The sequence below is a fragment of the Musca vetustissima genome, unplaced genomic scaffold (genome assembly GCF_032173495.1).
Source record: "Musca vetustissima isolate MV318-11 ecotype Yass unplaced genomic scaffold, APGP_CSIRO_Mvet_v1 utg5860, whole genome shotgun sequence".
Taxonomy (NCBI): Eukaryota; Metazoa; Arthropoda; class Insecta; order Diptera; family Muscidae; genus Musca; species Musca vetustissima.
Window position 1 is genome coordinate 196,136 of NW_026878953.1, and position 60,742 is coordinate 256,877.

Sequence of the window (60,742 nt, forward strand, 5' to 3'; positions counted from 1 at the left end):
TTTAGAATAAAACTCTAAGAGCCTAATAAGAAACCAAACAAAAAAAACACAATTTATATAAATAAAAATAAAAAACTTATAACGAAATTGAAAAAAAATAAGTAACATTTTTATTATTACCAAGAAAAAAAATAAATAAATCGAGAAAAAAAATAATTTTTAGAAACATGAGAAGAAAAACAAACAACTAGCAATAAATGAAATTAAGACAACAACAACAAAACCTATAAATATTAATAAAAAATAAATTATATATATAAAAAATTGCTGCAATTATGAGAAAACCAAAAAAAAAAATAATTAAAATACGAAAATAATTATTTGTTAAAACAAGGCATATGAGATTATAAAGCTACAAAAAAAGAAAACACAAAAACAACAAATTTATTTTTTAAGTATAATGATAATAATTATAGAATGAACAAAAAAACCCAAAACAATATTTAACATAATTTAAATTCTAATAAAAAAATATAAAATAAAATCTTAAAAAAAATTAATATGGCAGGTATAAGTTAGGGGTTTTAAAAGTTACGGGTCTTTTAAAATTCGGGGAATGAGATTTTTTGGTTTACATTAAATTAAAAAGAAATTATTTTATAAAATAAAATTTTGAAAAAAATAGAAATATATTATATTTATACCCTTCACCACACTGTGGTACAGGGTATTATGTCTTTGTGCATATGTTTGTAACAGGCAAAAATAATCGAGATAGACACATGGTTCCTTTTGAGAATATGCATAGAATCACTTTCTAAGTCGATTTATGCATGTCCGTCCGTCCGTCCGTCTGTCCGTCTGTCCGTCTGTCCGTCTGTCTGTCCATGTTAAATTGTAAACAAAGTACAGGCCGCATTTATTATCCGAATTGGATGAAAATTGGCATAGGTCACTTATTCGGCCCAAGGACGAACCCTATTGAAATTGGGAAAAATCGGTTCAGATTTAGATATAGCTCCCATATATATATTTAACCGATTTAATGTAAACGGTCCCTATATATCTTTCGATTTGCACGAAATTTGGTACAGCCTAATCATTTAGGTCTAGAATGATGTCTGCCAATTTTCGTGAAAATCGGTCCAGATTTAGATATAGCTCCCATATATAGTTTCGTCCGATTTCATGTAAATGTTGCACCAAAGTCCCTATATATACTTCGATTTGCACGAAATTTGGCATAACGTACTGAATTGAGCCCAGAGTCATGTCTGCCAAGTTTCGTGAAAATCGGTCCAGATTTAGATATAGCTCCCATATATAGTTTCGTCCGATTTCATGTAAATGGTGCACCAAAATCCCTATATATCCTTCGATTTGCACGAAATTTGGCATAACGTACTGAATTGAGCCTAGAGTGATATCTGCCAAGTTTCGAGAAAATCGGTCCAGATTTCTATATAGCTCCCATATATAGTTTCGACCGATTTCATGTAAATGGTGCACCAAAGTCCCTATAAATCCTCCGATTTGCACGAAATTTAGCATAACGTACAGAATTGAGCCTAGAATGATGTCTGTCAACTTTCGAGAAAATCGGTCCAGATTTAGATATAGCTCCCATATATAGTTTCGTCCGATTTCATGTAAATGGTGTCCCAAAGTCCCTATATATCTTTTGATTTGCACGAAATTTGGTACAGCCTAATCATTTAGGTCTAAAATGATGTCTGCCAATTTGCGTGAAAATCGGTCCAGATTTAGATATAGCTCCCATATATAGTTTCGTCCGATTTCATGTAAATGGTGCCCCAAAGTCCCTATATATCTTTCGATTTGCACGAAATTTGACACAGCGTACTGAATTAAGCCTAGAATGATGTCCGCCAAGTTTCGAGAAAATCGGTCCAGATTTAGATATAGCTCCCATATATAGTTTCGTCCGATTTCATGTAAATGGTGTGCCAAAGTCCCTATATATCCTTCGATTTGCACGAAATTTGGCATAACGTACTGAATTTAGCCTAGAATGATGTCTGCCAAGTTTCAAGAAAATCGGTCCAGATTAAGATATAGCTCCCATATATAGTTTCGTCCGATTTCATGTAAATGTTGCACCAAAGTCCCTATATATCCTTCGATTTGCACGAAATTTGGCATAACGTACTGAATTGAGCCCAGAGTCATGTCTGCCAAGTTTCGTGAAAATCGGTCCAGATTTAGATATAGCTCCCATATATAGTTTCGTCCGATTTCATGTAAATGGTGCACCAAAATCCCTATATATCCTTCGATTTGCACGAAATTTGGCATAACGTACTGAATTGAGCCTAGAGTGATGTCTGCTTTTTTCGTGAAAATCGGTCCAGATTTAGATATAGCTCCCTTTTATTATAGATTGATTTTAAGTAATTGACGCACCAAGGAACCAATGAGCTGATAGGAACAAAACTTTCTGAAATTAGAACAAACTAATCTGTGACAAGTTTGTTTCAAATCGCTTAATATTTGGATAGAGCTTCCATATATATTTTCCCCCGGTGTCAGGTAAATTGGGCATCAAACTCCTCATGTTAGTCAGATTGACATCAAATTTTGCACAACTTACAAAATTTAGCATAGAATTACGTAGTTGCGTTTTCCAGAAGTACAGATATAGCCCAACGGATGACCTATTTATATTTGTTTGAAGTCGATTTACATACTTTATGGATAGATCTAGGTAGATTCACATTTAAATAAATATCAACTATTTTAGTTCATCCAATTTCATTTTAATGGTCCTGTTGAATACACCCAAAGTGGTGAAGGGTATCATAAAGTCGGCCCCGTCCGACTTTACTACTTTCCTTACTGGTTTTTATTTATTTTTTGTATTTAAAATTAATACTGAAATTGTTAAAAATGTTTTTTGTTTGTATTTAAAATTAAAAATCTATTTTCTAGTGGATCTTTAATTTAAATGTAAAAAAAAATATTAAACATATTTTAACCATTGAGTAGCAAATTCCCCCTGCCAAAAATTATCAATATTGGTCTAAGTTTCAGGGTAACTTCAATATAAGGGTAATTCCCAAATTTCGGTATTTTAGGGATGTGAGGCAACTTTTGTCTGCCAAATTGGCTGTAATTTTATTTTTTGAGTTATCATTGTTTAGCAAATCTTTCAGCCAAAAATTATCAATATTGGTCCAAGTTTGAGGGTAGCTCCCATATAAGGGTACCTGTCAAATTTCGGTATTTTAAGGATTTGGGACACGTTTTCCAACCGAATTGATTGTTATTTGGTATTTTTGGATCTTACTGGGTAGAAAATTTGTCCACAAACAAAATGTCAATATTGGCCCAACATTCATGGAAGTTTCCCATATAAGGGTACCTACCAAATTTCTGAATTTTGGGAACTTTAGGCACGGTTTTCCACAGAATTGTTTGTAATGAGGTATTTTCAGTTCTAATTGGGTATCATATCTCCTTAAGAAAAATTATGAATATTGATCCAAGTTTCAAGGTAGCTCCCATATAAGGGTACCTTTTTTCCATCGATTTGGCTGTAATTTAGCACTTAGATTCCCATTGAGTAGCAAATTTCTCTACCAAAAATTATCAATAAGGATCCAAGTTTCAGGGAAGCTTCCCATATATGGCATTTCCAAAAATTCGCTTTTTTAATGATTTGGGGCAACATTTGTCTATCGAATTAACTATAATTAGGTATTTCGGGTTCTCATTGGATATCGTATCACCTTGGGTATCATATCTCCTTAAAAAAGTTATGAATATTGGTCCAAGTTTCGAGGTAGCTTCGATATAAGGGTACCTCCCAAATTTCGGTATTTTAGCAATTTGGAACACTTTTTTCCATCGACTTGGCTGTAATTTAGCATCTTGGATTCCCATTGAGTAGCAAATTTCTCTACCAAAAATTATCAATAAGGATCCAAGTTTCAGGGAAGCTTCCCATATAAGGGTACCTCCGAAAATTCGATTTTTTATGATTTGGGGCACCTTTTGTCAATCGAATTAACTATAATAAGGTATTTCGGGTTCTCATTGGGTATCATATCACCTTAGCAAAAATTATCAATTTATACCTTCCAAATTTCGATATTTTAGGGATTTGGGGTATGTTTTTCATCCGAATTTACTGTTATTTTGGTATTTCAGGTTCTCATTGGTTAGAAAATCTTCCTACCAATAATTATCAATATTGATTCCCTTTGTGGTGTAGTTCACACCTAAGGTCCCGCCCAATTCTTCAATATTTTGGGCGGTTTTTGCAGGTTTCCCGTCCGAAATGGCTGTAAATTGATATTTTTAGTTCTCACTAGGTAAAAACTCTACTTACCAAAAATCAACAATATCGGTCAATTTTTAAGTGTAATCCCCATAGAACGTTATCCCCGTTTTTGGATATTTTTAGGATCTTGGATACGAGTTGTTTTACTCAATTTAGTTGTAATGTGATATTTTTGGTTCTCACTAGGTGAAAAATCTCCTTTTATCAAAAATTATCAATATTGGCCTATTTTTAGATATAGTCCCCATATAACTTTCTCGATATTGGCCTATTTTTAAATTTAGTCCTCCATAGAATGTTACCCTCGATTTTCGGTATTTTGAGGATCTTTGTCTGTAATTTGATATTTTGGGTACTCATTAGGTGGAATACCTTCCTACCAAAAATTATAAATATTGGCATATTTTTAGATATAGTCTCCCTTAGAGCGTTACCCCCGATTTTCGGTAATTTGAGGGTCTTAAATACGGGGTTTAACCGAATTGTCTGTAATTTGATATTTTGGGTATTCATTAGGTGGAATACCGTCCTACCAAAAATTATAAATAATGACACATTCCTCCTCATAGTCCTCCATAGAATGTTACCCTCGATTTTCGCTAATTTGAGGATCTTGGATACGGGGTTTAACCAAATTGTCTGTAATTTGATATTTTGGGTACTCATTAGGTGGAATACCTTCCTACCAAAAATTAAAAAAATAATGACACACTTTTAGAATGTTACCCTAGATTTTCGGTATTTTGAGGATCTTGGATACGGGGTTTAACCGATTTGCCTGTAATTTGATATTTTGGGTACTCATTACCAAAAATTATAAATAATGACACACATTTAATTTCATTTTTGTTGTCTTTTTTTTGTTAGGAAAATTTGTAGCTCTCCTTTTTTATCGGACTCCGCCATTTTTTTAAAACCCATAATTTATCCCAAATGGAAAAAAGTAATGCATAATTAATTAAGACACAACAACAACAAAAACTTTATTAGAGAGCTTGTATAGTAAGTTTAAATAATTAAATAAATAATATTATTAGACAAAATGCTAAAAAAATAATTTATAAGCTAATTTATTAAATAATAAGAATTACAAAAAAAAAAAAAACAAAAAACCGAACAACAAAACTATGCATAAAATAAAGTAAAAGAAAAAACAAACAAATAACAACAACACTAGAGTAATAGATGATAATAAATACGATTGATAAATAATTAAAAAAACAACAAAACTAATTACAAATAATTTTTATTATAATTATTATTAATAAAAAAAAACAACTAAAATTGTAAACAAACAGATAGTAAAAATGCAAATACCATAACTTAACATAAAAAATTAAAACCAAAAAAAAATCATTTAAATAAAATATCAATAATAAAAAAATCACACAAAAATCGCAAAACAAACTCCCAAAAAACCAAGAAACAAGCGACAGCAACCTATTATTGATAACAAAAAAAGAAATGAGACACAAAACGAAAACAATTTATATTAAATATAAAAAAGAATATAACAATAAATACAAAAAAAAAAATACATTGCAATTGTTACATATTACTCCGCAATATAAAAAAAATCCAACAACAACACTTTCATACATTCGGACATATATTGTATGTTCCCGTACTGCAAGAATCTACTATGATAACACTTTTTTCCTTTATGATGTCGAAGAAAATAGTAATATCGGGTAGATTCTTATAGTACGGGAACAGACCAATAATTGAAAAAAAAAACAATTATATTTTGCAATGGAGATTTTTTATGGAAAGGGATCAAAATTTGAAATTTAATGTTCATTAGATTTAGTATGAAATCGAAGGATCTCTAAAATTAACTGGGTCTCTTGCACCATAATGTGGAGTAAATATTAATTTTAAATTTTCCATTCCGTTTGCAATACCTTCAAACGTTCACTGAAGACTCCCCATAAGAAACTCGATTTAACATTGTCCGCCTATCTCTGTTTATCAAAATCCTCACAAGATATTTTTTTAAGATAGAATTTTGAAATTTTGCACATATATTGCAACTACTACTAGGATGTGTGCTATTGAAAATGGGATATATCGGTTCACGTCGTGGGGCTTTACATGGGGGCTATGTAAAGGTAGGTTGGGCAGCAAATCTTCCCACCAAAAATTAACAATATAGTTCCATGTTTCGGGAAAGCTACCATATAAGGGTACCTACCAAATTTCAGTATTTTGAGAATTTTAGGCATGTTTTTCAAATGAATTGGTTGGAATTAAATATTTTGGGTTCTCACAATGTAAAAAATCTCCTAACCAAAAATTATACATATTGGAGCACTTTCAGGGTAGTCATCATATACCGCTACTTTGTGGATTTCAGTAATTTGGGGAAATAGACCAATGTTTTTCACTCAAAATGCCTGTAATTTGTTATTTTGGATTCGCATAGGGTAGCATATCTTTCTACCAAAAAATTATCAATATCGATCTACATGAAGGTCCCCGATTTTCGGTATTTTAAAGATCTTGGATATAGATTTTAAGTATTTTTTTATGATTTATTATTTTTTTCACATTAGGTGAAATATATCCACCTACCAAAAATAATTGATAACGATTACTATTTTGGTATATCATTTTTTGGGTATTTGGAGGATTTCGAATATGTTTTTTTAAACGAGATGTCTGTAATTCGATATTTTGGGTTCGCATTAGGTAGTAAATTTTTCTAAGAAAAATTATTAATATTGGCCCAAGCTCCAGGGTAGCTCCATATAACGATACCTCCCACATATCGATATTTTGAGGAGATTCGGTACAATTTTCATCCAAATAACCTGCAATTTTATATTTTGGATTATTGTTTTTTTAGAAAAAATCTCCCTACCAAAAATTATCAATATGGGTTCAAGTTTCAGGTTTTCTCTCATATAACGATAACTCTCAAATTTCGATATTTTAGGAGATTGGGCTCGCTGTTCAGCCAAATTGGCTTCAATTTAGTATTTTGGGTTCTCATTGGGTAACAAATCTCCCTACCAAAAATTATTAATATTGGTCCATATTTTAGGATAGCTCCCATATATAGCACGGTAACACCAAAATATCGATATTTTGCTAAATTAAATATGTTTTTCATTCAATTCAGCTGCAATTTTATATTTTGGATTATCATTGGTTAAAAAATCTCCCTACCAAAAATAAGTGATATTAATCCAATTTTAAGGTTAGCTTCAATACAGCTATACCTCCCAAATGTCGATATTTTGGTAGATTAAGCTCGTTTTTCAAACTAAATTATTTGTAATTTGGTATTTTGGGTTTTCATTGGTTAGAAAATCTCCCTAACAAAAATTATCAATATTGATCCATTTTTTAGGGTAGCTCCCATTTAATGATACCTCACAATTTTCGAAATTTTGGGAGATTTGGCTCTTTGTTCTGCCAAATTGGCTGTAATTTAGTATTTTGGGTTCTCGTTGGGTAACAAATCTTCCCACAAAAAATTACCAATATTGGTCCACATTTTAGGGTAGCTGCCTCAAAATTTTCGATATTTATGGAGATTTTGTACAATTTTCATTTAATTTTATATTTTGGGTTCTCTTTGGTTAGAAAATCTCCCTACCAAAAATTATTAATATTGGTCCAAGATTCAGTGTAGCTCCCATATAACGATGTCTCTCAAATTTCGATATTTTGGGAGATTTGGTACGTTTTTCAGCCAAATTGACTGTAATTTGGTATTTTTGATTCTCATTGATCAAAAAATCTCTCTACCAAAAATCAACAATATTGGTCGAAGTTTAAGGGTAGACCCCATATATCGGCATCCCCAATTTTCGGTGTTTCGGTGATTAGTTATTTAATTAATTTTAATTTTCTTTTGTACCTTGCAGTTAAATGAATTTCTCATTGCAAAGTGTAATTCATTTTTTTTAAATTTATCATCAAAGACAATTCTAAAATGTTTTTGTTTTTATTAAAAAAAAATGCAAAACAAAATAAATTCATTATTACTTCCACAACCCCCCTAAGGCAGCCACCCTCACACACACACATACTTCATATATATATGCATTACATTTTAACATTACTCCCTTACATCAACTCCACCATTCCTCCCTTAACAAAAAATTAAAAAAAAACAAACCATCAAATATAAATATAACCGATGCCGAAGCTACCATCACCATTTTTGCAGAAAAAATTAAAAAAAAAAAAACAAAAACAGAAAATTAAACAAAAATATCTAGATAAATAAAATTCATTTAACTACAAAGAAAAAAATGAAAACAAAATAAAACATTGTTAAGTTTGTACTAAAAAAATAAATTAATTAATTAATAAAAAATCTCACAATACATTACGCATAAACCAATAAAGAATCAATAATAAATAAATTAAAAAAACAAACAACTAATTTGTTTAAATTCAATTTTTATTAAATTAATCGCATATAGATTGAATGAACAAAGGCAAGGAAGAAGAAGAAGATTGTTAACACATACATCAATCAGCATCATCATCATTATAACAAAATAAAATAATACACATTATATTTATTCTAAAAAAATATAAAAAAAATAAATTAAAAAAATGATTTAAAAATATCACGCTTTTTTGTTTTTGAATTACTTTTATTTAATTTTTTTTCTGAGAAATGTTCGACTTTTTATTAATTGTCAATCTTAAGGAAATTTGTAAAACATTTGGAGTTTTTTTTTTAATTTATAAATTTTGAAAATATTTTTTAAAAAAGTGGCCTCTATATGATAATTATCTGTCATTTTATATGTTGGTTTCTTATTGGGAAGCAACAATCTACCTACCAGAAATTAACAACATTGGTCCAAATTTTGGTACGGCTCTCATATAAGGATACCTCCCGAATTTCAGTAATACGAGGAGATTGAACAACTTTTTTTTGCTCAAATTGGCTATAATTTCATATTTTGAAATATTATTGGGTAGAAAAAGTCCCTACTAAAAATTATCAACATTGACCCATGATTCAGGGTAGACCCTATATAACGGCACACCTCAATTTTCGGTCTTAAATATGGAATTTGGTATATGGAATTGGCTGTAGTTGACATATGTAGAGTTCTCATTGGTGTCAAATCTCCAAATCAAAAATTATCTCTATTGCCCCACTTTTTAGGGTAGCCACCGTATAACGATACCACTCGAATATAAAGGTATTGGGGAGATTAGCCATGTTTTTTCCACCAAAATTACTCTAATTTTATATTTTGGATTCCCAATGGGTAGAAAACCTCCCCACCGAAAATTATCAATATTGGTCGAAGTTTCAGGGTAGACCCCATATAACCGTATCCCTCAATTTTCGATGTTATACGAATATGGGACAAGGCTTTAAACGGATTTTGTGTAATTACATATGTTGGGTGTCAAATCTCCTCATCAAAAATTATGCCTATTGCCTCACATTTTCGGGAAGCCATCGTATACCGTTACAACCCGAATATGAGGGTATCGGGGAGATTGGGCATGTTATTCTACCAAAATGACTGAAATTTAATATTTTGAATTCCCAATGGCTGTTATCCCCACCAAAAATTATGAATCCTGGTCCAAGTTTCGTGGTAGTCCCCACATAAAGGTACCGCCAATTTTCGTTATTTTGGGTAAGAGTTGGCGCTAATTAAATATTTTGGTTTACTAAAAATTATCTATATTGGCCCACATTTTAGGGTAGCCACCATATACCGGTACCTTGCGGATTTCAGAGAAGATAGGTCAGTTTTTTTTACCTAGATTGGCTGTAATTGAATATTTTGGATTCACATTGGGTAGAAAATCTCCTTACCAAAAATTATCAATATGGGTCCAAGTTTCGTGGTAGCCCCCATTTATCGGTACCCCCGATTTTTGGTATTTTGGGCAAGAATTTCATCCGAATTGACTTAAATTTCAAATGTCAGGTTCTCATTGAGTCATAAATTCGATTACTAAAAATCATCGATATTGATCCACATTTTAGGGTAGCCATCATATACCGATAACTTGCGGATTTCTGTAATATGAGGAGATGGCCAGTTTTTTCACCTAAATTGGCTCGTAAATTTATATTTTGGTTTTTCGAAATTTTGAGGAGTTTCGGTAAAATTTTCATCCAAATAACATGCAATTTTATATTTTGGATTATTATTGTTTAAAAAATGTCCCTACCAAAAATTATCAATATTGGCCCAAGTTCCAGGGTAGCTCCCATATAGTATGTGTTATTTTTTGAATGTTTATTTGTGACACATGTGTGACACACACAATGCATGAAGAAAATCAAAATAGTTTTGATTTTGAAAATGAAACCCTTTCAATCTGGTGAATTTTATTCATTTTCAAAGTTGACAGTAAATAATTTTGAGTATACAAATAATAAAATTGTGACGAAATAAAAAAGAACTGAATCTACGATTCAAAATGTGATTTTTTTTTTTTTTGGACAAAAATCGATTTTTTGGAATAGTGATTGAAGAGTTTGCCATACACTAGTCAATCTCACATATACAAAAAGGGGTTCATCGGCATAACGGCATGATGTGTACTGTATGGGGCCCTTAAGATGTTCGACACGACCAAACGTAACAACGTTTTTACTTGGTTTCCATTACTTAAAAATCGTTCTTGTATTTCTTTTAACAATTTTTTTTTTGAATTGCATTTTTGGTTCCTTAAAACACAATTCACTTTCATCAAAACAACAACAAAAATCCTGCATTCATTCAACACTCTCCTCAGACACCTTCACATTTTTACATTCACCCAACACCACTTGGCTACTAAAATACACCAACAAATTTATATAATGACATTAGAAACTATTACATTATAACACAACAACAAAAAGAACAACACAATACATTTTTTCTACACTCTTGTCAATTTTGTTATAAACAAATTTATTATTATTCTTAAACAAAAACCAAACCACAAACAACAACTATGAAAACAAAATGAAATTATCTTTTTATCAGCAGCAAAATAACCAGAGAAAAAGGCGAAACAATTCCCCCTTTTACCAACCAAAAAAAAAAAAAACAATTTTCTTATAAAAAATAACAAAAAAAAAAAAAAATCCAAAAACCAAACAAAAAAAAACTACTCCCAAATTTACTACAAGAAACACCCAACACCACAACAAGAAGAAAAACAAATGAAAAAAAACGTTACCAAATAAACCAAGAAAAATAAAATAATAAATAATGATGATGATATTTCATATGGAGAAATAAATAAATAATAACAAAGAAGATGATGAAGAAGAAAAACACAATAAAAATTTAAAAATATTACAAAAAAAAAAATAAACTCTTGTATGGTGTTTAAATTTTTTTCTATAGGGAAGGGTACATAACCTTGTGACAGAAGGTTTGATCCATAAGCCGAGCTTAAAAAAAGATTTGTGAGCAGCTCTTCCAATTTGAGAAACGTTGTCTTCTATTTGATCTTTCCATCGGATTTATGGTCTTTCCCTTCAACGTGAACCATCAGCTGATTCGCTTTTATATGCCTTTTGAACTGGGGCATCCTCATCCATTCTCACAACATGACCTAGCTAACGTAGTGTTTGCAGCTCTATACGTCTGACTATGCGATGTCCGAGAATAGATGGTATAATTCATGGTTCATTCGACGGCGATATTCGCTGTGGACATAGATTGGCCCATAAATCTTACGGAGAATTTTTCTCTCAAACACTCCAAGAGCTGCCTCATCTGCTTGCGGAAGTACCCATGCTTCAGATCCATACAACAGCACGGGTTGTTGTTGTAGCAGTTAATATGAATGTTGTTTTCCTGTTTACAAGTAGTATCACCGTCTTGCAAAGGGTGAGATTGGTCTGGCGGGAGGTGGCTTTGTTTCTAAACTGCTTACTAAGACTATAGTAGCATCTGTTCGCCATCACAATCCTTCTCCGAATTTCATAACTGATGTTATTCATTTTGTTGTAGCGGTACCGAGATACATAAAATCGTTCACTACCTCGAAGTTCCTCAGTTGGTCCGAGTCTACTGGACGTCTTGCGTGTTGATACCATCAGCATGGTCTTCTCGCTATTTACTACCAGTTCCACATTGACAGACTCTTTCTCAATTCGTTCAAAGGTTGGTGTTACCGTTCGCAATGTTCGACCCATTATGTCGATAACGTCGGCGTATGTTTTGTAACATATGATGTTTGGTATACAGAGTGTCATTTCTGTTCACATTTGCATCTCGTATGACCTTTTCCAGCAGGATGTTAAACAGGTCACACGACAAACTGTCACCTTGTCTGCAACCTTGTTCGGTGTTGAGCGGCTCCAAGAGGTCCTTTTCGACTTTAACTGCTGATCATGTGTCAGTTAAAGTTATTCTGCATAGCCGTATTAATTTTGCAGGAGTGTCGAGCGCATACATGGCTTTATATACCTCTGAACGGATAGGGCTGTCGAATGCGGCTTTGTAGTCGACGAATAGGTGGAATGTGTCGATGTGTTTTTCGTGGGGTTTTCCAGGATTTGGCGCAGAGTGAAAATCTGGTCAATGGTGGATTTGCCATGTCTGAAACCGCAATGGTATGGTGCAATAATATCATTGACCATTGGCTTCAGTCGTTCACACAGCATGCAGGATATATACGATGGGAACTCCTTAATAGTTGGCACATATCTCTCATGGCTCCTTTTTTGTGCACGGAACACAGGTTGCTGAGGTTCTGAGGCTGGACATGCATTCTCTAACCAAATTGTACTATTCAACTGGTGAATGCTCCTAACCAAATTGTAATACAAATTGATAATCCATCGGTACCTACTGCTTTATTGTTCTTCAGCCGATTAATTGCTATTCAGACCTCATATTGACTCGGTGGTATACACTCTATACCGTCATTTCTTATTGGTTCTAAGATATCTTCTTCACCGCCACTAATTGATACAAGAAGCTTTGCAAAATGTTCCTTCCAGATCCTCAACACGCTGTGTCACCAGGTTTCTTCATCTCTACAGGAGGATGTGCCTGTACCAAAGCCGTCGGTAAAAAAATTAAACTTGTTCGTTGTGTGTTATTTTTTCATAAGAAATATACATTAGAAGTCTTCACAATGGACGCTTCTTCTTCAATAAAAAACATTTAAATTATCGGACAATATAAAAAATAATAATAATTTACTTTTATTTAAATAATTTCTACGTTGTTTCCAGTTATACGCTAGACTTTTATGTGCATTTTCACAATTAGGAAATCAATTAAAATATAGTCCATCTCTCTTCTCCTCCTTGGGATTATTGTATAGTTCTGGTAACAGAATCGAATGCTTCATTCTTATGATCGCTGACATTGGGCCGGGCTTCATAACTGCAAATTGTAACACCATGATGATGCGCCTCACTGAATTCACCACGAAGTCCTAGCAAATAAAAAAATGTAATTAAATTGAAAATACAAAAACAAAAAAGCAAACAAAAAAATACTTACCAATATAATAAATTTTCGTATTATCATCACCAAAATTGGATGGGAAATGGATCGATAAATGATGGACAGATGAAAATGTAACAACTCTGTAAAGGGAAGAATAAACAAAATATCAATTAAATATTCCGACATATTACAGTTTATGAAAATAATGTAGAATGTGTCTTTGCAATTTGCGAAAAATCGGTGTGCATAACTTACTTTGGAGAATATTCAACTTCACCGCGGCAATCACGTGTCAATTCGAATTCCTGATCTGCTTTAGCTTGGGCATCATCAAATGTCATTTTTGGGCGATTTTTGAATCTAGAAAAGAAATGATAAATTATTAACAAGTAATAGGGTGGGGGTATAAAAAATTAGGTTGGGGAAAAATAAATTTTTTTTTACGAACTATATGACTTTATTTAACATGTTCGCAAGGTCCGAATATGCACCGTGTTGCTATTTTAAAGGTAACTTCATAATGCCATAGAAGTCCTGATCTCTATTTGCAAAAACTCTAGTAGTCGATTTTCACAATCCTTCCTAGATACCGATTTTTTATCATTAAAAAAATTTTGCAATGCAAGATAAGAGGTACCAGAAGAGGTTGCTCTATAGAATACATGTTTGATCGTCAAACTTAATCTAGGTTTTTTTTAAAATGTATACGATTTTCAAAGTTTGAATCAAATCAGATATTCCATTCGTTCGGAATTGAATTGATAACATTTTGTGGGGGTGGTACCAGAACGAATGGACCGACGGGTTCCATCATCGGAATTGATATAGCCAAGTTAAAAATATTATGATATGCAAAGTTAGAATCAATTCGCTTACAGCTCGATACATCTAACTATGTCGATGTCCGAGAATAGATGGTACAACTCATGCTACATTCGACGGCGATATTCGCCGTCGAAGCAAATCGGCCCATAGATCTTTCAAAGAATTTTTCTCTCAAACACTCCAATTGCTGCCTCATCTGCTTGTGCAAGTACCCATGCTTCAGATCCATGCAACAACACGGGTAGTATACGCGTCTTGTAGAGTGAGAGTTTAGAATTGCTTACTCAGACCATAGTAGCATTTGTTGGCCAACACTTTCCTTCTCCGTACCTCAAAACTGATGTTATTAGTTTATGGCGATACCGAATTATATAAAATCGTTCGCCACATCGAAACTGTAGTTTTCAAGTTCCACACTTGGTCCGAGTCTACAGGACGTCTTGCGCGTTGATAACATCAGCATGGTCTTTTTGCTATTTACTGCCAGTTCCACTTTGGCAGACAATCTCTCAATTCGTCCAAAGGTGGGTGTATCCGCTCGCAATGTTCGACCCATTTTGTCGATGACGTCGGCGTAGGATGTTAAAATGGTCACACGACAAACTTTCACATTGTCGGAATCCTCGTTCGGTATTGAAGAGATTTCCTTTCCGAATTTAACTGCTGACCTTGTTCCAGTTAAAATTATCTTTCATAGCCGTATTAATTTTGCAGGGGTGCCGAGCGCAGATATGCCTTTAAATACCTCTGAGCAGATTGGACTGTTGAATGTAGCTTTATAGTCGAAGAATAGGTGAAATATGTCGATGTGTTTTTCGTGGGACTTTTCATAACGTCATTGACCATTGGCATCAGTCGTTCACACAGCACACTGGATAGCACTTTATATGCGATGGGAAGGAGACATATTCCTCTATAGCTGGCACATATCGTCTTGTCTCCTTTTTTGTGCATGGGACACAGGATGCTGAGGTTCCAATCATTGGACATGCATTCCTCCAGCCAAATTGTACTAATCAGTTGGTGCATGCTCCTGATCAGTGTCTGACCACCGGCCTAGAATAGTTCGGCTGGTAATCCGTCTTCTTTTGCTGCTTTATTATTTGTCAGTCGATTTATTGCTATCCTGACCTCATCTTGGCCAGGTGGTATACAATATATACGCTCACGTTTTCCTTGTTCTTTCTTCCTTTTTTTCTCTAGCATTATTGTTAGTTTTTTTTAAACATCGTTATAAGGAGGACCTTAAGCACTGTGGCCAACATTTCAAAATAATCCACTACCGTATTATTTTAACATCACATAATTTCGTAATCTAACTCATTTCTTCCATTACTTACAGTCTCATTTTATTCGGATGTGAATCATCATTGGCTCCAGCCACAATAATACCCTTCAGTTTAATGTTCCCAGTAAAGGGTATGTTGAACAGCAATTCCTCATCACAATCACTTTTGACGAACTGCAAAATTTGCAAAACAAATTTATTCAGATTTCTAAATTCAAAAATATCACAAAACTAACCTTTGTCACATCCAAGCGCTCCTCATAGGGTTTGAAGACCTTCTTGCCATCCCCATCGGATTCCTCATTCAGACATTCCAAATTTTCCATATCAATTTTTTGATACAGACTATATTCGATGCCCATTTCAAGGGCATGATCGACATCGGTGGCTTCGTGGCCACAACCATGGCCATGAGTATGGGAATGACCGGGCATTTTTTTGCTGCTATTCGGCGGCGTTGTAAACAAATACAAAAATTCCAGAACACAGAACACTAAAAAGCCTCTTTTGGCAAATACGAATATGAGAAGTTGAAAATGGATGATAATGAAGAAAAACTAAATAAAAAAACACCGGTTCTCTTTGCAAATAATCAGCTGTTTCTCTTTATTGTGAATAGTTCAACGGCGATTAGTGGATAACGTAACGTATGTTTTGCTGTTTGCATGTAATGGGAACGGTCGCTGAACAGCTGATTTGTTATGGCGTCGGTTCGTTAGTAGATTGTGAAATAATGGCGCGTTTAAATGCGAGGACCGGAAAAATCGTTTGAAATAATAGAAATAAAGTGTTTTGTCGGGTGAAATGTAGAACTATTCGAAATCAAAGTGACGGGTGTCGGTAAAAATGTGTTTTCGTTGAAAAAAAAATGGAATAATATGTCGAAAAAATTCAAATATGAAAATTCACCATTGCCTTTTGTCAAAAAGGGGGGCTGTGGCCGGCTTATGTGCAAATGGAAAGAAATTCATATTGGAAAAAAGAAAATAACAACAACATCGTTGATGAAGTACAAATGATAGGTCCACATTTATGGAATTTGCAAAACTACATCTTCAAATCTCCTATAGCTTCTGGATTAATGCCTTTGTCTGTTGATTAGAGAAAGGTGTAGCTCCTATAGCTTCCCATTGCGTTTTATAATAGTGTTCGGTGAAGATCACGCGTCGCAGTAATGACATGCAGTTCCACTCATGTTGTCCCTTATGATGGGTCCCCCGGAAATAAACTTATGCCGTTCTATATTGGGGATCCCAAATTTATCTTAAGGAAAATCCCGACAAAGGTGAGTATTTGAAACTAACCTGCAATTTTTTATACATATGATCATAGAACTAACACTTTTTTTATTTCAGCCGGTTAAAGTTAATGGCCCCTGAAACGCTTCGGAGAAAATTCCTATTGGAATACAAAAAATGATAACTTCATAGGTGATGGTCAATTTGTAAATTTTATGTCTCCCCAAATATATGCAATTTATAACAACCCATATTTCAACAGATGTTCTCTCCAACTGTTTCCCTCCCAAAAGCGTATATTGGGAAAGCATTTTAAATTCGTATTATATTCGTACTCGTTAAAGGCTTCGCGATCGGTATAGACTTCGTGCGCGGCAAAGTCTTCGTGTTCGGTAAAGTTTTTGTGTTCGGCAAAGTTTTCGTTTACGGTTAACCTTTCGTGTTCTACTCAAGTTGCCCTTTATGTTGCGTCCCATGCAAAAAAATACAGCAATGTTGGCCATATATTTTAACTTTCAATCCAATCGGATTCTATCGTAGTAATCCCCCTTTTTTAAGAAAAAGCGCCACCAAGGTGAGATTTTGGATACAAACTAAAATTTTGAATTTAATTATAGATCTAAAATTTGTTTTTTTTTTATTTATTTTAGACAATCGGATGGAAAGGATGGAAATTCATATTGGATAGATAAATTGTGATTAATAAATTGTAAATTGTGTGGCTCAAATTTATGCACTTTCCAATAACCCATATTCCAAGGGATCTCTCCAATTGCTTCCCACAGCTACCATGAATCCCACCCTGAATTATTGGGAAAACATATGTCCGATATATGTTATTAATTTCAATGGAATTGATTGGAGTGGTGATATAGGGAATCCCAAATTTGTCTACGGCAAATCACTACAAACGTGAGTATTAAAGTCTAAAAATTTGAATCGTATTTATAAAAATTGATTTTTATTTTAGAAACTTTAGACGAGTGGGCTATAATAAACGTAGCCCAGCCGCTTTCAAAACGGAAGAAAATTCTTATTAGAATAAAAAATTACAACTTCGCAATTGATAAATTGTATGAATCCATCTCTCGAATGGCATCCCACAGTAATCCTGAAACACATTAGAGCCTATTGGGAAAACATTTTAAATTCGAAGTATAATCGTGTTCATTAAATATTTCTTTTTAATTTAGAAATTTTATAAGACTAGAATATGGTAATGTCCCTATAAAAAAACCAGCCCAAGGACTTGCGAAATTAAAAAATGAACTCATATTGGAAAAGTTAATATAAATACAAATGTCTATGTGAATCGAAAAAGATAATTGTTCAACATTTTCTTTTTAATTTAGAAATTTTATAAGACTAGAATAGAATCTATCCAATTTCATTTCCAAAGAATCTATCCAATGACGGCCCATAGTAACAATGAAATACATTCAGGTCTATTGGAAAATTTAATTGCGTATTGTAATTGTGTACGGCATAGTCTTCGCGTTCAGTATAGACTTCGCGTTCGGTTAAGTGTATGCGTTCCGTAAATTCCTCACTTCTCAAAGCGTTATTTAAATTGGGTCCAAGAAGAAATTTATCCAATGGCTTTCAAAACCAATTAAAGTCTATTGAAAAAACATTTTAAATACGTGCTGTAGTCGTGTACAGAAAAGTCTTCATGTTCGGTATAGTGTATGCTTTCGGTAAATATCTCGCTTTCTTCCCATGACATTCATTACATTGGGTCCAAGAAGAAAAAAGTTAACAATTTTGGACACATGTTGTACATTTCAATCGAATCGAGGGTTGTTCTATATGAAAAACACAACATTTGTCTTAAGGAAAGGCGCTACAAAGGTGAGTTTTTAATCTAACCTAAAAATTTTCATTTAATCATAATTCGATTTTTTGTTTTTATTTAGAAATGTTAGAAGTCTGGTAAAATGCACTTCAACTCTTTCTCTAAATTGGATAAGTAATTTTAATATCCAATGGAATTGTCTGGGAAACTTTGCAAAATCATATAATCAAAATGGTAAGTTTTACTAAAAATTAATTTTGTAATATACACCATAAGGTTGAATGTATATTAAATCTGTCATTTCGCAACAATATATATATACATATTGCTATTTTGGTATAGCCACTATATAAAAATAAACTCCAATATTTGGCACTTCGGAAATTTTTAGATTTTCATTCAATAGGCGTGGATTTTCTTAAGCACTTTTTTCCAACATATTTAAGAGCCTTGATTTGTTTCTAAATAAGTTTGTCCAAAACATTAAAGATTCGTGTTTTTTTAAGATTAGAATTGTTTAATTTGTTTGAATTGGTATCGTTTGCCTAGTTTTGTTTATCTTTGTTGTATTAGTTCGGCTGTAGGCTTTTTAAAAGTAAAAATCGTTTCTAATTTTGATTTTTAATGTTTATTGTTTCCAATATTTCGATTGGATTCTCCAATCATCCTCAGGGAACTACAATTACATATATTTTAACAGATTTTGAAACATGTCCGTCCGTCCGTCTGTCTGACAATAACAATATGTAAATAAACTTACTTGAAGAAAGTTATGTTGTCTTTAAGTCAACGTTCTTACTTCAACTAAAGTCTACCAGATTTGTATTTGTTTACTGTGTGTCTATAGATTTGAGCGCAGTTGTCTGTGTCGGTTTTATAATTGAGTCGAGTGTCAATATATTGATTATGTGCAACATCTCAAGAGTAAACCTTTTTTGATAATTACTTTCTTGAGTTAGAATTTTTATGTCATTAAAATCTGGGGTATGTCCTGTTTTTGTGCAGTGTGCTGCAAGGGCTGTTTTTTGCTCTATGGGTTTGTACAGAGCTTTTTGATCCGATATATATATGCGTATATATATTGTCTTTAATTTAGTCTTAGTAGTACCTTTTGGCATACGTTGGACTTGTCTCCCGCATTTAATGCGGTATACTACGTTGGATTTCTCCTCGTCTTGTATTTTACTGAAAAGATTATTCAGCGTGTTCGTAGTTTTAAATGCCAGCTCAATTGTTGTGATGTCGTAAATGTTAGAATGTTTTAATCTTTCTGAAAACCCACGTGTATATGTCATAGTTTTGTAAATTTTCTCGCTGTTGTCGCTTGTTTTCTTTGTCTTTGTCTTTTCTTTTCTTGCTCGTATCATGAGATTGTCAATAGTTTTGTCCGGAAAATCATTTTTCTTCAGGATCTTCTTAATTATATTAATGTTTTTGTTGTGATAGTCTGGATGGCTTATGTCTAAAACCCTATTTATGAAATTGGATGCAGTGTTGATTATTGTTCTTCTCGGATGTCTAGATGTAAAGTTAATCAGTCGTCCCGACGCTGTAGGTTTCTGGTACCAGTCAAGTTTGAGATGGGGTCCTTTTCGTATCACTAGTGGTACTTTCAACACAAAGTGTCAACATTTTGAACAATTTTTGGATTATCATTAAGTAGTAAATCTATCTACCAAAAATGATAAATTTTGGTCCATTTTTTAGGGTAGCCCTCATATAATAATATTCGGTATTCTGTAGATTTTGGGCACGTTTTCCAACCAAATTTAATTTGGTACTTTTAGTTCTTATTGGGTAGCAAATTCTGCTACCAAATATAACCCATATTGATCCAGATTTTAGGGGTAGTCCCCAGTCGGCATTTGATAAGATTGGGTACGCTTTTATAACTATTAAATCTATAAAATCTACCTAAATAAATTAATATTAGCCCAAGTTTTAAGGTAGCCGCTATATAGTGATATCCCTTATTATTCAATATCGCTTCACTTTTTATTATAAGTCCCAAATATCCGTTTTTATTGTATTATCAAAATCAATTGAAATGAAAACACAATTATAATTTTATTTCACTATTTTTATTGTTGTTGTTGTTCTTGTTACTTTATTTTTCTTTAACAAATTTTCAGAATGTGGAATTTTATTTGATGTTGTTTATTTTAATTTGTTTCATCAAGGTTTTTTAATTCCTTTTCTGATTATTTCACTTCTTCGATATACTTTTTTTAGTTGCGGATACAAAAATTCTTAATAGCTTAAATTCACATAATTTAATTTGCGATTACTTTCATTTTCATTTGCTTTCTATATTTTTATACTTACGACCTTTAAGGTTATAATTTTTGCTTTTTTTTGAGACTGTCATTATGTTTTGGAACAATGAAATTGCGGTGGTATGGCAGCATTATCGACATACTTATAGACATCCATGGAAGCCTCACATACCGTTTGTGGTATACCATGTCTAGAATAATGCTGAGATACATCTCAATATCATTGTTCTTTGTATTTTTCTTTTTAGTTTTTTGTTTTCTCTAAATTATGGCTGGATTAGATAGATATTTTTTTGGAATAGTTGTTGTAGGATTTCATTTTTTTTTAGTTTTTTTCTAAAGATATGTGCAAATACACACACACACAATGATCGTTTACAATGAAATTAATTGATCGAAATGGAAAATGATTTATAAATTTCCATGATTTTATTTTTTTATGGTTCGTAAGGAGAGATTACGGCCCCTATCAATTTCTGTGTTTTGAAGCAGAAGCGTGGAGGTTTCTGGGATATTTTCCAGAAAAATGTGTAGGGTTTTAGAATATTTTCTCAAAAAAGCTTTCGCAAGGTATATCAAGTCAAAAAAAGCTAAGAGTTTTTAGAATGCAGACAGGCCAAAGAAGCGTGAGGACAGTAGCAACACGTAATGTGATGGAGAAAAAAAGGAAGAATAAGAAAAACGTGAGCGTGAGCAAATCGAGATGTACAGGAGTCAGAATGAAGTCCGAAAATTCTACAAACGGGTAAAAGACCAAACCGAAGGCTTTTGTGCTGGCATATCCTCCTGTAGAGATGAAGAAGGAAATCTGGTGACAGATGCAGACAGCATGCTGATCATCTGGAAGGAGCATTTTGAAAAACTTCTGGTATCAAATAGTAGCAGTGAAGAGGATACCCCAGAACCAATAATAGATGACGGTATAGAGTGTATACCACCTACCCAAGATGAAGTCAAAATATCAGCAGCAGGTGCCGATGGGTTACAAGCCGAACTATTCAAGACTGGTGGCCAGATGCTGGTAAGGAGCATGTACCAGCTGATTAGAACAGTTTGGCTAGAAGAATGCTTGCTTGATTGGAACCTCAACATCCTGTGTCCCGTGCACAAAAAAGGAGACAAGACGATATGTGCCAACTATAGAGAAATTAGCCTTCTTCCCATCGCATATAAAGTGCTATCCAGTGTGCTGTGTGAACAATTGAACCCAATGGTCAATGACATTATTGGACCATACCAATGCGGCTTCAGCCCTGGCAAATCCACCATTGGCCAGATTTTCACTCTGCGCCAAATCCTGGAAAAAAACCCATGAAAAACACATTGACATATTCTACCTATTCGTCCACTATAAAGCCGCACTCGACATCCCTATCCGTTCAGAGGTGTATGAAGCCATGTCTGCGTTTGCCATTCTTGCAAAATTAATTCGGCTATGCAGGATAACTTAAACAAGCACAAGATCAGCAGTTAAAGTCGGAAAGGACCTCTCGGAGCCCTTTAATACGAGGATTCAGACAAGGTGATAGTTTGTCGTGTGACCTTTTTAACATCCTGCTGGAAAAGGTCATACGACACGAAAAGGTGAACAGAAATTACACTCTGTACACCAAACAACAATGTTACTCGCTTACGCCGATGACATCGACATAATGAGTCGAACATTGAGAGTGGTAACAGCCACCTTTGAACAAATTGAGAAGAAGTCTCCAAAGTGGGCATATAAAAGCAAACCAGCTGGTGGTTCACGCAGAAGGGGAAGGCCACGAATACTATGGAAAGATCAATTCGAAGACAACATTGCCGAATAAGGTCTTTAAAATTGGAAAAACTGCGCAAACGAAAGTTCTGTCACATTTTAGAATATTTTCCCAAGGATCAACAGACAAAAAATGGATTTTTTAAAGAATATTTTCTTTAAGAATGCACGGAATATTTTCTAAAGGATTGGCAGATCAAAAGAATAAATATTACCTAAAAAGCTTTCTCAAGAACCACCGGTTCAAGTTGTGAGGATGTTTCAAGTATATTTTCTTAAGGATGCACGGAATATTTTCTAAATGACTGGCAGATCAAAAGAGTAAATATTACCTAAAAAAACTTTCTTAAGAACCACCGGTTCAAGTAGTGAGGATGTTTCAAGAATATTTTCTCAAAAACCACCCGAATTTCTAAAAATTTGGGAAAAAATAAATCTATAAAAATCTACGCCTCTTGGGTGTTCTTAAAAATATATTTATAAAAATCTACGCCTCTTGGGTGTTCTTAAAAATATATTTATAAAAATCCACGCCTCTTGGGTGTTCTTAAAAATATATTTATAAAAATCCACGCCTCTTGGGTGTTCTTAAAAATATATTTATAAAAATCCACGCCTCTTGGGTGTTCTTAAAAATATATTTATAAAAATCTACGCCTCTTGGGTGTCTTTAATAATCCACGCCTCTTGTGTGTCTATAATAATCCACGCATCTTGGGTGTTTTTAATAATCCACGCCTCTTGGGTGTTCTTAAAAATATATTTAAAATAGTCACGCCTCTTGGGTGTCTTGGAAAAAAATATTTTAAAAAAATCCATGACTCTTAAATGATTTGGATAAAATTATTTAAAAATATTCACGTCTCTTAAATGACTTGGAAAAAATTATTTTAACAAATCCACGCCTTTGAAATGACCTGAAAAACATTATTTAAAAAATCCACGCCTCTTTAACGACTTGGGAATAAATTTTTGAAAAAAATCCATGACTCTTTAATGACGTGAAAAAAAATTATTTATTTAAAAACTCTACACATCTTGGATGTCTTAAACAAAATTAAAAAAAATCCTCCCCTCTTGGTTTTCTTTGAAAAAATTATTTTAAAAAATCCACTCATCTTGGATGACTTGAAAACAAATATCTAAAAAAAATCAAATCAAATTTCCACGACCAATTAATTTTCACGTAAAACAACCTACAAGGGAATGGATTGATTGATACATATATTTGTTTTTCTTTTGGGGTTTCTGATTTGTTTTCATTGTTTTATTCGTTTTTATTTCAGAATATTTATTTCATTTTGTTTTTTTGTTGGTTTTCTAAATCTAAAAAAAATTATTGAAAATAATAATAAACCTAATTAATGTTTTCACATTGTCACATTTTAAAATCTACACAAAAAATTAACATTAAATATATTTATATATAATATATATATATATGTATAATAATATTTTTATGTATGTATACGTATTGGTTTCGTGTTTTTGTTTGTTTTGTGTTTCACTTAAAAATGCATACAATTATTAAAATAATCTCTAAACTATACACAAAAAAAGCTTGAAGCCTTCTAACAATCTCTCCATTTATATTGAGTTGGGGTTTTTTAAATGAGTTTTCTTGTATTTTTATTTTCATTTTTTGTTTTCATAAAAAAATATAATCAAATTATATTAATATGTATTTCTTTATTTATTTATGTATGTTGATCATCATCATCTGCTTTGTTTTTTTTTTTCTACTCTATTGAAAAAAGGATATTTTTTGGAAATTTAATTTTTTATTTCTTTTCAAAAAAATTCACTCTATTTTATTTGGGTTACTTGTTTGGGTTTTTTTTTTATATTTTATCAAAATGGTTAAGGGATTTTTTTTTCAAATTTCCAATTTTCATTTTTTGAATTTTTCAAACTTAGACTTCCTATTCACCTCCTATTCTCACTTCATTGGCTGGCTGGGTGGCTGTCTGATTTCTCTGCTCCTGCATTTATTTGGGTAATTCATAAAATTGGACGGGAAGCGCCTTGGGCGTTATAATTTCATCATCAAAATCTTCATCGTGTATGGAATAATCACCACCGCCGCCACCTCCTCCACCGCCACCATTACCGCCACTCTGTTCAAATTCATTGGGTACAATTTCAACATCGGTGGGTGTGCCCAGTGTAGATGAACGTCCATTATTGCCACCGGCATAATTTGTCCGTGACTTGTGTTTGATGACATATTCGCGCAGCAAATGTGAATAGAGGATATCGTCGATATAGAACATTGTGCCCAAATTATAAACGAACACTTCACTTTCGATTATTTTGGCATTATTAACACTCGTTGCATTGCTACCGGGATTTCGGGTAATTTTAATGTGACCACCACCTATCGTCTCGAACACTTCGTTATCCTTTAGATCACGATTGTACAAACGTCCTTTGACAAAGTGATTCAATAGCATTTTGACACCTCGTTGTGATGCCTAAAGAGAGAAGAAAAAAATTAAAATGTCTTAAAAAAAATTATTTTAAAAATCATTAAACAAATCCACGCCTCTTCGATGTCTTGAAAAAAATTATTTAAAAAATCATTAAAAAAAATCCACGCCTCTTCGATGTCTTGAAAAAAATTATTTAAAAAATCATTAAAAAAAAAAATCCACGCCTCTTCGATGTCTTGAAAAAAATTATTTAAAAAATCATTTAAAAAATCCACGCCTCTTGGTTGACTTGGAAAAAATTATTTAAAAAATCCACGCCTCTTGGTTGACTTGGAAAAAATTATTTAAAAAATCCACGCCTCTTGGTTGACTTGGAAAAAATTATTTAAAAAATCCACGCCTCTTGGTTGACTTGGAAAAAATTATTTAAAAAATCCACGCCTCTTGGTTGACTTGGAAAAAATTATTTAAAAAATCCACGCCTCTTGGTTGACTTGGAAAAAAATTATTTAAAAAATCCACGCCTCTTGGTTGACTTGGAAAAAATTATTTAAAAAATCCACGCCTCTTGGTTGACTTGGAAAAAATTATTTAAAAAATCCACGCCTCTTGGTTGACTTGGAAAAAATTATTTAAAAAATCCACGCCTCTTGGTTGACTTGGAAAAAATTATTTAAAAAATCCACGCCTCTTGGTTGACTTGGAAAAAATTATTTAAAAAATCCACGCCTCTTGGTTGACTTGGAAAAAATTATTTAAAAAATCCACGCCTCTTGGTTGACTTGGAAAAAATTATTTAAAAAATCCACGCCTCTTGGTTGACTTGGAAAAAATTATTTAAAAAATCCACGCCTCTTGGTTGACTTGGAAAAAATTATTTAAAAAATCCACGCCTCTTGGTTGACTTGGAAAAAATTATTTAAAAAATCCACGCCTCTTGGTTGACTTGGAAAAAATTATTTAAAAAATCCACGCCTCTTGGTTGACTTGGAAAAAATTATTTAAAAAATCCACGCCTCTTGGTTGACTTGGAAAAAATTATTTAAAAAATCCACGCCTCTTGGTTGACTTGGAAAAAATTATTTAAAAAATCCACGCCTCTTGGTTGACTTGGACTTGGAAAAAATTATTTAAAAAATCCACGCCTCTTGGTTGACTTGGAAAAAATTATTTAAAAAATCCACGCCTCTTGGTTGACTTGGAAAAAATTATTTAAAAAATCCACGCCTCTTGGTTGACTTGGAAAAAATTATTTAAAAAATCCACGCCTCTTGGTTGACTTGGAAAAAATTATTTAAAAAATCCACGCCTCTTGGTTGACTTGGAAAAAATTATTTAAAAAATCCACGCCTCTTGGTTGACTTGGAAAAAATTATTTAAAAAATCCACGCCTCTTGGTTGACTTGGAAAAAATTATTTAAAAAATCCACGCCTCTTGGTTGACTTGGAAAAAATTATTTAAAAAATCCACGCCTCTTGGTTGACTTGGAAAAAATTATTTAAAAAATCCACGCCTCTTGGTTGACTTGGAAAAAATTATTTAAAAAATCCACGCCTCTTGGTTGACTTGGAAAAAATTATTTAAAAAATCCACGCCTCTTGGTTGACTTGGAAAAAATTATTTAAAAAATCCACGCCTCTTGGTTGACTTGGAAAAAATTATTTAAAAAATCCACGCCTCTTGGTTGACTTGGAAAAAATTATTTAAAAAATCCACGCCTCTTGGTTGACTTGGAAAAAATTATTTAAAAAATCCACGCCTCTTGGTTGACTTGGAAAAAATTATTTAAAAAATCCACGCCTCTTGGTTGACTTGGAAAAAATTATTTAAAAAATCCACGCCTCTTGGTTGACTTGGAAAAAATTATTTAAAAAATCCACGCCTCTTGGTTGACTTGGAAAAAATTATTTAAAAAATCCACGCCTCTTGGTTGACTTGGAAAAAATTATTTAAAAAATCCACGCCTCTTGGTTGACTTGGAAAAAATTATTTAAAAAATCCACGCCTCTTGGTTGACTTGGAAAAAATTATTTAAAAAATCCACGCCTCTTGGTTGACTTGGAAAAAATTATTTAAAAAATCCACGCCTCTTGGTTGACTTGGAAAAAATTATTTAAAAAATCCACGCCTCTTGGTTGACTTGGAAAAAATTATTTAAAAAATCCACGCCTCTTGGTTGACTTGGAAAAAATTATTTAAAAAATCCACGCCTCTTGGTTGACTTGGAAAAAATTATTTAAAAAATCCACGCCTCTTGGTTGACTTGGAAAAAATTATTTAAAAAATCCACGCCTCTTGGTTGACTTGGAAAAAATTATTTAAAAAATCCACGCCTCTTGGTTGACTTGGAAAAAATTATTTAAAAAATCCACGCCTCTTGGTTGACTTGGAAAAAATTATTTAAAAAATCCACGCCTCTTGGTTGACTTGGAAAAAATTATTTAAAAAATCCACGCCTCTTGGTTGACTTGGAAAAAAATATTTTAAAAATCCACGCCTCTTGGATGTCCTCTAAGACCACCGAGGGGTCCTAGAGTTCCCTCTAAGGGTCATAGCGGTTCTTAGAAGCCCTTTAGTAATTTATGAAGACTGTCTGAGGCCTCTCCTGGCATCCCTATGTTTTTTTACTATAAAATTACATTTATCTTACCATAACATCATCACTCAGCTTATCAAAGCCCAATCTCTCGAAGGCTTTATCGTCTGGAACAAAGAATGTGTAATTGGCACCGGATACATGTGGTGCAATTTCAGCATTGTTTAAAAACCTGTAAACACAAATACAGAGAATTGAAATCATAAATCAAGGCATTACACACACACACGCACATACAATATCGATATGCACACACATACTCTATAGACGTACCTTGTGATTTGTGTAAATCTGGGATCTCGTTCCAAAGCCAAAAAGGAATGTGATAAAAACTGGGCACCAAACCATGGGAAGGCCAACAGCGGTGGGGTCTCTTTGTCCTTGTGCATCTAATTTTTGTTGTTGTGCATTGGAATAAAAAAAACAGTTACACCTATTAATATCGGACACACCATTTGTAATTCTCACACACCATTTACCTGATGCAGTTTGGAGACAACAGCCTCGGAGACAAACAAAACTTCGGATATGATAAACACTTGATTGCCATTGGACAGAGTGTAATCGGACATTATGGAAACATTGTTGACATTGGGTGCAGCTACAAGGGTGGTGTGGGGTGGGAGAATGAATATAAATCAAAGATTAGTTTGCTAATGTTTTGTTTCGATATTAAAAAGCTAGGAAGGATAGCATACTTTAGCACAGTGTTTTGAAATAGAAAAAAAACTAACAATTAAAAAAATCCTCTTTAACTGAATCGTTTCACAATTTCGAAGCAAAATTACAGGTTTAATTTTTTGCGATATTTCTGTTATACAAATTATATTTTAATTTCGCACCACTGTGCACTGCCAATACTGTGTGGTGTATTTTGTACACAGCACAGCTAGTTTTCATTTCAAACTTTCCACTTCCACTTGACTTTCATTGTATCCTCTCCTCCCTCTCTCCCTCATTCTCATACTTACGTTGTCCCCTAAACACCACACTCTCACCGCCCATTGTGCGTACCGCCATCTGATCCATATTCTTTACATCGGCCATACGCAACGGCCTTTGGGTGGGCAAGAAATGATTGCGCAGCACACTTTCCGTAAACTCCTGTACACTAAATGGATAGAAGCCCCAATCGATGGGATGCCAACGTTGAAAGGCATTGTCGGTGGGTATGAGAATTGTAAACGAGCCATCGTCCATTATTTGTGTCAGATTACTTTTCGAAAGGAAATGCTGGAAAACTTTTGTGCCACTTTTCATGCTGCCAAGAAATGACATTAGAGGACTGGCCTTTGACTCCTTAAGGATCGGTTCGTTCTTTGTGTGTGCAATGTTGCCTGTGGAGTTGCGCATCTCCAAACGTTGTGGTTCATTGTAACGGCTGTAATGCACAATGAAAAAAAATAGGAAAAGTAAGAAGTTGAACGTTCATGGTATACAATAGAAGACATTTAAGTTTGTGACACCCACATACTTACAAAAAAATTAAAAAGAGGATATACAAAATTATTCTAGATAGAAAAGTTGAAATAGCTTCTAAAGCAGAACATTTATTTATGGTTAAATTGGTTGTTTACTTCTTCTGCATGGGAATTTTTAATTCTGACCTAAAAGAAGAAAGCCCTCCTAAAAATATACTTTAATAAATCCACACCTCGTATAGCCCTTCTAAAAATATGCTTTAATAAATTCACGTATCTTTTAGCCCTCCTGAAAATATTCTTCAATAAATCCACGTCTCTTATAGCCCTCCTGAAAATATTCTTTAATAAATCCACGCCTCAGTTGGCCCTTTAAAAATATTCTTTAATAAATCCACGCCTCAGTTGGCCCTTGAAAAATATGCTTTAATAAATCCACGCCTCAGTTGGCCCTTAAAAAATATACTTTAATAAATCCACGCCTCAGTTGGCCCTTGAAAAATATTCTTTAATAAATCCACGCCTCAGTTGGCCCTTGAAAAATATTCTTCAATAAATCCACGCCTCAGTTGGCCCTTGAAAAATATTCTTTAATAAATCCACGCCTCAGTTGGCCCTTGAAAAATATTCTTTAATAAATCCACGCCTCAGTTGGCCCTTGAAAAATATTCTTTAATAAATCCACGCCTCAGTTGGCCCTTGAAAAATATTCTTTAATAAATCCACGCCCTCAGTTGGCCCTTGAAAAATATTCTTTAATAAATCCACGCCTCAGTTGGCCCTTGAAAAATATTCTTTAATAAATCCACGCCTCAGTTGGCCCTTGAAAAATATTCTTTAATAAATCCACGCCTCAGTTGGCCCTTGAAAAATATTCTTTAATAAATCCACGCCTCAGTTGGCCCTTGAAAAATATTCTTTAATAAATCCACGCCTCATTGGCCCTTGAAAAATATTCTTTAATAAATCCACGCCTCAGTTGGCCCTTGAAAAATATTCTTTAATAAATCCACGCCTCAGTTGGCCCTTGAAAAATATTCTTTAATAAATCCACGCACGTTGGCCCTTGAAAAATAGGCCCTTTAATAAATCCACGCCTCAGTTGGCCCTTGAAAAATATTCTTTAATAAATCCACGCCTCAGTTGGCCCTTGAAAAATATTCTTTAATAAATCCACGCCTCAATTGGCCCTTTAAAAATATTCTTTAATAAATCCACGCCTCAGTTGGCCCTTGAAAAATATTCTTTAATAAATCCACGCCTCAATTGGCCCTTGAAAAATATTCTTTAATAAATCCACGCCTCAGTTGGCCCTTGAAAAATATGCTTTAATAAATCCACGCCTCAGTTGGCCCTTTAAAAATATTCTTTAATAAATCCACGCCTCAGTTGGCCCTTGAAAAATATGCTTTAATAAATCCACGCCTCAGTTGGCCCTTGAAAAATATGCTTTAATAAATCCACGCCTCAGTTGGCCCTTGAAAAATATGCTTTAATAAATCCACGCCTCTAATCGTCCTCCTAAAAATATGCTTTAATAAATCCACGCCTCTAATCGTCCTCCTAAAAATATGCTTTAATAAATCCACGCCTCTAATCGTCCTCCTAAAAATATGCTTTAATAAATCCACGCCTCTAATCGTCGTCCTAAAAATATGCTTTAATAAATCCATGCCTCTAATCGTCCTCCTAAAAATATTCTTAAAAAAATCCACGCCTCTAATCGGCCTCCTAAAAATATGCTATAATAAATCCACGCCTCTAATCGGCCTCCTAAAAATATGCTATAATAAATCCACGCCTTGATAGGCCTCCTAAAAATATGCTATAATAAATCCACGCCTTGATAGGCCTCCTAAAAATATGCTATAATAAATCCACGCCTTGATAGGCCTCCTAAAAATATGCTATAATAAATCCACGCCTTGATAGGCCTCCTAAAAATATTCTTTAAAAAACCCACGCCTCTAATCGGCCTCCTAAAAATATTCTCCTAAAAATATTCTTTAATACATATTGAGCAGTTTCTTGTAGATCCGATGACCCTTGTTTTCTCTATTCAATTGAGAGAAGTTTCGATGGAATTTTTTTTTGTTAACGAACCACAATTCCAATACAACTATCATCAAAACTTAATTCCCCCAAACCCAACCCCTTGACAGAATGAAAAAAAATCCCTCAACAAATAATTTCACAACTTACCTATTACTGCCCTCCTGTATGTTCCGCTTCGAATACGGTGATTTTCGATCGCCCAAATAACCATCAATGGCCAGGGCAATTAAATTATCATTGATGCGGACACGATGCAATATCTGGAAGCCATTCAACAGCCACACCACATTGTTTGGTGATTTTTCCAATTTACGAAAGACAATCTTATGGCCATTACCATTGCCGTATGACGATGCGGATGATGACGCTGCAGTTGTTGAATCTTCATCGGCATAATTGTCGAATGCACGACCCGGTACCATATGCTCGAGCATAAACTCCTTGAGGCGTGGCTTCTCAATGGTGCGTACATCAATTTTGGGTATAATTAAAGTGAATGGTATATCTGGAAAGAGAACACGTAGAAGATTAAGAGAGAAAATGCATCATTATACCTATCATTATCCTTCTCATCATCCTTATGATTATTATCGAGGAATAATTAACACTTAAGAAAGGCTAATTGGAAATTAATTTGCTCTTACAGGGGGTTTGTGTTTTCAACGAATAATGTAAAATAATTGTTATTAAATTTCTTAATAATAATTTTTAAAGGATTCGAAAAGGATAGGAATGGATTTCTTAAAGAATATTCTTTTAAGGACCTCTACAAGGCGTGGATTTTTTTAAAGAATATTTTTTTGGGGCCTATACAAGGCGTGGATTCTTTAAAGAATATTTTTTAGGGGCCTATACAAGGCCACGCCTTGTTTTTTTTAAGAATATTTTTTAGGGGCCTACACAAGGCGTGGATTTTTTTAAGAATATTTTTTTAGGGGCCTATTCAAAGCGTGGATTTTTTAAGAATATTTTTAGGGGCCTATACAAGGCGTGGATTTTTTAAAGAATATTTTTTAGGGGCCTATACAAGGCGTGGATTTTTTAAAGAATATTTTTTAGGGGCCTATACAAGGCGTGGATTTTTTAAAGAATATTTTTTAGGGGCCTATACAAGGCGTGGATTTTTTAATGAATATTTTTTAGGGGCCTATACAAGGCGTGGATATTTTAATGAATATTTTTTAGGGGCCTATACAAGGCGTGGATTTTTTAATGAATATTTTTTAGGGGCCTATACAAGGCGTGGATTTTTTAATGAATATATTTTTAGGGGCCTATACAAGGCGTGGGTTTTTTTAAGGATTTTTTATTAGGTGATATTTTTAGCCTATTTTATTATTCCTGTCCTGGTTTGTCTAAAATTGCGTGCAATTGCAAACAATAAAATAGTTGTGTACTTTCCTTTGTGAAAATTGTTGACGTCTAGAAAAAAACTAGTCTTTCCTTGATTCATGAGATTGCATATATATGTGTGTATGTGCGTGTGTGTGTGTGGAACTGTGGTAGTCATTGTCTCAAGGAAGAAGCAGATAACCTTTCACATTTTACCTTAAAAATTCAATTATTGTGCAATGAATCACATTTGAAAAAGAAATCCTCCTGCTGTCTTCATTATTTGCAATGAAATGCGAATGAAAAGAAAAGGATTTGTCTTTGGCACTATTCAAGGAAATACTTTTTGTTGGGGAGGGAACTCGCAGACGAATATGCTCATTCTTAGCAAATAGAAGAATGTCTGAATGTCAGTTTGTTGCTGGTAATTTGCTTGCATGATTTTTTCTTTTCTTTTTTATACCCTCCACCATAGTATGGAGGGTATATTAATTTTGTCATTCCGTTTGTAACTCATCGAAATATTCATTTCTGACCCTATAATCAGGGTAAAATTCTAAGACGATCTATGGACGGACATGGGTCCGTCCATCCGTCCGTCTGTTGTAATCACGCTATGTTCTGAAAGAATTGAGATAGTGCGCTGAAATTTTGCATAGGTTTGTCTTTTGTCTGCAGGCAGGTCAAGTTCGAAGATGGGATATATCGGTCCACGTTTAGACATAGCTCCCATATAACAGTACCCCTCAATTTTCGGTATTTTGAGGTTCTTGAGTGCGGTTTTCAACCAAATACGACAAAATTTGCTACATTGGGTTCTTATGGGGTACTAAATGTCTCCACAAAAAATTATAAATATAGATCCACTATATCTGGTAGCCCCCATATAGCGGTACCTCCTAATTTTCAGTATTTTGGGGGTTTTGATTGCATTTTTCCACCGAATTTGCTGTAATTTAGTATTTTGAGTTCTTAAAAGGTTTCAAATGTATCCACAAAAGATTATTAACATAGGTCCATTTTTTCGGATAGCCTCCATATAAGCGTACCTTAAATTTTCGGTATTTTGGGGTTCTTTAGTGCGTTTTTTCAACCGAATTCGCCGCAATTTGTTATTTTGTAGTCGTATATGGTAACAAATTTCCCTACCAAGAATTTTTAATATTCGCCCCCTTTTTGGGTCGTCCCCAAAAGGTTCGTTAATTAACCATTTATATATTCATATATATGAATTTTAACCCGCATTTAACCCTAGCAGTTATGTGGGAGGTACCAGAAGGAGTGGATCGATATTCCCCATATTCGAACTTCAATTAATTTTGGAAGAAATAATACGATGGGCAAAGTTAGGATGAAATCACAATTTTATGAAACAAATTTGGTCCAAAGGGGTCTAGGACCAATATTTAGAACTATAATCGGTTTGTAGAAATGTCGGTATAGTTACACTTTTTGGTATTTTTATTTCAACTACCTGTCAGCATATCTATGGTGGAGGGTATCCAAAGTTCGGCCCGGCCGAACTTAACACTTTTCACTTGTTCTTCTTTCAAATGTCTAAAAGCCTTTCATTACGAATTAATGATTAAAAAATAACAAAGAGAAAGAGATGAACATTAATGAGTGGATAAATGCCAAAGGTCAGGAGAACAGTTGTTGAAAATTATTTTGAATTTTTTACGCTACCCAAACTGTGTTGGAATTATACAAATAATCGTTAATAAATCCACGCCTGATGTGGTCCTTGAAAAAATATTCTTTAATAAATCCACGCCTGATGTGGTCCTTGAAAAAATATTCTTTAATAAATCCACGCCTGATGTGGTCCTTGAAAAAATATTCTTTAATAAATCCACGCCTGATATGGTCCTTGAAAAAATATTCTTTAATAAATCCACGCCTGATATAGGTCCTGAAAAAATATTCTTTAATAAATCCACGCCTGATATAGGTCCTGAAAAAAATATTCTTTAATAAATCCACGCCTGATATGGTCCTTGAAAAAATATTCTTTAATAAATCCACGCCTGATATGGTCCTTGAAAAAATATTCTTTACTAAATCCACGCCTGATATGGTCCTTGAAAAAATATTCTTTAATAAATCCACGCCTCTAATGGTTTTGTATACATACATATGTACATATGCACCCATAAAATTCTTGTATGGTCTGTTAGCCAAAAAATTATTCTGCTCTGCCCGTTTAGGCTATGTGCCACGAATTTTAATTAAACCTGAGGTCCCATAGACAGGTACTGCCATCCATCCTAAAAACAATGGAACCAAACATAAATGTTTTGCAATTTTTTTATTTTTTTGGCTTTGTTCTTATTGTTATAATTTTTGGATCATAGCTGAATGATATAACCAAAAAAATAAAAAACAAAGTGTTTAATAGAGAATGGAATGTTTATGGAAAACCCCAAACCACGACACGTACAAGTACTGCTGCCGAAAGAGAAAGAATGTGTGTTTTATATTAGAACACACCTGAAATGCGGTGTGAATTATAATTAATTAAAGACCCGCCGCCAAGCAACAAGATCCACCGAACGACCGACAGACCAAGCAGACCAACCAAGTAACTCCAACCGCAATTAAATTGGCCTAATCCTCATGTGGCACGTACATGACAAAATATGTGTTGGGGAGAAGGTGTGAGTTTCGTTGGCAGCCGGCAATCGGGCATTATGTTATCATTTAAATGTAATGTGATGATGACGGTAATAATAATGATGATGTTTAAAATTCATTATGAATTAAATGCTGCCGGAGGTTAGGGGAATATTAAATTTGCCAAAACATGCAATTTTTTTTCATTTGTTTCGAGTTGTGACTTGTGTTAAATTTCTAGACGGATATTCTTGAATGAATATCCAATTCAATATTTATTGTGCAATATTTTTGGATGATTACCTATTGTTATCACGTAGAACTCCAACAAATTATTTTGTAATAATATTTGAAACGGATTTTCGTTAGAAGCCTTACAGTCATCACAAAAATATTGACCACTGGATGAGCTTCTTTAAAATTCTAAATAGGTACACCAAAATACCCTCATTATTACCGCATTGACGATCGGTATGTGGTTTAATATCGAAACGTCACTAATTTTAAATGGTGTAACCCATGAGTGGTAACACATGATTCACACTTCTTGTGTTCGACTTGAAAAAAAAATATTCTTTAAAAAATCCACGCCTCTATCTACTACTTAAAAAAAATATTCTTTAAAAAATCCACGTCTCTATCTAATCCTTGAAAAAAAAATATTCTTTAAAAAATCCACGCCTCTATCTACTACTTGAAAAAAATATTCTTTAAAAAATCCACGCCTCTATCTAATCCTTGAAAAAAAAAATATTCTTTAAAAAATCCACGCCTCTATCTACTACTTGAAAAAAATATTCTACTTGAAAAAAAAATATTCTTTAAAAAATCCACGCCTCTATCTAATCCTTGAAAAATATTCTTTAAAAAATCTACGCCTCTATCTACTCCTTGAAAAAATATTCTTTAAAAAATCTACGCCTCTATCTACTCCTTGAAAAAATATTCTTTAAAAAATCTACGCCTCTATCTACTCCTTGAAAAAATATTCTTTAAAAAATCTACGCCTCTATCTACTCCTTGAAAAAATATTCTTTAAAAAATCTACGCCTCTATCTACTCCTTGAAAAAATATTCTTTAAAAAATCTACGCCTCTATCTACTCCTTGAAAAAATATTCTTTAAAAAATCTACGCCTCTATCTACTCCTTGAAAAAATATTCTTTAAAAAATCTACGCCTCTATCTACTCCTTGAAAAAATATTCTTTAAAAAATCTACGCCTCTATCTACTCCTTGAAAAAATACTTCTTCAAAAAATCTACGCCTCTATCTACTCCTTGAAAAAATATTCTTTAAAAAATCTACGCCTCTATCTACTCCTTGAAAAAATATTCTTTAAAAAATCTACGCCTCTATCTACTCCTTAAAAAATCTACGCCTCTATCTACTCCTTGAAAAAATATTCTTTAAAAAATCTACGCCTCTATCTACGCCTCTATCTACTCCTTGAAAAAATATTCTTTAAAAAATCTACGCCTCTATCTAATCCTTGAAAAAATACTTTTCAAAAAATCTACGCCTCTATCTATTCCTTGAAAAAATATTCTTTAAAAAATCTACGCCTCTATCTACTCCTTGAAAAAATATTCTTTAAAAAATCTACGCCTCTATCTACTCCTTGAAAAAATATTCTTTAAAAAATCTACGCCTCTATCTACTCCTTGAAAAAATATTCTTTAAAAAATCTACGCCTCTATCTACTCCTTGAAAAAATATTCTTTAAAAAATCTACGCCTCTATCTACTCCTTGAAAAAATATTCTTTAAAAAATCTACGCCTCTATCTACTCCTTGAAAAAATATTCTTTAAAAAATCTACGCCTCTGTCTACTCCTTAAAAAAATATTGTTTAAAAAATCCACGCCTTGTAGAGGTCCCTGAAAAAATATTCTTTAAAAAATCCACGCCTTGTAGAGGTCCCTGAAAAAATATTCTTTAAAAAATCCACGCCTTGTAGAGGTCCCTGAAAAAATATTCTTTAAAAAATCCACGCCTTGTAGAGGTCCCTGAAAAAATATTCTTTAAAAAATCCACGCCTTGTTGAGGTCCCTGAAAAATATTCTTTAAAAAATCCACGCCTTGTGGAGGTCCATGAAAAAATATTCTTTAAAAAATCCACGTTTGTTGAGGTCCCTGAAAAATATTCTTTAAAAAATCCACGCCTTGTGGAGGTCCATGAAAAAATATTCTTTAAAAATCCACGCCTTGTGGAGGCCCATGAAAAAATATTGTTTAAAAAATCCACGCCTTGTTGAGGTCCATGAAAAAATATTCTTTAAAAAATCCACGCCTTGTGGAGGTCCATGAAAAAATATTCTTTAAAAAATCCACGCCTTAGATAGTCCTTGAAAAAAATATTCTTTAAAAAATCCGCGCCTTGTAGAGGTCCCTGGAAAAATATTCTTTAAAAAATCCACGCCTTAGATAGTCCTTGCAAAAATATTCTTTGAAAAATCCACGCCTTAGATAGTCCTTGAAAAAATATTCTTTAAAAAATCCACGCCTTAGATAGTCCTTGAAAAAAAAATCTTTAAAAAATCCAAGCCTCTGTTGTTGCTAGAAAATGTTTCCTTTAAAAAAAATATTTTGAAAAACTTCTTTTGTGGTACCTTAAATTTACTTAGCTATGGTTCGGATACAAAATGTAGTACGTATAAATAAGAAATGTTCTTACCCCTCTGTGGCTTATAGCCATATATCTCCAACACGGGCAGACCATCCTCCATAAAGCGTCGCACCTGTTGCCAATTTTCATCGTTAATATTTATGGTTTGATCGGCTGGCAAAACATTCACGTCCGGTATGAATTTACTTTCAATTAATTTAATATTTTTAAGATTCTGATCGATTTGTAGAACTGAGGCCGAAGCCACCGAGATCACGAGCAGGGACCAATGGAGCCACATTTTCGTTACGAAATATCGATAATTATTTTGTTTAATGTCCGTGGGCGTTTTTATCCCTTAAATCGTTGCGATTGAAATGCAATTTGATGGCACGATTTTTCTTTGTTTATATTCAATTTTTATTTTGTTGAAATATTTTTTTTTTTTTTTTGAAGATATGCAGATTATTTTTTATTAAACATTGTTTAGTAGTTTTTTTTCTAATTTGTTCACTTTTTGTTTTTTTTTTGCTTTTAAAGACGGAGATCGTTTTAGTAGATTGCTTTTGTTTTGTTGTTGTATAATTGGTTGATTATATTTTTTTCTTGTCGTTGTTGTTGTTGCTGTTGTCTTCAACTATTTACATTATATTCGTTATTTTTTGTTGTACACTGTTTTTTTAATATTGCCACGAATTGTCTAAACTGTAAGTTGCAATTAAAAAAATAATAAATACAATTTTTCTTTGATTAAATAATCATTCGATCGGAATCGATTGGAAATTTCATCTCGATTACATTAAATTTGTTCTCCCCCACCTCCTCCTGGTTTGGTGTGTGTTATATCCGCAATTGAATAATACAACCCGATATGGTGGCGACTTGAAACTTGAGTAAAGAAAGTAAAACACCTCACATGGCAAGAAGACAATGAAAGAAATCGTTGCCCCATAGACCCAGTCTCTTTTTTGGTAGATCAGGATATTGTTGACCACATTTTAAATAACTAGGCCACTAGGCTTCATAATTACAAATGATTGTTGTTGTTGTGGACTAAATTTTTTAAATATATTTTTTTGTTGTTGTCACATATAATTACATCACTGCAACATTCCCAAAACCCCTCTCAACCCCCCTCAACCTCCTTGAAATCGTGTAAAATGACATTTTTGTAATTTTCCAGAAAATGTAAAAATATTGTTATGTTTGGAACTTGTTTTTGTTTCTAATTACGAAATGACAACGTTGGAGTTTAATGCTCCCGCATTTGAAAAACAATGTCTCGTTTTTAGGCTTGTTTTTACCGTAAATGCTAAACAATGTTATTTTTGTTGCAAAACGCTTTTGGTTTTGAAAAGTGACAATTGTGGTCTATGGCCTGACAATGTTGACGTGTGATGCAACAACAACAACAACAGCAGCAGCAGCAAATGTTGTGCAATTGGAATTCCAACACAAAAATGCATAACAACTTACAATGCAAAAAAACAAATAGCGAAGTAAAAAATTAAAAGCAGTGAGAGCAGTATAGTCGGAATGGGGCGATACCCTATAAACTGAACGCTGGGATCTAAATTTGGATCCTGGACTTAGTTTATCCATAAAAAGGGGGGGGGGTTTGAAAATTCCATATGGGGATGAAGGCCCTTGGCCTATAACCTGATCAGGCCTATCACCTGATGAACATTTTGTTTTTCGCTCTCTGGGGGAGATTTTCTCTTGCTATGGAGATTTTCTGCCCAATGAGAATCCAAAATATTAATTTGGAGCCACTTCATATGAAATATTTGAATTATCGGTGTGTGTGGGCGAGCAAGAAACTTGGATCAATATTGAAAATGTTTGCTAGAGAGGTTTTCTACCCAATGAGAATCGCAAAATTTCAAAATAGAGCCAATACAAATATTGTAGTCTGTATGGAAAAAAAGTCCGTCACTACAAGAAAAATCTGCTCGGAAAAGGAATGTTCCGGTGTGATGCCAAATGTCCGAACCTTGACACGGTTGAATTTAATTCGTAGATGCAATTTCGCAACAATAGTCGACATAAATACAACTTATCAAGTAAGCCACATTGCCCAATATGCCTGATGAGCAGCTTAACCAACGGAGAAACGCGTCGCATAGTGGTGGGAATGTAGTATCTCTCTGGCTTTCCTTTTCATTGCAACTCCGATCATGTAGCTCATCTTGAAAGAGAAAGTAATAAAAAACAAGTGAAAAAGCGTTAAGTTCGGCCGCGCCGAACTTTGGATACCCTCCACCATAGATATACTGACAGGTACTTGAAATGAAAATATAGGGAATATACCAAAAATGGACCTATACCGACATTTCTACAAACCGATTATGTAAACAATAATTTTTAATAGAAAATTATACCCTCAGCCTTATGGCTAATTAGTGTGTATACACTTTCACACGCTGAAAATGTGCCTCATCGAAATATTGGTTCTAGACCCCATATTTCTTTGGACCAAATCCGTTTCAGAAAAATTTGATTTCATCCCATCTTATTATGTCTTCCAAATTTAGTTCAAGTCCGAATTTGTGGAATATCGGTCCATGCCTTCTGGTACCTCCCACACAGGGACTACGGCTAAGCCTAAATGCGGGCTATAGTTCACATATAGTTCATTATCGATCCGTACTTTCTAGTTTTTTACCTCGATATCCTTCTCAGGTGAAATGATTTCAACAGAGTGTTAGAACCACTGATCAAGAATATATATACTTTATAGGGTCGGAAATAAATATTTCGGTGAGTTACAAACGGAGTGACAAAATTAATATACCCTCCATACTATGTTGGAGGGTATAACAAATGAATAATATTTTATATGGAAATCGTGAATACTGTGTACTTTGTTGTACTATAATTCCGAATTCCACCTCTATACTCTATACATCTAATATCATTTTTTTACCATTTTTTCATACACATAAGCACTAATTTCTGAAATCTCATTCTTATCTCTATTATACAGATTCAAAAGTGATCACAATACAATTTATGTATTTTACCAAATACGCGTTTCACATTTAGTTCCATTCAGAACTTTTTGAACACATAAGTACAGTAAATGTAGTACCAGTTAGTACTTTTATACTTATAAGTATGATTTTTTTTAACTACATCAATACTACACATACACTCTACCAGTAATGAAAAATCCTGCAAAGTCCAAACTGTACCAAATTTAGTACTTTATGTATTCATAAGTACGAATTTCCAAAACTACCTCAATCCTGCTTTCAAATAGTAGTCGCAAGTTCAAATTTAAGTACTCCAGCTCTATCTGTCCACTAAAATCCAAATTGTGCCAGATTTGTGTACCATTCTGTAATTTTCGTACTCATACTCCAAACAGTATGACAGTAATCTTAGTAGCAATTCTCAGGATGTCAGTTCTACCCGTTCACCAAATTCCAAATTTTACCAAATATAGCACATTTCGTACTCATACGTACGAATTTCCAAAACTACCTCAATCATGTATCTAGCCGTGAAATTTGAGGTTTCTATTTCTATCCCTCCAATTAAATCTATATTGTACCAAGCTTAGTACCCTTTTGTACACATACATTCAAAAAGTAATTTTAATCTCAAATTTCTGAATTCCAAAACATGTACAAAATCTAGTACAGTTTAGTACTTTTCGTACACATAATTACGAATTTTAAAAGCTGTCTTTAAAGCTCAATCCTCAACAGTAATCTTAATTCCAAATATCAGGTTTTCAGGTCTATCCGTTCACTCAAAATCCAAATTGTACAAAATGTAGTACCTTATTATTTAGTACTTTTTACAACCATCAGTACGAATTTTCTAAACTACCTCAATCCTACACTCCAACAGTCACTTTAATTTTTAATTTCAAGACACCAGCTCTATCTGTTCGCCTACATCAAACTTGTACGAAATTTAGTACCATTTAGTACTTATCGTACACATAAGAATGATTTTTTGTAGCTACCACAATCCTGTATTCTAAAGTAATCCTAATTCCTATATTCAGGATTCCATCTCAATACTCTCAACTTTTTATACTGGTTGAGAATCAAGCCCAAACTTATCAAAACAATGAAATGAGGGCGGCTACCCCAAAAGATTGGACAAAGTACTAAAATGTACTAAATTTGGTGCAATTTCGTAGCATGTGAACGTATAGAGCTAAAAACTTGAAATTTGGAGGGCAAATCAAGGTTGAGAAGTACTGTCTATTTAAGAAGGTGGTCTTGGAAGTGTGTACTCATGTATACGAAAAGTATTATATGGTACTATATTTGGTACAATTTTAATTTGGAGGTGTGAATGGAGCTAAAAATTTGAACTTAACTGTCGTAGAGTAGGATTGGGATACGTATGTTTTTTTTTTTGACAATTGTTTACTTAAGTATACGAAAACTAATAGATCGTACAGAATTTGGTACAATTTGAATTTTAGGTGAACCTATAAAGTGGAACCATGAAATTTGGAGATAGGATCATTGTTGAGGTGTAGAATTGGACTATTTAGGATGTTTCGGAAATTTGTACCAATGTGTACTAAATTGTACAAAATTTGGATTTGGGTGACCGATAGACTTGGAATCTTGAAATTTGAAGTTAGGATCACTGTTGGGAAATAGGATTGGATATGTAGGAAGATTTGGAAATTCCTACTAATGTGTACTAAATTTGGTACAATTTGCATTTAAGTGAGCCGATAGGGATGGAATTCTTAATCAGGAAATAAGATCTTCATTGGTTGTATGATATATGTAGTTCTTACTTATGTGTACGAATTTGGTACAATTTGAATTTTGCGTAAACCGATGGGGTTGGAATCCTGAAATGTGGATTTAGGCTCACTGTTGGGGTGTAGGATTAGGGTTTGTGGGAAGTTCTGAATTTGATGTTAACATGATGTTCTACATTTGATATAACATGGATTTAGTTGAGCAGGAATCCCGAAATATGGAATTTACATTACGGTAACAGTGCAGGATTGGGATATATCGGTAGTTTTGGTAATTTATGGTACTTTATGGTACAAAAAGTACTAATTTGGTACTATATTTGATACAATATAGATTCGGGTGAACCGGTAGAGCTGGAACACTGAAATTTGGAAATAAAATTACTATTGCACTGTAGATTTGAGGCATGTAGGTAGTTTTGGAAATTCTTACTTATGTGTACGAAAAGTACTAAATGGTACAATTTGATTTTTGGATGAACCCTATCGGTTCATCCTAAAATTTGAAGTTAGGTTTACTGTTGGGATGTAGTATTAGGGTTTGCAATAGGTTTTGGAAATTTGCACCAATGTGTACTAAATGGTAATAAATTTGATTTGAAATTTGGAATTAAAAATACTGTTGGAGTATAGGTTTGGGATATATGGGTAGTTTTAGAAATGTGTGCTAATGTGTACGAAAATTACTAAATGGTACTAATTTTAATACAATATGTATACATCTGGAACACTGAATTTTGGAAATAAAATTACAACTACATTGTAGACCTCAATTCGACAATGTAAGAATATTTGGAAATTCGTTTATATTCGTTCTACATGGCAATAAATTTAGTACAATTTGAATTTGGGATGAACTGATAAGGCTGGAATCCTAAAACTTGGAATTAGGTTCACTGTTCGGGTTTAGGATTTGGGGTTTTGTACCTACCGAGTTGGATTGTACTTATGTGTACTAAATGGTACTAAAATTTAGTAAAATATTGATTTGGGTGAATATGTAGAACTCCTCCAATCATAAAAATTGGAAATAAGTACTACATGTGTACAAAGTTGCGGAATTGGTGTGTAGTGTTGAGATATGCAGGTAGTTTTGGAAATACATTTGATAGTGAAGATAAAATCGAAAGCTCTATAGTGGCATTAAAGTTATCAAGATAATTTTAAAATTTCAATCATAAATTTGAAAAATTATTTTAATATCCAAAGTAAGATTTTTTAAATAATATTGAGTAGATTGAACCGATAGCTTCGAATCAAAAAAATCATATTAATCATATAGTTTTAAACTTTTTATCTAATTACAGTAAATTTGAAAAATTATTTTAATATCGCCAATTAATTTCAATATTTGAAATCGGGAAATATATGTATCTTGCTACTTCTTCTCGTCTTTTAATGAGCGAACCATTAAAGTACACAATTTTTTACTTATTACTGGCATTTGGTTGCTGCTTTTTATTTTTATTGCAATTTTTTTTCAAACTCAACAAAAAAATATTTTTTACTCTTTTATTCACTTTTATGATCTTAAAATTATTGCAGAAATATTTTTCTTGACAAAAAAGCCAACTACTCACACAAATCTATTTTTATATGATTTCAATTAACCAATTCCGGATATAAAATGCAAAAGAAAAAACGATTCAGTTCATTCTTAGCACAGTACTGAGAACTTTCACCCAATATCGCAAACATCGCAATAAAAACTCGCAACTGATGTGTGGTCGTCGTAATAAATAACAAAAAAAAATATCGTAAATATTTTTATATGAGATTGGGGAGGGGCAACTGATCCACCATGACCACCTCCACCGACCGACATCCATGTCTTGTTGATGATGTATGCACGAGTATTCAGTTGGCATACAACAGTTTAATTTAAAACTAGACTTAGTTGTCATACATTTTGTCTGTCTGTGGCTGTGTGTGTGTGTGTGTGTGACACAGGGCGACAGTTAGAGGGGTTAATTGACCCCTGCACTTAAATCTGATCGCATACAAGGCTGTTTCGGGGTCTTTTGCTTTACTGCCATTCTATCAGTGTGAGACCCCATCACGTTTGAAAAAAGAATATGGATAAAACTGAATATAGAATAGAATAAACAAACAGAAAAATATAAGAAATAAACAAAAGTGACCGCAGTCACTCGTGTTTATTATTTGTGTGTCTGTGTGTGTTTTTTTCTTTCGTTATTCAGATTCATCACCGTTAGACAAATTAATTTCAATTAAATATGCTGCGGCGATAAACGACAGTAAACACACGTTTTAAGAATGGTGATTAGCAAAGGATTTCGAACTTAATACACCGTTGCTCTCTTTAGTTTATAAATACTATGTGTATAGAGGAGGAACTATCTAGGATCTAGAAGGATTTCTCCCTTCTGAAAATGAAAAAAGCCCTTTCAAGGAACTCCTTTGTAAATGGAAAAGGAGAGTACATCTTCTTTGGGAGGTGACAAAAAATAAAGAAGTTTCTTCTACTTAAAGAAGAGGGGGTGCAATATTTTATTGACCTGTTTTCTATGACAAAAGTATGATTAAATTCTGAACCGGCCGGGTCGTAGTTTCTATACCCTCCAATACATCGATACCGAATTTTATATCGAAAACAAAATATCAAAGAACAGACACTGACGTTGCAAAATTGACCTTGGTCATGAAAATTCTGAAAATGTTCTGTGAAGACCTTCTTTAACCCAGGTCCCGGAATGGCAAGCTATATGGGACAGATAGTAGTATTTTTGGAAAGAAAGATTTACCAAACAATGAGAATCAAAAATATATACCGTAGTTTTGATTTAGCTGCCCAAAAGAAACTTCTTTCCCTCTCAAATATTTCGTTTAAGCATACAATTCATACCTGCACATTTAGGATAACATCTCAGAATATTTTCACTAGATCAAGGATCATCTAGTACCTCCCCCATAAAGGGCCAACATTTTCAATTTGTATTAATTTAACTAGCATATGCCAGTTATTTAATTAGCAAATGTGAAAAATACTTAAACATATGTAAGAAGAGCTAATCAATATACACACCAATATCGACCATAATAAAAATTGGTGCACCGTTTGTTTTGTTCTCTTTTAGTACGTATTTTCAAAACTACCACAGTACACACCAATTCTGACCGCAACAGAAATCTAGTTCCATACTAAATTTTGTACAATTTATTCCCTTTTTGTACACTTATTTCCAAATTGCATGATTCGAGGTGTTTTACAGGATCACCCAATTTCGTACCTCAATTCTACAATGTTGTGGTAATTTTATTTCAAAATTTCAGTGTTCCAGCTCTATCGGTTCACCGAAATCCACATTGTATCAATAATAGGGCCATTTGCACATAAGTACACATTTTCAAAACTACCCATATGTCATTAAAATTCTGGTAGGAGATTTCAATACAAAAATCCGAAGGGAAAATATGTTTGGCTCCACCGTTAGAAAATTCAGCCTCCATGAAGAAACAAACGACAGCGGTATAAGGTTGAGTGACTTCGGGCAGCAAAAAATATTGTAGTATGGTAGCAGCACCAGATTCAAGCATCTGGATATAGACAACGCCATCGAATATCGGGAATATCGATTCGGACCACTACCTTGTAGCAGGTTAGCACTAATGTTGCATCAAAGGAAACTCAACGTCGAAAAACAGGTAGCAGCAAACACAACAGGCAGCAGAAGCCTACTCCGCTCAACTTACCCACTTGCTAGTCGATATCACTCCTTGTCCCGATAATTGTATAGAAGCCCAATGACAAAGAATTGCCCCAATTACCCAATAGGGTACCAAAGGAGTGTCGTAGTGCTACCGATATGAAAGACTATAAACAGCATTCGAGAGCCCTATCCGTTCAGAGGTGTTTAAACCATGTCTGTGTTCGGCATTCTTGCAAAATTAATACGGCTATGCAGGATAATCTTAACTGGCACAAGGTCAGCACTTAAAGTCGGAAAGGACCTCTCGGGCCCTTTAATATCGAACAAGGGTTCAGGCAGTTTGTCGTGTGATCTTTTTAACATCCTGTTTTAAAAGGTCATGCGAGATGCAAAGGTGAACAGAAATGGAACTCGGTACACCAAACATCACATCGACATAATGCACATCTTTGAACAAATTGAGAATGAGTCTGCGAAAATGGAACAGTATGGATCTGAAGCATGGGTACTTGCGCACGCAGATGAGTCAGCTCTTGGAGTGTTTGAGAAAAAAATTATCCGAAAGATCTATGGGCCGAACTGCGTCGACGGTGAATATCGCCGTCGAATGAACTATTCGGACATCGACATAGGCAGCGACTACGCCGGCTAGGCCATGTTGTGAGAATGGCTAAGTAATTCCGTAGAACTCCACAAAGGGTATACATCTGTCGATAACATCGACTGACACTTTTTTTTAATTTTTTATGGTCTACATGAGCTTTCATATAGATCTAAAAGTTTAGGAGCACTCCTCTATGAATATGGGAGAACTCATAAAATGGAACGAACTTTCTTCTATAGATAGAAGAGGATGACCTCTATCCTACAGGTCTCTTCTTTACATGGAAGAGGGGAATATTTTCCGAGGAGATCTGTCGTCTATAGTTAGACTAGTAAATTTCTTCTATAGGTATAAAAGGGTTTTTTTTTTCATAGAAAGGTGAGCTCTCCCTATGGACAGAAAAAAAGAAGGAACTCTTTCTCATTGTTCGAGGAGGAGGATCTGTTTTTAAAGAAGAAGTGTAGATTAAGATAGCAGAGGATAAGTTACGGATATCATTCCTTCATGTTTTCTATGAGTGAAAGAAGTGGACATCGACCAACACTGGAACTTGAAAATTATAGCTTCGAGGTAGTGAACGATTACCTCATTAACGTCATAAGCAAAACTAATAACATCAGCTTTGAAATCCGGAGAAGAATAGTGTTGGCCAACAGATGCTATGGTCTGAGTAAGGAATTTAGATCTCCACAATGGATATATATCTGTCAACAACACCGACTGACACTTTTTTTATGGTCTACATGGTCCTTGTGATCCTCTATGAATATTGGAGGAAGAACTCATAAAATAGAACGAACTCTCTTCTATAGATAGAAGAGACTGAGCTCCATTCCACAGTGTGTCTCTGTTTTATATATACGTATGAGGTGCAACTCTCTTCTTTACATAGAAGAGGGAACATCCATAGAGGATCTCCGTCATTTAAATATATAGGAGGGTTTTTTTTTCATAAAAGAGCTCTCTTGTAAATGAAGAACAAAGGTAGCTTTTTCCCATAGTTAGAGGAGGAGCTGTTTTTTAAAGGGAAGAGCTGGAATATGATGAGCTGTCCTCCTTAGTTAGAAGAATAGTAGCTTAAGATAGCATTGGATATGTTGCGGATATCATTCTTCCATCCTTTCTACGGGTGATCGAAGTCAAAAGACCACTTTTTTCACTTTCCCAATTTGCAGGCTATTGACACCAATGCAGTTCTGCAAGAAATCACTGCCCATTCCAATAATTTGTACTCTTTACTTAGAGAAGTAATTTTTGGATTTTTTTTGAACACATCAAACTGTCATTTTAACGTCAATGATTTCTTTTCGCCTTTCGTACATAGTAAATTTCCGAAAATTTTTGTCGATTTTGTTGTTTTTGCACAAGTTCAATTTAGTTTTGGTTTGGTACCATTCGCTTTGGTGGCCATAAGCCATTACAGCAAATAATCATTGTGGCCGTCGTCATCATCACCATCATCAACATTATCGTTATGAACACCAGTAGTAGTCGTTTGTAGTAATAACAACAAGAACAGCAACAGCGGCAGCTACAACAACAGGAGGGGAACAGCTGGCTGGCGGGCTGACTGGATGGTGCTATTGCTGCTGTTGCTGCTACTACTGTGGCTGTGGCAACAGCCGCATCAGCACCAATTACAATTGAATGACTTTAATTTATCTTGATTTAAAATTGCAACACACGCACACAGCCACACAAAAACACACACACGCACACAGATCTATACACCAGTAATGGCTGGGAGATGGCGAGAGATAGAAAAAAAGTGAAAGAATGAATGGATGTGATTTCTTTTCTTTCTTCATCAGTTACTGGGATTCGCTTGGACTGCGTCTTCTTTCTACTGCTGGTGGGTCGTCCATTCGCATTTGATTGTTGTCGTTGTGGCACTTGTATTCTTTTCAATTTAGTTTTGGATTCATATAATTTTTTTTTTGCTCTCACAAAAATTTTCAATTCTGTAGTTGGTGTTTTTTTTTTGCTACTCAATTTACCGAATTATTTGTTTCTTTTTTTAGTTTATTTATTTTTTTGTTGTTTGTTTTTGACTTCTTGTGATTTGTTGTCTCGCGTTGAACTACTTGGCACTGCTATTATGGTCTTCGTCAGCCGTTCTGAACAACCGCACTCGTTGAATTCCCGTTTCGTACTGATAGAAAATTACGAATTTTGTGTTGCAAACTCCTGTCCGCGATGGTAATTGGCCAGTTATAGTGAGTAGCACTACGTACATAGCTACTGTGATGTATTTTAGTGTGTGTGTGTGTGCATGTGTCTGTGTAGTGGTGATGATGATGGTGTTTGTTTGTTGTCGATAATGATGATGATGACGACGATAGCAATGCTACTACAGATGTTGTTGATGATTATTTTTGTGTTCTTCTTGGCGTTAAAGGCGGCAATGTTGATGTTCGATAATAAAAATTGTGTTTTTATTTAGTTTCTATAAGTGTCTGCTTGTTTTAATTTCTCCCAATTTGTAGGAGTCGAGTATCAGCTTCGTTGTCTTGGAGGTTGTTTCCTTCCAAATTTTGTCTGACAGTGTATGAAATGTGTGGTGGTCAATTTGTGATAATACGACAAAGATTCTGATATTTTTTGAAGACTTCGGTAAGGTATGTCGATTCAGAGATACTTAGAGGAAGCTCAGGATATGTCTTCGTAAGAATGATCTCCAGAAAAGAGATTTTCGGAAAATAGAAATAAGCTCTTATATCAAACATTCACAGATTAACTCTTTGGGGACCCACCGAAGAAATTCACGTGGTTTGTGTCATCGCTAAGGGAATTTACAATTGGTCTTCTCGGACATAGGAACTTCAACATACAGTGAGTCATTATAAAAATGGCATATATTGGGGGAGTCCCATCTTCCAGCAATAAACAGGAAAGAAATTCGTACTTATTTGTATAAAAAGTACAAATTGGTACGAAATTTGGTACTATTTGCATTTATGTGAGCGTATCTCTATACGCTGAAAATAGGAATTAGCACTACTACTGGAGTACATGATTGAGGTAGCTTTAAAAATGTGTACTTATGTGTGCGAAAAGTACTAAGTGGTACTAAATTGGATATAGATGAACAAAAAGAGCTGGAATCTTGAAATTGGGAATTGAAATGTCTGTTGGAGTGTAGGATTGGGATAGTATAGAAAATTCGTGGTTATGGGTACGAACTGTACTAAATGGTACTAAATTTAGTACATTTTGGGTTTTGGGTGAACGGGTAGAGGTGAAAACCTGAAATTTGAAATTAAGATTGCTGTTGAGAATTGATTTATAGAGACAACTTTGGAAATTCGTATTTATATTAGGTTGGTGCGTATGAAATGTCGGAGTCTCTTTACATGCGGACGTTTGACTCCTTGTTTTCGTTATATTGTTGTCTTTGACATAACCTCGTTGCCAGAGACCCATTTCAGCAAAATAGGGTTTCTTGAAGGTCTTCCCTTCAAATTAAACCAAGCGTTTGGGGAGAATACGGTTAACGATTGGAAAGTGCAGAGCTGGTTCGAAAAGTTTCGGACTTGCCATTTTCAACTGCAAAATTGAGCCGCGTGGATGACCTAAAACGTCTGTAAAGAATGATGATCCGAAGGATGAAAGTACTGTCAGTACATTGATGAGATGCACGATAAGTTAAAAATTGTAAGGCCATCGCTTGTGCATCGGCCATGCCCGCTATTGCTCCAAGACAACGCTCGGCCGCATAGTTCGCATAAAACAATTGCGAAACTTAACGAACTGGAATATGAAGTTTTGCAGCATCCACCGGATCTCTCGCCGGCCGATTTTCATTTTTTCAAGCATTTAGAGCTGTTTTTAAGGGGCAAACACTATGCAAATGAAGACAGTCTAAAAAAACTCGATATCAGAGTTTATTAATTCTAAAGACCAAAATGTTTTTAAGACTGGAATCTACGCTTTAAAATCTCGTTAAAAGAAGTGTTTTATACAATCACTTAAAAATTCGACATTTCATACGCACCAACCTAATATGTGATTGATGTAGCTTAAGAAAATCGTACTTATGGGTGCGAAAATTACTAAATTAGAAGTATTGACATATAGAGGTAGTCTGTAAAATGTGTACCAAGGTAGATGTATTAGGTAGTCGCATCGACCCAATTGAACACAAAACATTGAACACAAAAACAAAAAATGTAATGTTTAATTCGCCTTAAAAAATAAATTAATTTTTGTAAATAAAATAGTAGTTTCGTGATTTTTTTTTTAATTTTACGTCGAGAGAACCAAAATACTTTTTTTAATGTGTCAAAATGTTTTCTTGAAAGGTGTTTAACACTCCCAGAGCCCATAATGTTGGTTGTTATTTACAAGAAATGATTCAACCAATCAGAACAAAATGTTTTTATACCCTACACAACTATGTTAAAAGTATGTATTGCCTCAAGATTTTGTAGCTGCACGACTCCTAGAATAGAGGTGGAATTCGGAATCATAGTACAAAAAATTAAACAGTATTAACGATTTCCGTATAAAATATTATTTGTTGCATACGAAGTAGCGGACACTTCACTAGTAAATAAATATATGGAAGGTATATGTAAATCGGATTTCAACAAAACTTTACACATACGGCTATACTAAATTCAGTCCATTGTACAAAATGGTGCGATAATCGTACCAAATTTGACTCTCGAACACAATTTCCATAAAATCGGGAGAAAATATATATGGAAGCTGTATCTAAATTTGAACCGATTTCCACATAACTTAACACACATCATTCTAGATTTAATTCAGTACACCATGCCAAATTCCTGACAGATGGAAGAAGGTTATAGAACAGAACGATTCATATATAATAAAATAAATCAATCTCAAACAGCAAGTATCGTGTATTCATTTCGCATAACCTAATATTTTCTTTACTAGGAACCTGGGATGTTAAATTACTGAATTTTCGTATAAACCATCTTCGCTAAACCATCAAAATACCGAACATTTGGCTAAATTAAAATCAGGTGCTTAAAGGGATCATTTTTTGTTTCAGAACCTCGGTTGGAAAATACGGAGACAAGCCACAAAATACCGAAAAACGATTATGTCAAAATATGGAATTTTAGGAATAATTTTCTGTACCAAAAAATTGTATCTTTTTGTTGGAAAAAAGTTTAAAAATAACGAAAAGTGAAATCATTTTCTGTGTATGTGAATAGCAGACCCCAAAAACCCGTAATGCCAAAGTAGACCCTCCCCTTCCATTTGAAAATGCGGCTACTAGCCTCAGAATACCGAAAATAAGGCGAGGGTTATGCCAAAATATGGATCGTATTGAACATTTTCTGTATAGAATTATATCAGTTTCCCAAAAACCCAAATTTAATATACCACCTTATGGTTGAGTGTATATTTGAGACCCGAATTTTGTAATGCAACTATCCTAAATAAAATATGTTTAATATCCAGAAACACAACTGTGTTGTGCAGCCCAAATGTATGTATAGCCCCAGAATATTGTTCCTAGACCCTCCTTTAAGTATACCGATCGTCATATCTCGACTAGCTGAGTCGATCTAGATCAGTTATTGACCAATCTTCACGAAATTTTGCATGTAGGATGACTTCTATCCAATGAAGACCCCTATTGTTTTTTGTAAAGATCGGTTCATATTTAGGGGATGACATCTTTTTCTGCTTTTCTGGTCGCTCCAGAGGCCGCAATTGTGACCCAAACATCGCGAATTTTTACATGGAGAAGCGGATCGGGCCAGAGAATAAGCATGCTTGTTTTGATAAGGATCGGTCAAAATTTAGCGGGTCAAATTGACCCTGAATTTTGTGTGAAAAATTACAAAATTTGTATATATATCGTATATATTTACTCCTGAAGGACATAGACCCAATAAGTTGATAGTATGCCTAAGGTGGTTGGCCTTTAAATCAGTACCAATTATATTGTCGTATGTACTCGGATGTGGGAGTTACACGTAAATATTTACAGGTTCCTACGTATTCAGATATTATTTTGTAAACCATTACCACACTGGAGGTCGGAAATATAGCGCTGATCGCTTTGAAATGTTCCATGAGGTTCCAGGTATGGCAAAAGCCAACGCCTATAATTTTCGATGATGATTAGATAATAATTTTGGGATGAAGTAATTGGTAGTCTCTAATTCGTTTTTGTATCTCCTTGTTCATCTAGTTTACGCAAATGTGGCATCACCGCACTCTGTACTACGAAAACGCATGTCAAACTCGTTCGTTAAGCGCAAATATCTTGCGTTAACAAAACAGCAAACGCAAAGGAGCGAAACATATAAGTAAGCTCAATTAAATTTTTTTATTTATATATAAATTGTAAATTATTTTAAGTAAAAGGCAAAAAAAGTCACAGTTGCAGACTCAGCAACGTCAGTTCCTAACTTAAGTAGATTTTTTGGGGCAACACAGTGATTTGGCAATTTGTGGACAAAATTGTCGATGACCTCAATTCAAATTGACCTCCTGTAAAAGATGTCGGTATTATATTTTTTTATATAAAATGTGAAACTATGTGTGCATATTTACAGGTTGGTGTTGATAACCACCTTGTCCAAGCAATTTCAAAGCAGCGGCCTCTTTTATTGGAGTTGGAATTGTTGTGGATCTATTTGGAAAGACGAGCGTTTAATAACTACATAAACGAATCTTTATTGAGACGAACATTTTGTATAAATCTATAAAAATTAAATATTTGAAAACGTTTGTCACATAATTCGTATTTCAATTTTAATACCCGTGGTCACATAGGGAGAATATATTTGATCGGTCTCATAAAATTATTTTTTTTTTGTTTTTAATTCGTTCATTATTTTTGTTTAAAAAACCCTCGTATCACACAAAAAAATGTTTTCATTTAAAATTTTTTTGATGTTTCCTTTTGTCATTCTTCGTTATTGTTTACTTTGTGGCGACAGTGTTGCCCTATTTTCGATTTAGTTTGCGAATGCGTTTGCGTGAGCGTTAAAGAGTACCAAATTGTACTCTTAACGCATTTAGCTTTCGCATCGCACTTGCTTTCGTAACGCAATACAGAGTAACCCCCCTTATTTTTTTGTGTTTTTTCGAGTTGATCTATAGGCCACAATTGAAAGCCGAACATCACAACACAACCCACGGTGAAGGGAAAGTACACATTCGCAGAAAGTTAGAGTTCCGTGGTATATATTAAAACGCTCACTGGTTAGTCTTTATGTTCGTTTATACAAGAATCAAAAATAATTTGGAGGGTACAATTCGTACTTTTGGAATACGAATTGGACCAAAATTTTAAATTTTTTAGATTTTTCTTTTTATATGTGTTGTCCATAATCAGGACGTAACATATGCAATCGAAAAAATATATAATTACTAACTGCGTATTAAATATAGGCTCTATTTTTTTTTTGCCACAAAAGGTTATTAATTATTTTATCCAATATGAATGTGAACAGTAGGGATAAGAAATGGCATCCTAGTTTTACTCTTGCGTTGGTGTGAAATGGAACACAGAGTTCTGAATCGCCCTAATTATTCGGATTATTTCCTAGGATATTCCATTATTGCTCAATGCTTTCCATATGTCACTTCGTTTTTAGAAGGGTTGTTACAATCTTTCAATCACGCTGGAGCTGGCCTTTCGTACTACCAAGCTAATATGATGTGGGGTCGAGGTAACTCAGCAACATCTTTTACTGCAGGTTTGTTACTTTATGGTTGTATTGCCTGTACATTCGCACCGTCTGAAATCCGCATAATAGATTTGCAGAATTGTTAAAAATTACCGAATATGTATATCTCCACAATCAACCAAAGATGTTCGATTAGTCTTAACATTATCACTTTGACGATTCTCACAAGTAATAATTACCAACAAATCATCTTCTCATTTCCGGGATTCTCTCACAAAATATATGTCACATAACTGCGTACATATAAATGAAGCGAATAAATTTAAAACCACCTGAAATGGGCTTGCCTGGCACACCGAGCCAAAATACGATACATTGTTGGGAGTGACATCACACTTGGGTGCCAGCGTACGTACACATCATACCTGACAAATAAATATAGCACCCATGTGACAGTATAAAAAAAATACCATTTAGTGGAGTAGCATCAGAATCTCGAGACATCAAAATACCGCATTCCATTTGTGAAGAAAACTAATCGCATCACAATTATTCACCAGCCAGGAATGCATTTAGAATCACAACTAAAAATAACCGACTCGATGACTGTCTAACTGATTGATTTCGCTCACCGTTCGCAGTTCTACGAACGAAGTCGTCGACACACATTTGGAATATTAATATGTCATGAAAAATCCCATAAAAATCCATAAATAATTTTCTCAGCCAGTCATTAAATCACGCATTCATGAACGTGAATGAACAAACGAACAGATTGTCAGGCGATGTGTAAATACCGTTTGAGATAAACGACGGAAGAAGAAAAAAAAAGAATTGCGTAGCTCCACTAGGTTGAGATTTGACAGGTATTCAGCAGAGGGAATGTAGATATGCAAATGCAAAAATTTAATGAATGTAACAGATTTCGCAACAGAGTTGAACGAGACTTAGAGTAGCCGGACATCTTCTATAGGCATAAGACCTCTTAAATGAGTTCTAAAGATAGACCGCCTAATGTAAAGATCTTCAAGAGACAGAACCTCTGTTGTGAAGATCTTAAGTATGTATAATACCTTTTGGTAATGGTCTACAATAGAGAGAAAATCACTGCGATCTTTAATAGACAGAAGTTCTCCATTGAAGGTCTTCAATAGACAAAATACCTTCTGTTAAGGTCTGCAATAGGCAGAAGACCTACTGTGAATGTCTTCAATGGACTTCCTGTGAATGTCTCCCATAAAAAACACCTCCTAAAGGCCTTATGTATGCAGAACTACCAAAGGCGTAGATTTTATAGAAATGCTTTTTACGAACTACCAAAGACGTAGACTTTATAGAAATATTTTTTCATGGACTATCAACTAGTAGAGTTTTTAGGAATATATTTTTACTCTGACCTCATCTTGGCTAGGTGGTATAAAATCTGTACCGTCACCTCTAATTGGTTCTGGGGCGTCGTCTTCACTGCCACTATCTGATACCAGAAGCTTTGAAAAATGCTCCTTCCAGATCCTTAACTCGCTAGCCGTAGATTTTATAGAAATGGTTTTTACGAACTACCAAAGACGTAGACTTTATAGAAATGGTTTTTACGAACTACCAAAGACGTAGACTTTATAGAAATATTTTTTCTTGGACTATCAACTAGTGGATTTTTTTAGGAATATATTTTTTTCTGAAGTTCCACAGAATACCCCTGAGGGTCTTCTATAGATTCCCATCTATATATGATACATTGCAAGAATATCTCTCTGTAGCTCCCAAATATTCAATTAGAAAATTTCTTCTCGAAAAACTCAGACATGCGAAATATGAAACATAATTTGTTTTCCTATTTAGCCATGCACAGAAGTGAAGAAAAAATGCCGGTAGCGAACACAAATCAAATAAACATAAGCGCAGACACCCAAACCCCACACACGCTCACCCCCCAGAATAGCACTTGTCAAATGGAAATATGCAGCAGAATTCTGTCCCGCCATTTATTTCTAGTATCTGCTCGTAAATTCGTGGTCCAATACCAGCCGAAGTAGATTCGTAAATTGATTTAAATCTACATAGATGTTTGTGCAGTTGTCATTTTATCTAGGAGATTTATGGTTGGAGACCTCAGGCGTAAGAGGTATTTTGTGCACGGGTGCAAGGGATATTTGCAGGAAAAAAATACAATAACACTCGGTTGTTAGTTTGGTTCGTATGTATCTCTGGAAAAAAGAAAATCCACAATTTTGTTCCCCCCTTACGATTTGGAGATAGTAGATAGACAGAGATATAAGTTTGGATGATTGATGGCTGCAACACAGTAAGCAGAGATTTGCGAGGAGAAAGGTAGATTATAATATGGACACAACAACGATATTAGTTGTCCAAAGACGGTAAAGAAAAATGATGTATACCTCCACAAACGAAAATTCCAATAAGAATTCTCACTTCAATTTTTTATATTAAGATATTTTTTTATTTTGTTGGAAATATTTTTTAACATTCTTTATAACACTCTTCACATTTCAATTTTCTTGCAGAGTAAACTTACTTCCTATTTCTGTTTTCACTTTATCACTGGTTTAATTATTTGTTTTGTTTTTGTAATTTTTCTTTCATTTTTCCTTCTCCGTTTGTCGTCTCAAGAGCCGTAGCGTTTTGTTCTTTCTGTGATTTGCACGCTTACAGAGGACAAATTTACGTCTGTTATGCCGGAAAATTTACAACAAATTAAAAAAGCTTTTCGTTTTTCCATGAGACACGGTGTCTCAACGGCACAATCACTCAGCCCTAAGGGGACTGCATTTATGGCTTACAAATTAACCCTTTTTCTTATATTTTTTCTTCTTTTCAATAACCACAATTTATTTTTACTAAAATATTTAAATTTTGTATTAATTTTTATTGATTAAATTAATGAATTCTATTAATTTGCGTTGCAGGAAAATGAACAATCAATTTTTGCTCTCAATAAATGTACACATTACAAATGATACTACTTTTCCGAAGCAACTATGTGGAAATGGGTAGAAAAGTTTCGTTTTCCTTTTTTATTTTCTTCGTTGCATATTTTCAGGCGCCAATTAGCAACTCTGTCGGGACCAGAGCTTTGTGTATGGTTGGTGTCTGCGATATATTTTTTCAGTGTACTGTACAAACATATAATGACGTTCATAATTTTTAGAGTTACCCGATAAAATATAAATTTTATTTTAGACGTATGGAATTTTTCTAAAAGTAGGCCTAGATTTGATAAAATATTTTTTTAGGGAATATCATAAGAGTAGATTTTTTTTTTAAATATTTTTTATGGATTACAATAAGAATATTTTTCCTGGGCTACTAACCCAGTAAAAAATTGGATCATCCAACGATTAATCGTAGGACGCTCCTTTTCGAGCAATGGAGTACTCCTTAAATCTCCGACTCTCTTGCATTTTATACTCTTTTTTAACATTGCATGTCCTAGGAGGCGAGCACTCCTTTTGAGCTCCCATTGGATGACAGACGGAGTACTCGTTTTCATCTCGGAAAGGAGGACAAAGGGAGTAATCTTTGTTATCTCCTGAAAAAGCATATAGGGAGTACTCCTTTTGATCTCGGAAAGGAGAATCAAGGGAGTAATCTTTGTTATCTCCTGAAAGAGTAAAAGAAAGTAAAGAAGTAAAAGAAAAGAGTAAAATAAAGAATATATATTTTATCATTTATTTTTAACGAAAAAAAAACAAATAATTCATTTTTGTACTATAATTTCTTATAATTAAAAAAACATATTAAATACTTTATTTATTTAGATTTTAGGCTGTAGGTTTGCCGGTAAAATGTTGCCTTACATTTGCGAAAGGCCAACTTAAAAGATTTTTCAAATTCAGGATAAGTTTCGTAGGTGTCTCTGAGTGATTCTGCAAAAATAAAGGAAAAATAAACATCATGTACATATTATTTAAAACACGTTATAAAATCAAGCTATTACCGAAATAAAAAAAGTTAAACAACCGATATTTGTTTATGGCTGTCTTATTTTTAGCTCCATCCCAATTTACCCGAAGCAAAATATTGTCACCAATCATTGCATGTAACGCCTTTTCTATTTTGTCTTTGCCAAATTTTAGTTTCATATATGATATCTGAAAATAATTAAAGATAAATATAATTAGCTTTTAGTACCAAATTCACTTAAATTATGCATTAAAAACTCTGGCTTACCACTTCTGATTCAGGCTCGTTATTAACTAATTGTTCTGCCGAATTTAATTCCTCTAGTGAATTTATTGGAAAAATTTTGAGATCCTTGCTAGTTGGGCGTATGTGTTTAACGATCTGTTCTAACAAAATTGTCTGTTTACACATAATTTTCTTTAAAGCTTCGACTTCAGTTTGAAGGAGATCAATTTTGTTTTCCAATTTTTTATTGGTGTTTTTTGTTTCATTGTTTGTTTCTAGAAATGAACATAAAATCAAATAATTACTATGATAAAAAATATAAAAAGAGCTATGAGTTAACATTACCTGCGACATTATTCGGTGTGCTTTGTACAGTTTCATCCGTAAAAACTGATTGAGTTTGGAATATGTTCGCATTAAAATTCATGGTTCTTAAGGTAGAAAAATAGTTTGAAATATAGTTTAAATATTAGTATTTACTAAATTTGACAGTGGTGTAGAATAGGAATAAATACAAAATATTCCCCATCAGGTACGCAAAATATCTTGCAATATATGTCACGCATGTTAATTTTCTCTCGGTGGATATTTAGTGTTTTCGCCTTACAAATTCCTAATTTGAGAAATTTTCAATTTCTTTTTTTACAAGCCGTCTAAGATGACGTTTAGAAACAAAATTATCACACATTATTTTACCAATTGATTTTTTTAATTACACTTTTTTAATTTTTTTAATTACACTTTATTTACACTTACAACACGTGTTTCACTTCAGACGGACACAAGAAAACTGAGCAAATGGACGGACAACCATAAAGAAATAATCGAACATGACGAAAGCAACAGTTAAACAACAGTTACATCAAACAAAAAAAAACATGCCAAAAATGCTTTGATGCATCCCTTATTGATCCATTTGGAGCATAAGGCGAGACATCAATTTTTTTCCAACTTCGTGGAATTTTTTGGCAAAACAAAATTCATACATTGCTCGCTTATTACTCCAAATGGATGAAGAAATCATTACTCCTCTATTGCTCGGTTGAGGATTACTCCAACTATTTTTTACTGGGAAAGTTTTATTTTAAGAATATTTTGTCAAAGCCTCCTGAAGGCGTAGATTTTTTAAATAATAGTTTTCGAAACCTCCTGAAGGCGTAGATTTTTTAAAGCCTCCTGACAACGTAGATTTTTAAATAATTTTCGAAGCCTCCTGAAGGCGTAGATTTTTTAAAGAACAGTTTTCGAAGCCTCCTGATGGCGTAGATTTTTTTAAGAAAAAATGTTCAGGGACTACCACAAGGAGCAGATATTTTAAAGAATAATTTTTCAGGGACTACCACAAGGCGTAGATTTTTTAAAGAATAATTTTTCAGGGACTACCACAAGGCGTAGATTTTTTAAAGAATAATTTTTCAGGGACTACCACAAGGCGTAGATTTTTTAAAGAATGATTTTTCAAGGACTACCACAAGGCGTAGATTTTTTAAAGAAAAAATTTTCAGGGACTACCACAAGGCGTAGATTTTTTAAAGAATAATTTTTCAAGGACTACCACAAGGCGTAGATTTTTTAAAGAATAATTTTTCAGGGACTAACACAAGGCGTAGATTTTTTAAAGAAAAAATATTCAGGGACTAACACAAGGCGTAGATTTTTTAAAGAAAAAATTTTCAGGGACTAACACAAGGCGTAGATTTTTTAAAGAAAAAATTTTCAGGGACTAACACAAGGCGTAGATTTTTTAAAGAAAAAATTTTCAGGGACTAACACAAGGCGTAGATTTTTTAAAGAAAAAATTTTCAGGGACTAACACAAGGCGTAGATTTTTTAAAGAAAAAATTTTCAGGGACTAACACAAGGCGTAGATTTTTTAAAGAAAAAATTTTCAGGGACTAACACAAGGCGTAGATTTTTTAAAGAAAAAATTTTCAGGGACTAACACAAGGCGTAGATTTTTTAAAGAAAAAAATTTTAGGGACTAACACAAGGCGTAGATTTTTTAAAGAATGATTTTTCAAGGACTAACACAAGGCGTAGATTTTTTAAAGAATGATTTTTCAAGGAC

The 60,742-nt window shown here is 33.7% G+C and overlaps 3 protein-coding genes across 4 annotated transcripts; all 3 read right to left on the reverse strand.

The window, feature by feature from the left end:
• Positions 1 to 13,511: 13,511 nt before the first annotated feature.
• LOC133323750 (PITH domain-containing protein GA19395) lies at positions 13,512 to 16,197 on the reverse strand. Its single transcript, XM_061532671.1, has 5 exons — positions 16,000 to 16,197; positions 15,816 to 15,937; positions 13,906 to 14,010; positions 13,705 to 13,790; positions 13,512 to 13,636 (listed from the first exon to the last, which is right to left on the reverse strand). Exons 1-5 carry the CDS (start codon positions 16,195 to 16,197, stop codon positions 13,512 to 13,514), a joined length of 636 nt encoding a protein of 211 aa, XP_061388655.1.
• An 8,611-nt stretch (positions 16,198 to 24,808) lies between these two features.
• On the reverse strand, positions 24,809 to 38,211 carry LOC133323747 (uncharacterized). Its single transcript, XM_061532669.1, has 7 exons — positions 37,957 to 38,211; positions 31,484 to 31,841; positions 28,832 to 29,241; positions 28,340 to 28,461; positions 28,134 to 28,249; positions 27,915 to 28,032; positions 24,809 to 25,305 (listed from the first exon to the last, which is right to left on the reverse strand). The coding sequence occupies exons 1-7, from the start codon at positions 38,186 to 38,188 to the stop codon at positions 24,820 to 24,822; spliced, it is 1,842 nt and encodes a 613-aa protein (XP_061388653.1). The 5' UTR covers positions 38,189 to 38,211; the 3' UTR covers positions 24,809 to 24,819.
• A 20,085-nt stretch (positions 38,212 to 58,296) lies between these two features.
• On the reverse strand, positions 58,297 to 59,494 carry LOC133323751 (uncharacterized). Of its 2 annotated transcripts, none has more exons than XM_061532674.1 (5): positions 59,431 to 59,494; positions 59,020 to 59,105; positions 58,717 to 58,949; positions 58,484 to 58,637; positions 58,297 to 58,412 (listed from the first exon to the last, which is right to left on the reverse strand). In XM_061532674.1, the coding sequence occupies exons 2-5, from the start codon at positions 59,099 to 59,101 to the stop codon at positions 58,297 to 58,299; spliced, it is 585 nt and encodes a 194-aa protein (XP_061388658.1). In that variant the 5' UTR covers positions 59,102 to 59,105; positions 59,431 to 59,494. The 2 variants fall into 2 exon arrangements, with proteins under 2 accessions (XP_061388658.1, XP_061388656.1); XM_061532672.1 differs by having other exon boundaries at positions 59,371 to 59,451.
• Positions 59,495 to 60,742: the final 1,248 nt, after the last annotated feature.

Coding starts and splice junctions, on each gene's coding strand:
- LOC133323750 (XM_061532671.1), bottom strand. CDS start 16,197: ATGCCCGGTCATTCCCATACTCATGGCCATGGTTGTGGCCACGAAGCC. Junction 15,938..15,999: donor AGCGCTTGGATGTGACAAAG/GTTAGTTTTGTG, acceptor CAAATTTTGCAG/TTCGTCAAAAGTGATTGTGA. Junction 14,011..15,815: donor CATCCGAATAAAATGAGACT/GTAAGTAATGGA, acceptor TTTCTTTTCTAG/ATTCAAAAATCGCCCAAAAA.
- LOC133323747 (XM_061532669.1), bottom strand. CDS start 38,188: ATGTGGCTCCATTGGTCCCTGCTCGTGATCTCGGTGGCTTCGGCCTCA. Junction 29,242..31,483: donor ATACAGGAGGGCAGTAATAG/GTAAGTTGTGAA, acceptor TGTGCATTACAG/CCGTTACAATGAACCACAAC. Junction 28,033..28,133: donor AGATTTACACAAATCACAAG/GTACGTCTATAG, acceptor TTGTGTTTACAG/GTTTTTAAACAATGCTGAAA.
- LOC133323751 (XM_061532674.1), bottom strand. CDS start 59,101: ATGAATTTTAATGCGAACATATTCCAAACTCAATCAGTTTTTACGGAT. Junction 58,950..59,019: donor CACACCGAATAATGTCGCAG/GTAATGTTAACT, acceptor GTTCATTTCTAG/AAACAAACAATGAAACAAAA. Junction 58,638..58,716: donor ACGAGCCTGAATCAGAAGTG/GTAAGCCAGAGT, acceptor AATTATTTTCAG/ATATCATATATGAAACTAAA.